General features: G+C 36.3%; 2 protein-coding genes across 4 annotated transcripts; both read right to left on the bottom strand.

Moving 5' to 3' along the window:
* Positions 1-23,733: 23,733 nt before the first annotated feature.
* LOC149812727 (uncharacterized) lies at positions 23,734-38,156 on the bottom strand. Its single transcript, XM_089992018.1, has 9 exons — positions 38,033-38,156; positions 37,322-37,507; positions 35,414-35,543; positions 35,225-35,305; positions 34,926-35,113; positions 26,750-26,845; positions 26,559-26,652; positions 24,733-24,870; positions 23,734-24,088 (listed from the first exon to the last, which is right to left on the bottom strand). The coding sequence occupies exons 1-9, from the start codon at positions 38,153-38,155 to the stop codon at positions 23,985-23,987; spliced, it is 1,140 nt and encodes a 379-aa protein (XP_089848144.1). The 5' UTR covers position 38,156; the 3' UTR covers positions 23,734-23,984.
* Positions 38,157-43,816: 5,660 nt separating this feature from the next.
* Positions 43,817-69,347, bottom strand: LOC149812726 (uncharacterized). Of its 3 annotated transcripts, none has more exons than XM_089991571.1 (10): positions 68,991-69,347; positions 67,661-67,704; positions 63,978-64,083; positions 63,402-63,537; positions 60,449-61,128; positions 48,133-48,520; positions 47,390-47,699; positions 46,684-46,848; positions 45,404-45,904; positions 43,817-44,631 (listed from the first exon to the last, which is right to left on the bottom strand). In XM_089991571.1, exons 1-10 carry the CDS (start codon positions 69,160-69,162, stop codon positions 44,335-44,337), a joined length of 2,799 nt encoding a protein of 932 aa, XP_089847697.1. In that variant the 5' UTR covers positions 69,163-69,347; the 3' UTR covers positions 43,817-44,334. The 3 variants fall into 3 exon arrangements, with proteins under 3 accessions (XP_089847697.1, XP_089847699.1, XP_089847698.1); XM_089991573.1 differs by having other exon boundaries at positions 47,390-47,693; XM_089991572.1 differs by having other exon boundaries at positions 48,133-48,517.
* Positions 69,348-72,089: the final 2,742 nt, after the last annotated feature.

Here is a 72,089-nt window from a genome sequence, read left to right as displayed (position 1 = left end):
AAGGTTTCGCTAAACCCATGCCCGATTCATTTACATCATCATATAACCCAAGTTGGCGAAACCAGTCTATTTTTCCATCCCATCAGCCCTCTCAGACACAGTATAGACCCAGTAACCCTTCACAAGGTTACTCGCATCCTATATTTTCACAGGTTCATCCCCAGTATTGTCTACCTTCTCCTCAGGAGCCCATTCCAAGTTCAATATTTCAAGAGAAGATGTTAGAAGCCTTTTCTGATATCAAGGCCACTCTTTGTTCCCATACGCAGTCAATAGCCAAGCTAGAGACTCAAATGGGACAGTTAGCTCAGACATTGAGTAGACAAAATCAAGGGAACCTTCATAGTCAGTCTGTTGTCACATCCAAGGGAGAGGATTCCATGTTATTTGACTTGTAACCTACTTCACATCATGAGCAAGTCAAATCTGTTACATCCCTTCCGTATGGGAAGGCGTGTCCCTCTACTCAGGAATCGACTCATGAACTTCATATCAATTCTACTGACGAGTCGATCTCCATGATACCTCAACAGAAGGGGCCTTACTCACAGCATACATTTTCATCATATAAAGCCCCATTTTTTCAGCCTTTAGGATCACCAATCGTTTTGAGTAAGCAAGAGGTACAGATGCAGAAGGTGCTTGACCAAGTCAAGACTGATTCTATTCACCACTTGTCTGAAGTTGCATTCATTGATACTCGGTCGGTCCTAGACTCTCGATTCTTGACCAGTCTTTCAGATGAGACTAATCTCCGTTCTTCATGTCAAGAGAGTCATGGTGCTACATTTGGAGGTAGAAGGGATGGAAACACAGTGCGTAGTGTCACAGATGACACTCTTTTCTTCATAGAGCCCGGTTGAGTCTGACTTCATGTCCATTGATCTCATGGACAATGAAGGTTTTTCCAGGGATCCGTCTGGCTGGGGACGTGAAACTTAGCGCTTTATGGGAGGCAACCCATACCTTGTATATTATTAGAATTGCTTAGAATTTATAGATTTTACTTTTACTTTTTCATGAGTTTTTCATGTTGTTTTTGTTTCATTCATGAGTTTCATGTTTTGTCATGCATACATTGCATTCATTATATTCATAGAACGTGTACTTTTAATTCATATCAGGTCATTCTACTCTTTTCCCTCAATTATTTTCTCTCATGTGCATTCACATAGTTTCATATAAGCATGGGGGAGTGCCACTGGGACAGTGTCATTCAAGCATGGGGGAGGGTGTAGAGTGCACACCTTGATATTTCTGTTTACGTTCTTGTACATGTTTACATATCTCTCATGAAAAGTAGATTTTTAAAGAAAGAGTTTGAACTTTTATGAATGTTATTTCAAATCTGATGTTTTTAGAGGATTTTTAAGCCCCACGAAAATTTTTTCTGACATAGATCTAAAAATTATGGTTGTTTATGTGGATTTCGAGGAAATGATGATAGATACATGTTAGAGTTTATTTTGAATCATAAATATGAATATGCACAGTTCTATTTTTGAAAAACTAAGCAAATGAACAAAAGCATAAAAATGAGCTCAAAAGAAAAAAATATAGCATGTGTTAGGTTGTTTGGATAATTCCACAATCTTTAGTAGATGGAAATTAGATGTAAGTTGAAACTTTTAATTCCATTTCGAAAAGGAGAGTGGAAAACTTTGTGATCCTAAGTAACTGAGAACAGATACAAGTTGAAATATTTGACTCTCATGTTATAAAGGTGAATGAAGGAAGTCACTTTTATGTCTTAGTTGATATCTTTTGATATGTTGAAAAAAAGTATAAAAGATATTGACATTGCACAAGGCATAAAAGCAGACCACACGCAAGCTATAAGAGAAAAATAAGTGCGCAAAAAGAAAAAGCGTGAAAAAAAAATTTGAGAAAAGAGCTGAAAAAGAAAGAAAAGTTCAATGCTTAGAAGTGTGATTGAGAAAACCTATGCAGAAAACATATGAGTGAAGATAAGTAAATAATATGTTTTTATTGGATTTTCTAAGAATAAAACATAAATAATTGTGATATTTTAGAAAAGTGAAAGAATTTTTTTTTTGTGGTGGTGCATAAAAGACTAATTATATTCTGATTTTGAAATAACAGGAAATAATTGTGAAAATAAAGTCTTTGATTATCTACTGATTGTGAGGATGTGTAAGATTATGCATACATGACAGAGATGTTTGTGGGTAGCATCACTGCAAACCCTCACGAGACCTTACTCGTCCACTAGGGTAACCCAGGGGTTGAAAGGGCTTGTTGCATGAGCTAAATGCAACCGTGATTCCTACGAAAGTGAGTTAGATGATAGTTTGATTTCTTGCATTTTTCTAGTTTGCTCGAGGACTAGCAAAACATAAGCATGGGGGTATTTGATCATGCATATAATTCAAGGTTTATTAACATTTAAATATGCATGATTTTATGAAATAATGTTTCAAAAACCCAAATTTATGTTAGTTTTCGAGTAAATGTGCTAAAAGGATTTAAAAATAGAAAATGCATGAAAAATAGTTTTATTTTACATTTTTATACATATTTTAGTTTTTGTTATATTCATAGTAGTTTAGTGTTAGTTTTCAATGAAAAATGAAATAAAAAAAATAGAAAAATATTTTTTCATTTTAAGTGTTTGTTTTGTTTAGAAAAGAAAAATTAGTAGAATAGTTTTTTTAGTTTCTTTATAAATAAATAGTTTTGTTTTTGAAAATTTTCATAATAAACCGATTTATACAGTTTTCTTGACTTTTGAAAAAAATAAAAAAAATAATAATAAAAACAAACCATTATATGGTTTGTAATTTTTTGAAAATTAATGGAAAACTGAAAAAATAAATAATAATAATACAAACCAACATGAACCGGTTTTGTATTTCTAATATGAAAATTTAAAAAAATAATAAAAACCAAACCGGCTGGAACCGGTTTGGAATTTTTGAAAACTGAATAAATGTTGTTACAAACCGGTTCCAACCGGTTTGAAAGCTTTTAAAACCCCAAAACAGAACCAAAAAGGGGCGTCTCTCACCATTTACGCCAAGTCTTTCCCTTTCCCCTCTTTTTCCTCTCTTTTCCCCTTCTCCACCACCGGCCATTCTTTCCTCCTTCTTCCCCTTCTCTCTCTTTCCCTAATCTTCTCGCCGGTGGAGGCATTTCAGTCGGGCAACGGTGCACGGTGGAGGCCATTTCTTCTCTAACCCATCTGGTTTGGTAAGTATCGAAACTTCTTCTTCTTCTTCCAATTATTCTTCTCTTTCTTCGTATTATTTCTTTCTTTCTGAATGATAATCTGCATAATGTTGAATTTCAATTTAGAAAATAAAAAAAAAAGAGAATAAAACATAAAAAGAAAAAAAAAATTCTGTGAAAGAATCCAGCGATAATTTGAGTATCGGATTAGTGTTTGTTTGTGTGAAAAATCAGCACGATCAATTGATCTATTGAGATCTGATGTTAATTGGTGTTCTGGATTGAGTTTCTTCCATTAAAATTCAGAGCTATCATCGTGACTGAGAATCCGGCGGCAATCTGAATATCGGATAACAATTTTTAATGGGATTCCTGTTTTCCGGTGAGGTTCTTGATTTCTGATCGCCGGTGTTTTCTTCTTTTTCAATGATTGTTTGATTGCTGATCTCTGGTGGGAACTATTCACCGTGAAGCAAGACTGATCAGAAATCATTTGTGATACCGTGGAAATCCATTTTTGCTGTAATGGAAATCCACTTTGCTTTGTTGGAGTAATTGTTAACCGGGAAATTCTATTTCACGGTGGAATAAAAGTTGATGATTTCTGGTGATTAAAAACTATGATGTGTGAAAACTAATGAAAGTGTTGATCAATTTTTTTTATTTGTTTTGGCTTGATTGATCATAGATCTATTGAGTTTCCAGCTTGATCAATTATTACCTACCAAGATATTTGGTGAATATTGATAGACAGATTCACAGGAATTTTGGATTTGGTTTGAGTAACAAAATACTGATTGTTGAAGGAGTTTTGTGGATTGAGTACTAGTGGATTTTGAGCATTATAAAAAAATTAGGTGTTCGGGTATCATCTACTGAGTTTTCTGCTTAGCTATTAGTTAATTTCTAGTAATTGATTTGCTAATTGAATTGATTAGTTGTTAAAATGATTTGTTAGTGTTTAGTTTTCAACCAATTATATTAGTGTTTAGCATTTAGGTTAAGAGCATTTGATTTCATTAGTATATGTTCAATTTATCATAAAAATTTCATTTAGTAAACAATGCATGCCTAGTCATACTTACATTCGTGTAGTATTATCATTGCTTTTATCAATATAATTTTCAACATACATTTCGTGCATTTTAGATAGCATCATTCTAGTTTTATTCTTGTATTGTGTACTGCTTGTGTTTCGTTGGATTTGTACAGGATCACACAGGAGTGGAGCAGAAGCAATTGCATGACATGGGAAGTGCAAGAATAGAAGATGTTTTTCTCTTATTTTAGAATTTAGGAATTTAATTGGGTTTGTAAATATTGCACTTTACGCCCTCTGCGAAGGGTATTCATTTGTTGTAATAGCTAGTTGTGTTTACTTTTCTGAACATTTTACATTTCCATAATTCAGCAATAAAGATTAGTTTAGACTTGTGTACTTGAATACGATATATTCCCGTTCCCTGAGTTCGACCCGGTCTCATCCACTAGTGAGAACCGGTTTTTATTATTTGATGTCTGGTTTTCACATGTTTTTCATATAAAAATCTTTTCAAAATTACAACGATTGCAATAAGACATCACTAGGCTCGTATAACTCAAGCTCACTGTGATCTTGATCTTTATGTAAACAAGCAAGCTCGAACTAGGCTCGTATAACTCAAGCTCATTGCGAGCTTGAACTCGGGTTGGCTCACCCCAAAAATGAGCCAAGCTTGAACACTTCAAGCTCGGCTTGTTTACCAGCCTTGCCTGAGGTGGGCCGGGTATCGAAGTTACAAACCAGACCCGAGTCTGACCCAGGATCCAGTTGAATACTAAACAGTACAAAAATTGACTTGTAAGCTATTTGAGAAAATGGGGATCTTTCTAGGCAAACAGAATTGGGTTAGATTAATCCAAATTGCTGAGATCCATGGCTGTATGGGGTCCACAGCAATGCTGCTACATTTTATAAAAATCATGGATGCACCAATCAAGGTTTACTGTCAAATGTTTCAACAAAGTACTGAAGCTCATGCCTACTAACTTTTCAAGTAACTGTATATGGGTTTTTTTTTAAATAACCTGAAGAAACTGCATCCAGTAAGACCAAGACCTGGTCGCATTGGCTCAGCCTGCCATACCTACGGTCGCCATGCCAGCAGCATAAAACTTCAAGGCTAGGACCCCGCCCCTAAGACATATGCTATGCATTGGCTTGCGCAGAGGGGTGACACTCATGAGAATCTGACCATGACTGCCCGTCTAACAGCCAAGGCCCCGCCCCACTATGCCAATCCCCTTGGGGCAACTGTGTAGGGTTGCAAATGGATCGAACAATGACCAAAATATCTCACCATTATAAGAATTTAGAAATGACAAAGGTCATTGTTGGAGTTGAGTGTCAATTTGTTATATTGTTTACCACTTTTTATTTTTATAGAAAATACCCCCATCACGCAACTTTATGAAGAATGGCCAGTTTACTTTTTTTGGTTTTTTTGTCTTTTACTAAATTGCGATGGTTTCAATGTTTTTTACTCTATTTTTTTATTTTTGGGAGATATAAAATGGGATTGAAAGAAAGAAGCACCTCTTTTTTTTTTAGGAAATTTCCTAATGCAGTCCCACCTTTTACCTGAAATTTCATGTGAGGTATCCACTTATCTTGAAATTCTTGACATAGACCTACCTTTTTTTTTTACTCAAAGAAACCGCCCTAGGCACAAAGTCCTAGCTTTGTTGGCTCAGCCTGCCATACTAACGGTCTCTATCTGTGTGGGCATAAAATCCTAAGGGCTTACCCCTCGCAGGGAGTCGCCAAGCTTCAGCTTATGCGAGGATGATGCTCATATGATTTGAACCTAGACTGCCCGTCAAACGGTCTGGGCCCATTCCCACTACGCCAAACCCATGGGGTTAGACCTGCCTTTTTCTCACAATGAACGAAAGAAGACCTTAAGTTAACCTTAAGACTGATGGACGGAGTGCACAGTAGATGAGCAAAGCAGCAGAGGGACCGAGCAGAGATCTTGAAAACAGGAGAAGAGTGAGAAGAAGAAGATCGGTTGTTTTAGCCTTTTGTAAGGTTTGTTTCAAGAGACTTTTTGGCTTGTGTTCTTTTTGTATATATATCGCACATCAAGTGTTGAGCATGATTTTATAATGTTTCATCTCTCGGATTCCCTTTTTGGGCTCAGCTATGCAGATAGGTTCAGCGAGATTATTGGAATGAGCATTTTTAAATGGTTTTATTAAAAGGCTTATTTGAAACTTTGTTTTTATAACTGCCCAGGCATATCCACGAACGAGCTCATGTTCGTGGATATGCCGAGATGAACGGATAATGGCCATTCATCCCAACATCTCCCACTTGGTCATATATCTTTCGGCCTTGCTTCCACTATTGTGGGATTTTCATGCAATGATTACGGATTTTCCATAAGGATTTGCCTCATAATCACAAGTATCTTAATCCCATGTGTGCCGCATGTTTTGTGAACAGATCTTCAAGGATCCCTTTTATAAGAGGATTTGCTACCATGTCGGATGATGGTAGATAATAAACGGTTATCTCATTCCGTTCAATCATATCATGTATATAGTGATATTTTATCATTATATGCTTGCTTTTAGAGCTATTTGTCCCACTTTTTATCAAAGAAATAGCAGCCTGGTTGTCACAAAAAATATGTACAAGAATTCAAGATCTAATTTTAAATCACAAATGAACCTTTTAATCCATACTGCAAAGGTTATTGTTGCATTACAGGCAATATACTCAGCTTCCTGAGTATGCAGAGCCACACAACCTTGCTTTTTACATGACCAGGCTACTGCACCTCCTCCAAATAGGAAAATATAGCTAGAAGTAGATTTACTATCATCTTTGCATACTGCAAAGTCAGCATCTGAATATCCGATCAAATCAAGTTTGTCAGATTGAAAACTTAACTGTAATCCTTTTGAGCCTTTCAAATATCAAAAGATTCTTTTGACAGCCTGCCAATGAGGTCAACCAGGATTACTTTGATATATGCTAACAAGACCTACTGCAAAACTAATATCAGGTCTTGTATAGAGCATAACGTACATTAAGCTTCCAACAGCCTGAGCATAAGGCACATCTAGTCTTTGTTGGTTTTCTCCTGGATAATCACTTTTACTTAAATTCACTCCTTTAGCAACCGGAGTACCAATGGGTTTCGAGTCATGCATTCTATATTTCTTCAAAATATAGTCAATATATCTTTCTTGACTCAAGCTGAGAATTTTTAATTCTCGATTTCTGGTAATTTTGATTCCCAGAATGTATGAAGCTTCACCCATATCTTTCATTTTGAAGTTGGTATATAACTAACTCTTTGTGTTGACTATCATATTATTAACATTTCCAGTCAATAATATATCATCAATATAAAGAGATAAAATGCAAAAGTGACTCCCACTTTTTCAGACATATACACAGTGGTCTAATTGATTGGCTTCATATCCAATCTTTGTTATTATTTTATGAAAAGCCAAATACCACTATCTTGGTGATTGCTTAAGCCCATACAAGGATTTTTTCAACTTGAATACTTTGTCACTATCTGTGACATATCCCTCGAGCTGAAACATATAAATAGTTTCTTTTAAGTCACCATTCAAGAAGGCAGTTTTTACATCCATCTGCCACACATCTAGATCATAATGAGCTGCTATGGATAATATTATCCTGATGGATGCAAACTTAGCAACTGATGAGTAGGTTTCAGTGTAATCAACATATTCCCTTTAGGAAAAGCCTTTGGCTACCACTCTTGCTTTGAATTTATCTATAGACCCATCAGCCTTGTACTTCTTTTTAAGAACCCATTTACAATCTATTGGTTTCCTTCCTTCAAGAAGATCAGTTAATTTTCAGACTTGATTCTTTTCAATGGATTCTATTTCTTCATCCATAGCTCCTTTCCATTCTGATGCTTCATGTGAATTAACAACATCAGAATATGATAAATTGTAGGTCATTTCATCTGTATCTACTGAATAGCATAACTCTTTAGTTAGATACACATAATAATCATCCAGATACGATAGAGGAGCTCTAGTCCTCTTATGACCACTTAAACTTTGAGAGGTAGAGGAGCCTGGATCAGTTGGTTCGTTGCCTGACTGATCCACAGTTGGTTTAGTGTCAAACTGTTCATCTTGATCATCAAAATCATCCAGTAAATCAAAAGGATCCTCAATAGGATCACTGCATTCATTGTTGAGTCCTTCTAGGAACTCAACATGTCTACTCTCAATCAGTCCCAACCTTTCGTGGTATAACCTGTAGCCTTTTGATCATTTAGGATATCTGATAAAAATACCTCTAACAGATCTATTGTCCAACTTATCCATAGTTGGATCCAAGATCTTAGCATATGTTACAAAACCCCATCTCCTTAGATGGCTCAAATTTGGTTTTCTATTAGTCCAGCTTTCATACGGAGTTGTTGGGACAACTTTGCAGGGCAATCTATTTAAGGTATACATTGTTGTATTTACAGCTTCACCCCAAAAAACTTTGGGTAATTGTGCTCCTGCCAATATGATCATAACCATGTTCAAGAGGGTTCTATTTCACCTCTCTGCAACACAATTTTGTTGTGGTATTCTTGGCATGGTTCTTTGTCTGTTAATGCCAAGATCTTTACAAAATTCACAGAACTCAATCGAGGTATATTCACCTCCCCTGTCTGACCTAATTATTTTAATACTCTTCCAAGTTGTCTCTCAACTTCGCTTTTATATTCTTTAAATTTTTCAAGAGCTTCTGATTTATGTTTAATCAAGTATAAGTAGTTGTACCTTGAGAAATCATCAATAAATGTTATAAAATATAGCATTCCACTGTGAGTTTGGACTCTAAATGGTCCACAAATACCAGTATGAATTATTTCTAACAATTCTTTACCACGTACAACATTTGATGGAAAAGATTTTCTAGCAATTTTTCCATATATACAAGTTTCACATTTTTCAAAGTGTGCTTCATTAAACGTAGAAATTATTCCGTGTTGAGCTAAGTTTTTTATTTTCTTTATGCGTATATGTCCAAGTCTTTTATGTCATACATTTATATCAATGTTAAAGACACAATCAATATAAGCAAAAACTGATTCTTTATTATCACACAGCTTAAACATACAATGTTCTTTTACAAAAGTTTCTTCAAATAGGACTTTGCTATGTTTCCCTATTGTGACTTTTCCAGAAATGAATCTGACTTCAAATCCTTTTCCAATCAATGCTAGGACAGAAACTAAATTCCTCCTCATTGAGGGTACATAAAGAACTTCATTAAGGACACTTGTTCCACCTACATTAAGTCTATAAGACCCAATTCCACGTACATCACAGTAGGTGTTATTACCCATGTACACCTCATGTTCACCTGGACCTCAATCTTTCATGTTAACAGATCCATTTGTGCTTTTAGCTATGTGTCGGGTTGCTCCAGAATCAACCCAACATCTTGAGAGTTCCTCGTTTACAAATAGGCATTCAGAGACCATGCAGACAACTTCTTTATTATTAGGTCTTCTTTTGTTGTTTTGTTTCCCATGCTGTCCATTATTCCTGAGTTAATATCCTATCCTTTATTAAACCTGTTGTTTCCTTTTCCTTTAAAATTATTGTTGTTCCTTTTAAAGGGTACTTGATTGTTGGATGGCTCATCTTGAGCTATCATGAGTTCTGACTTTTTGTCCTTGACCATGTATTCTTGCTCTATCGCCAGTTGCAGAGGTAATACATTGAGGTTTAGACTTTTAGTATTCAGCCTAAGTGTTGTGGTTACCATTTTCCAAGATACAGGCAGACTATTCAAGTTGGTTGAGATTTGCATCCTGTCAGGTATCACGTTTCCAGCTATTGCTAAGACTTTTGCCATGACCAACATATGGTTTACATTACAAGAAATCTATGGATTAGCGATGACCTAAATTCGTCGCTAATCCAGCGCCAATCCGACGCTAAACAGTTTAGCACGGATTAGTGTCGACTTCACGACGGATAGCTTCAATCGCAAAATTATAGTCGCTAATTCATGATGAAAACTATTTGTCGCCAGTTTCGTCGCTAATTTGTGATGAAATAGCGAAGTTCAAGATTCGTTGCAAGGTCGTCGTTACTATACAAAGATTTTAGTTTTGTGATGGATTAATATCTGTCGCTAATGTCGTCGGTACTGTAGCGACAAACTCAGTGATGAATTAATATCCGTTGCAAAAACATCAACCAATTCACATTTATGATGAATTAAAATCCGTCCCTAATCCATCGCTAAATTGGACGTCGGTAGTAAATAGTGACGATTATATCCGTCGCTAATCCGTAGCAAACAAGGAAAAAAATAAAAAAAATTATTTAAAACATAAATATCGAGAAAAAATTTCTCGTGGTACAATTTATATTTCCTGTGAATAAAAAATAAAGTACACATAAAGAGGTGGCATATAAAAGGAAACTAAAATAATTTATCAATTCACTATAAATTTCGCAAGTTCTAATTATTTACAATTGAACATTTACATTTTTGAAACAAGAAGAAGGTACACAAATTCAACACATGAATCTAATCATCGCCAAGATTCGGTGTGTCCTCTTCTTCATTGTCTCAATCTGCCCCTTCAGCTCTACTACGCTGATTATCACCAGCAACCTACACGAGAAAAGAAAGGTTAGTATTGATAAACAAAATATACTAAAATAAATTATATGCAATGCACCTAAGTTAAGGCAATCAAAGTAACATAAAATCTAACAACATGCAATACATCACATGAAACTTTCATACCTGAGAGGCACCTATAGACGAAGTTCTCCTATTCTGAAAAAAATTGCTCAACTCATTACGGACAACGTCAAAAATTGCATCATGTAAGTAGTCACGCATTGTGTCCTTAACGAGCTGGCGTACACCATCTCAAGAATTAGGCGGGTCAATCGGATGCTTAAAGTTGATGCTGACGGGAGAAGTCTGAGAGTCGTGACTGAAGGAGGCAACGACTGGTGAGGTATTCATATTACTCTCAAACCCGAAGACACAACCCTTTTTGGGTTCACCTGTTGCAATCATCCATGCTGCAGAATCAAAAGGTGGATGCTGAGTGGAGTCATCGCCATATCGTTCTATTATTTGTTGCTCATATGACTCCTACAAAGTAATGATTACAGTATGAATTAATAATTAAGAATTATAATATTTATGATAACTTATACATTACAATGTTTAATACTACAATAAATACATAACATTGTCATTCTCGCCTTCTCTGATATGAACTCTCTCGTGGTCTTACGTTTATGTGTTTCAACAAACATAGCCTTGTATGGCACAATGCTTTCTTTTTCTACTTCCTGCGAAGTTAAATGATAAAAGAATTATTTAACAGGTTTGCAATAATACTTATAAAATTGACAATATATAGATTGATGAGTTCCCATTTTTTTCAAGTGGCTTTCAAGAGTCTTAGATCCACCTGTGTGTAGATGGGCATCGGGCATTTTTGCTCGGTTTTGTGCAGCCTTCGCTGAGCGATTTTAAAATTTATGCCCCGCCCACTTGTCGCACATTGCATCTCAAACATCTGACCTGATAGTAGAAGGTCCATGGTCCTTCCACTGCAGTGGATCATCTATCCCGCCAGATGTTTTTTTTGCTGCAGTGTTCATATTGTAAAGCATGTTTGCAAATCGATTGACGACCACCTTCTGCCACACCTTCTTCGCATCCTACTCCTCCATCGTAGTCGCAAAGCGATTTGAAGCCTACAAATAGTTTCAGAAAGTTATTAGAGATGATTATAACAAAAAATTAAATATGAAACACATTAACTATGAGAAATGATTGTATACCATGAACGAGGACCACAATCTGTCCAACATCTCCTTTGGATACTCTTTCTATTGAGCGATCGGTCCTGATAGATGTTGAATTAGTGAATTCCTAATCTCTCGTATTACTTCTTGTGGCTTGAACATCGCGCTGCACGTGAGTTGGTACCCATTAACTATCAATATATAATATTTATAAGATAAGTATTGGATAAGTGAAAATGAAATACTTACGGTCGATTATCGATATACACTATTTGAATGAGTCTTCTTGTGTCAGACTGAGAAGACCCTGTATCCAACATTGTCTCGTGACTTGTATGAACAGCTGGTGTTGGGGAAACATCATCTATACAAAAAAGAGTTAGAAATTCACACAATGTGCATTTAAACTAATCAAGTATATAATTAGTTAAATGATATACCTATCAAAGCAGCCCGTGAAGATGAAGGTTGAGACTGATTACCACTGGGTGCTCGACCATTGTAACCTCCATGAACCATATTCTAACAAATAAAAAATGTCATGCAATACATTTCAAAACATTCAAATAATTCAAATCAAATATTACAATACATTCAAATCATTCAAACATGTTACAATACATTCAAATCATTCAAACACGTTACAATACATTCAAATCATAACTCTATACGTATCAAAAATATATTCTAACAAATAAAAAATGTCATGCTATATATTCAAACATTGCAAAACCTTCAATTCATTCAAATCATTGCAATACATTTCAAAATATTTAAATAATTCAAATCATTCACATCAAATATTACAATACATTCAAATCATTCAAACACGTTACAATATATTTAAATCATAACTCTATACGTATCGAAGATACATTCTAACAAATAAAAAATGTCATGCTATACATTCAAACATTGCAACACCTTCAATTCATTCAAATTATTGCAATACATTTCAAAACATTCAAATAATTCAAATCATTCACATCAAATATTATAATACATTCAAACACGCTATGATACATTCAAATCATAACTCTATACGTATCGAAGATACATTCTAACAAATAAAAAATGTCATGCTATACATTCAAACATTGCAACACCTTCAATTCATTCAAAACATTGCAATACATTTCAAAACATTCAAATAATTCACATAAAATATTACAATACATTCAAATCATAACTCTATACGTATCGAAGATACATTCTAACAAATCAAAATGTCATGCTATATATTCAAACATTGCAACACCTTCAATTCATTCAAATAATTGCAATACATTTCAAAACATTAAAATAATTCAAATCATTCACATCAAATATTATAATTCATTCAAACACGTTACAATACATTCAAATCATAAGTGTGTACGTATCGAATATACATTCTAACAAATAAAAAATGTCATGTTATACATTCAAACATTGGAATACCTTCAATTCATTCAAAATATTACAATACATTTCAATTCATTCAAATCATTGCAATACATTTCAAAATATTCAAATAATTCAAATCATTCACATCAAATAGAGGTTTGTATTACAAGATTTATTTCACTAGCTCAAGAATTCTTCCTCATCACTTGTTTGACTTTCGTATTCTTCTTCTTCCTCCTCCTCTTTTTCTTCTTCTTCTTCTTCTTCATTGTTCACCCATCCACTTGGTATATCATTTGGATCACATTCTTTCATGATTATTCCATCGACCAACGGAGATATGAAATGCATACCATACGCAAAATCGTGACCATAAGAGAAGTCATACATATCATCTGATTGATAGTAATCACTCTTTTCAGTTAACTTGTCTTCTTATAACTGATCATACTCGGGGTATAGTTTGGACTTCACCTTACAAATTGCCCACCATTCATTTTTATCTGACTTCTTTATACTCGGATATGAACTATAGTAAACTTGTTGAGCTTCTGAGGCTAATATGAATGGTTCATATGTTTCAAACCTTGATTTATGATTCACCTCCACAATGCCTGAGGCTTTGTCGACTCTTATTATAGTGGGATCAAACCAATGACACTTGAATAAAATTACCTAATTATTTATGCATAAGTAGGTCAACTCTATTATTTCTTCTATAGCACCATAGTAATTATGTTCATTTTCACCGTAGCTACTACCCTTAACACACATGCCATTATTCATCGTTGATTTGTTTACATCGTAGTCTTTTGTATGGAATCGATAACCATTTACAATATACTCGTTGTAACATTGCACAACTTTGGTCAGACAATTTTGTAAATCACATATTCCATGATCTTTATCATCACCATGGTGGACCTACAAATATAAACAATGATTGTGATCACGATCAATTAAGTAACTTATTGTTGTTTACACAGAGACAATTTATGTCATCGTCCTTACCAACCCTTTCAACCATGTCACAAACTTAGTGTCACATTCTTTTTGTACTTCTGCATCAGTGAGATGTAACAGTTCTCTTTGCAACTTCAGCTCAAATTGTTTGCACTTATGAAATACTTATATTACCAAACCATGTATGCACGTATAAAACATGAAAGGATATAGATTTGTGTTGCGTCTACATATACTTACTCGATGTATGGGTCGATCACTGAGCAATTAAAAAGGATATAGATTTATGTTGTGTCTTGCTCTCGATCTTCCAAGAGTCTTGACCGGCAACTACAAAAGGCATGCCCAAGTGGTTGAAATATCAACAGTTTGTCAGCTACAGTAAAATGTTATCCATCATCGTTATGAGGTGGGCATGTATAACGTGTTGGAATATTAGGTTCAAAGTACATAGATGAGAAATTTGAAATCTCTTCTAAAGTGTATGCCTCACAGATAGAGCCCTCTACTCTTGCTTTATTTCAAACTTTTTTTTTGAGGTCAAACATGCATCTGTCAAAAATTTACATCTTGGATTACAATAAATTTCTCAATAGCAATGAAGAGAAAAATAAAAGAAAACATATACCTTTCAAATAGGTACATCCACCGATACTTCACAGGACCATCAACCCTTAGTTCATATGGAAAATGTATGATCAAATGTTCCATAACATCAAAAAATGTTGGTGAAAATATCTTTTCTAGCTGAGAAATAGTAATGACGACAAAATCCGCAAGATTCTTTACCTCAGAAACTACGACTTTCGATGCGCACAATGTTCTAAAAAGTCTACTCAAATCAGATAATACCCCCCATATATGCTTGTCTAACATATCATGGAATGCTAGGGTTATCAACCGTTGCATAAAGACATGACAATTATGGCTCTTCAACCCATATAATTGTCTCTCGTCTATCCTCACACCCTGAGCAATGTTAGAAATGTATCCATCTGAAAATCTCAATTGTCTCAACCATTGACATACTTGCTTTATTTGATCTGGTTCAAGCACGTACATTCCCTTTGGTTTCAGTATTTTGCCATTGTATTCTTTGAGTTCCAATTCTGGTCTTTTACATATTACTTTTAAATCCATATGGGCCTTCAGATTATCCTTCATTTTTTCTTTCACATTCACTACTGTATTAAACACATTATCAAACACATTTTTTTCTACATAAATCACATCCAAATTATGTCAGAATAATAAGGTCGGCCAATATAGTAGTTCTCAAAATATAGATTTCTTTATCCAATTGTGATCCTTTCCAAATCAAAAGAAGGGCATCGAGCTACGGACACCTATCAATCTATGTGGAAATTATCGCAATCTTCTTAAAATCTCAATGTCAGGCAATCTTGTGGGTGGACCTTCCATTTCAGTTGTATCTGCTCGAAACACATTCTTTTGTCGACAGAATGGATGGTCGCTTGGTTAAAATCGACGGTGACACTCAAACCAGCACAACTTCCTTCCATGCATCAATCTAAATGATTTTGTATCCTTCATGCAGTACGGATATGCCAACCTCCCATGTGTGCTCCAACCAAATAACATATCATATGCAGGGAAGCCACTGATTGTACACAAAACTACAGCCTTCATAATGAAATTTTATTTTCTTTGGGCATCGTACGTGAGAACACCACCATCCCACATTAGTTTCAGTTCACCAATCAATGGTCTTAAATATACATCAAGATTTTGGCCCGAAGAGGTCGGACCAAGGATCAATAGAGACAAGAAAAGATTTTGACGCTTCATATACAAGCTTAGAGGAAGGTTGTATGGAGTTACAAATACTGGCCAAGACGAGTATGGAGTTGATCTACCCCTAAATAGATTAAATCCATTTGTACATAAACTGAGCCTAACATTTCTTACTTCCATTGCGAAGTTCTGATGAATACGATCAAAGTGCTTCCAAGCTTTCGCGTCAACAGGATGAGTGATCTTGTCTTCATTATGTCAAACTTTATTTGCACGTCATCTCATGTGTTAGCTATCCTCGAAGACATATACAATCATTGCAATCTAAGGGTGAGAGGGAAGTAGCGGAGCAACTTGTATGACACTTCTTTTGACCTCGTGCTACCATTGCCTCTTGTCTTTGGCTTGAACCAAGGATGCCCATATGATGGGCATGATCTGCTATTTTTTTAATCTTTGAAATACAACATGCAGTGATTTGGATAAGCATCTATCTTTTGATACCCCATACCAAGTGCGTTGACCATAACCTTCGCACGATAAAAATTTTGTGGCAATTTCTCATCTTTGGGCAACATACTCTTCACAATAGAATACAAACGGTCAAAACATGATTGACTCAAGTTAAACTCAGACTTCAAATTCAGTAGTTGAAGAACTGGAGACAAGATAGTGTGACACTCGCAACCATTCCAAAGTGTCTTATCTGCATCTCTAAGTAAATCATAAAATCTGCTAGCTATATCGTTTGGTGCTTCTTCTTCTACCCTAGTTGTTATATCACTAGGACCCATAGCAGAACCCAGCTTTGGTCCTACGACATCAAATATAAAATTCATATATGGATTATCGTGCACCATATCTACCCGTGTCTCAAAATTGTTTCTAAATTCTTCACCATAAAATATCCAATTATGATAATCACTCACAAAACCCTTCACGTATAGGTGATGTCTAACGTCATGAGGTTCTACAAATTGATTATTCTTACATATCTTGCAGAGACACCTAATCCGACCTGTGGGATCCACTGTACTGACACTTGCCATTGCAAATTCAATAAAATTTTTGACACCATCCATATATTCAAGTGATACCTCGTTATCAACTATCTTCTGGTACATCCATTCACGGTTTGCAATCATTTTGTCGCATGATGGTAAGACTATTATTTTAACCAGTTAAAAAAGAGTCAGCAAAATGCTATGATGAATAAAATGTCAAATTTTTATTAGAATGTATGAAAATATGAATTGATATATATATCACAAACACACACACATATATATATATATAGTGTCAAATAATTACAAGAACTATTATGCATGCATTGATAACTTAATATCTTTCATGTACAAACTATTCATAACACAATACATTTATTTGAAGCAATTTTTATGATACAATTTCACATGAAAGTCGTAAACAAATTGAAAGTAAATTCATGCAATTATGGATACAATCACATCAAACATTGCAATACATTCAAATCATTCATATCAAAACAATGTCAAACATGTACCTGCAGCAAACACATTCCAATATCCCGTTAACTACTATCATGCCTAGCATGGAATCCGTACTCTAAAAATAAGAACAGCTCTATTTTCATATATTAAAATCATGCTCAACATGATCTCTAAACTCCATCAAAGCAGTCCTAGATATCCACAACTAAGTGAGTGTGTGAACAGAAAAGTGTTGCATACAATAAATTAAATAACATGTGATGCGCTTGCATCACTTACTCACCACGGGTATTTACCCGATTTGCAGTTTTCAAAGTCCTCGAGCAGTTTTTTCCTACCTTGTGAGGTTGCGACGCGCTTGAGTGTCTACGAGTGTAAATGATACAGGGCTCGGGCCGCGGAGTCAAAAGGCGGATGTTGCGTAAAACTGCAAAAGTATGAAGAGTTAGAAGGTTGTAGCCATACTAAAGAACATAAAATCACACGGGTACGACTGTTGTCCACCGGCCTCCCAGCAACGACAGAGAATGAGGGGGCAGGGGACCACTGACCTGGATTTGCTAGGAGGGAGGGTGCCGAGCACACCCCCCCCACTCCCCCCCCCCCCCCCACCCCTACTCTTTTTCCTCTGCTGACCTGGTATGGCAGTTGAAGCGAGGCAGGCCCTCTCGCAACCACATATAGAGGAGGGGGGGGGCTCTAGCAACCAGAGAGAGAGGGGGGCGGGAGATGCAGCAAGGAGCCATCGGCCTCCTGACAACCATAGAGAGAGAGGGGAGGGCACAACAGGGGTTATCGGCCCTCCGGCAACCAAAAAGAGAGGGGGGGGGGTAGGTGCAGCAGGGGGCCACCAGCCTCCCGGCAACCACAAAGAGAGAGGGGAGGGAACGACAGAGGTTGTTGCCCCTCCGGCAACCTGAAAGAGAGAGGGGGGGTCGGGCCTTCCAGTAACCACAGAGAGAGAGAGAGAGAGGGGTGGGAGGTGCGACAGGGAGGCACCGGCCTCCTGCTGGCCTACCGGCAACCACAGAGAGAGAGGGGAGGGCACAACAGGGGTTGTTGGCCCTCTAGCAACCCGAACGAGAGAGGGGGTTCGGGCCCTCCGACAACCACAGAATGAGAGAGGGGGCGAGAGGTGCGACAGGGGGCTACCAGCCTCCTGCCGGCCTACCGAAAACCACAGAGAGAGAGGGGAGGGCACGGCACAGGTTGTTGGCCCTCCGGCAACCTGAAAGAGAAAGGTCGGGCCCTCCAGCAACCAAAGAGAGAGAGAGGGCGGACGGACGGAAGGTCGACGGCAGTGAGCGGGCGACGGGCGGGCAGAAGGACGACGGGAGCTTGACAGGCGACGGCGGCGACCGGGCGGACGACGGGAGCTCGACGGGCGGCGGGCGAGCGATAGGAGAAAAAGAAAGGAAAAAGGGGCTCGACATTAGGGATTTATGAAAAATTTAGCGACTGCCATATTTCATTGCATACTCTGTCGCAACTGTGCGACGATGTAGCGACTGAAAATTTATGTTGCTGAGTCATCGCTCATTTGCGACGGAGTTTGAGATGGCATTTGGTCGTCGCTAATCTGTCGCTAACTAGCGACAGAATAGCGACGACATATTTTTCATCGCTAATTCTACAAATAATTCAATTGTTAGTGACGAATATTTTTCGATCGCTAATCTGTCGCAAGGGGGTGACAGAAAAATCTGTCACAAATATCCGTCGCTAATTAGAGTTTTTCTTGTAGTGTTACATGATCTACTACATTGTCTGACTCTTTCATTTTATATGAATTGTATTGTTCTAAGAGTAGTTGAACATGTACTTCGGATGTAGTATCATATTTAGATCCAATTGCTTCCATCATTTCATTTGTTGTTTTGTAGTCTTCAAAAACTCTAATCAGGTCATTATTCATATAAGTTAACATAATAGTTCTAGCTATAAGATCATCACTTAAGCATTTTTTATATTTTTCTTTCACCTCTTTGACCCTATTTCTCCAGGATTTTTTACTTGTTTGTGTAATACATATTCCAAACCCTGAAGTGTAAGAGCTAAAGGTATTCTCCTTTTTTAGATTGAAAAAATTCTTTCATTTAGCTTGTCAGTTTTGGCAAGTTCAGAAGCACACACACGACTAGCCATCCTATCTCATTTTATTTTGTTTATAGCAATTTATTTATTTTATTATTATTATTTTAATAATAAAATTTTTATTAAGAAACGAAAAAAAATAGACCATGAATCGGTTTCAGCCTATAAAGAATTACAATAAAAAAATATTTAATAGAGGCAGTCTTTAGCAGAAATTATTAAAAAAAACTAGCACTAAAGCAGAAAACTTGTTTCTGTAAATTTAATAATCTCAGGCCTTTAAGTAGAATTTTGATAAAATCACACACGCAACCCTCTTTTAGAAAAAATAATAAAAAAAAGTATGTGGGTTATAATTAAATTTTTAATAACAGTGTTTCTGAATAACCCGCAAAAAGGAAGGGGCGCTGGGTAATTTCTCACCCCAGGGTATAAATACCCTAAAGTCGACTGAAAATTTATTTTTTCAATCAACTTTTCTCTCTCTTCTCTCGAGGGTTCACCGGAGATGCCGAGAGGCGCTTTCGCATTTTCAGCCAGAGATTCCGGTGGAAAAAACTTGTCGTGAGTTTGGGTTGGTGCTCCTAGCTTAGATCTATCTCTGAGAGAAGACCCAAAACAGAACGATGGTCGGACTGCCGACTTTCGGTGTTCTCTTTGTTTTCTAGTGTTTTCTTAGATAAGTTTTCCGGTGTTTTTGTTTTGATTTTCCTTTTCAGGAACGTCGGTGGATGTCTTCCCTACCGATTACAGATTCAAACGAGGTGAGAGAGAAAACAGAAAAGGTCGGTCAAAGGTCAGGGCCGCTGATAAAATAGCAGCGATCGCCGAAAAAGAAAATCGATGACAGATCACCGGAGTATAGTTTTTTTTATTTGATTTGTATTCTTAATGTAGATTTCTACAGATAAAAAAAAATTATTCTCACAAATATGATTTTTCAGATACGCAGAGGCAGCACAGAAATCAAACGAAAAAAAAAATTTAAGCAACACAGTTCGAGCTCTGCCGGGGCCATGTGATGTTTTCAGTTTCGGGTTTCTGCTCTTAGAATCCTTCAGGCAAGAGAAAAAAAATTGTGACTGTGCAAGTTTACAGTCACAAAAAAAAAAGGGTTTCCTGAAGCCTGACTAACCTGTCACGCTTTCCTTGCAGGTTTTCATTGGCAGAAGTAGAAGGATACCACAGACTCCAAGCATCTCAACCCGCTTTGGTACCCCTGATGGATGGAGTGCACATCATATGAGCGAAGCAGCAGAGGGACCGAGCATAGATCTTGAAAACAGGAGAAGAGAGAAGAAGAAGATTAGTTGTTTTAGCCTTTTGTAAGGTTTGCTTCGAGAGGCTTTTTGGTTTGTGCTCTTTTTGTATATATATCGTACATCAGGTGTTGAGCATGATTTTATAACGTTTCATCTCTCAGATTCCCTTTTTGGTCCCAGCTATGCAGATAGGTTCAGCGAGATTATTGGAATGGACATTTTGAAAACGGTTTTATTAAATGGCTTATTTTAAACTTTGTTTTTATAACTGCCCAGGCATATCCACGAACGGGCCCATGTTCGTGGATATGCCGAGATGAGTGGATAATGGTCACTCATCCCAACAAAGACTTGACGATTTAAACTGTTTTAAAATACCTGTTTTGCATAACCGTTATGAACTTAGGTACACTTGCCCTTATATTTTAAAAACATAAGTGATTGAAACGGTTTAGAATTAGATTTGTTTTATATTATTTTAATTTTACATAAGACTTAACAAAATGTGGATCAGATCCAGGATAAGTATATTTAGGGTAAATTGATCCATTTTTTATAAAAATATCAATAGGTTTAACTTTTTCTTGGCAAACCCATATTACAAGGTCTCATTTTCTAGTTGAATTCAGTGAGAACTGGATATAGATCTAAACTCAATATATAAAACTGGATCTAACATGTATGTCGTTAACCATTATATTTGAGCTTGGATAGTTAACCAATATATTTGGGTGTCAACAGGTTAGATAGGTTCAGATCCAGCATTAGAACCGGTTTGAATACGGATTTGGACCCACATAGATCTTGGGAATGCCACATTTTTTATTTTACCTTTTTCGAGTATAAGACGCTCGCTGGTTTTTCTTACAGTAACCCCGTTCATAAGGATGGGCCACTTGTCTAGTATTTAATAAAAAAAATGGAGAAACAAAAAAATTATATTTAAGGTGCATTTGAGATCTCGGATTTGAGGATTACAGGCACACAGATTTTATATATATATATATATATATATATATATATATATATATATATATATATATATATATAGAGAGAGAGAGAGAGAGAGAGAGAGAGAGAGGGACCGTCCAATCAAAACAATGTACAAAATCTACAGCTTATGATAATTAACGATGTTCCTTCTCTAACGATCGAGTCATTCATCGATCGGACTTTACATATTGTATTTTTGTCATTTATTTAGTGAGCAACATATTTTGGATTATGAATTTTCAATGTTTAGATGTGTTTTTGCAAGTGCTAAAAATCAACGGCCAAAATATTTTGTATTGTAAAGTTTTAAATGCATAGTGAGACGTCAATTTTTCATGTTTCAAAAAATATACTGTAAAGTCTTTGAGTAAAGCATGTTTATAAAAAACAAATATATAAGGTTTGATCGATGTAATGCTCAAACATTGGAAAAGAGGAGCCGTCCCATCATCGCTGGTTGTACATCTTGGCCCTTCCTTTGGTAAGACAGTCCCTATAGGGTAAATATTGGCTAGTAATGATGGTAAGGAACTAATGAGTAAAAAAAATTTGTAGATCAAATTTTATAGATGTGATCTACATGGTTTTAATAGGAAATTTGTTTTGAATCATGTGATTATGACAAGTAATTAGGTTTTTAAAGGGGTCTAAAAATCAACGTCCCACAATGTGCCAAAATTTCATAACTTGATCACATTTTTTACATTAGAAAAGCATGATCCAAGGCTTATCCTTAGCAAACAAACCATATTAAACACATCTTGTGGTTAGATTGAGTCTATGTAACTTAAACCTATGATTTCTAGCTCATTAGTTTCTTACCTTATTAGTAGCAAATTCTTTTCAAGGAAAACTAGAATATATGTAAACCAGCACAATATGTAAACCAGCATGCACCAAGATTTTCATAATATTTTTTTTCTGCTTGGTTTTAGAAATAGATTCTTGGATCATCCAATTAGGATATATAAGAAAAATCTTTTAATGCTTGAAAATCAACGGCTCAAAATTTTTGTAAATATTAAAGCATAAAAAAACACATTTTTTTATCCAATTACAATGATCAAATAGTTGATTTCAAGCAAATGGACTACGCCAAATGCATCTACAGGGTTAAATTTGCTAAAAAAACCCATGAAAAATCTATGTTCATACCAGTTTACATATTTTGCAGGTTTATGGATTCTAGTTTCCCTACTTTCCCCCATATATATATATATATATATATATATATATACATATATATATATATATATATATATATATATATATATATATATATATATGAACTGACATATTAGGCCCCATTTTCTCATTCAAACTCATAGTTTGAAATGTTTTATGATAGATCTGAACAGTTAGATGTGTTTAGCATGCTTGATTTAGTGAAAATTGACTCTTGAATCATATTTTTTTCAACAAAAAAATGTTCAACAAAAAAATGTACTTTTATGAGTAAAAAATTTTTGGTTCTTTCATAGCCATTGATTTTATATCACCAGAAAAACCTGTATACAGGTCAGATTCCGATTATCCAAAAGCAGGTTCCCACTAAACAAAACCTATAGATCACATCTATAGTGTTAGATGTGAGAAAAAATACCAAAAAAGCTACAATTTTGAGGGGGCAGAATAGATGTTTCTTTCCATTTGATTAATTGAGTGAGCCTGTTACTTCACCAAGATGGATTGAAATTCAGGATTCCGTGCAAGTCACTGAAGGCAAGCAAAGCAAGGATTATATAACCATAATGCAGCTGACATACTTTTTTTAAGCCATCAAAGGTACATATTTTACCAAACGGAGAGATCATCCAACACTTCAATATGTTACAAAAAGTGCTTTAATTGGACAGAAGCGCATCTAAAACTCCCATTAGGTAAAAATATGTTACATTTCAAACATGTATATTTGAATATGTATGTACATGAACTACCCAGTCAAAAATTTCACTGATATGCTACAAAGATAACAGCAAAATAGATTTCACAACTTCACATTGCAACATCTTCATTTTCCTTCCACGTGCTTGCAGTATGCTCATGAAAGTTCAATAATGACCTGCTCACACTTCTCTTCTAGTACCTTCACAGCTTCAGTGAATAGCACTTCTGGAGGCAATGCACCAGTTGACTCAATTGTGACTGCCAAGCAAAGCCATATAAGAATTAGTGTTTCTTTTCAATCTCTCCTGAATTTAGTTCAAAAGACCACAGTTCTTGGAGAGATTGTGTCAAGCAGACTCTTCTTATTCTAACTTATGACCAGATTACTGAACTGGAAATATCAGTCTGCACGCCTAATTAGAAATGGGCATGGTTGGTAACCTCCCGTGAGATTCAGAACCTCGTGCAAATGAGAGGATGAATTTCATTTTCACAACTAACAAAACATTAGAAAATGAAAATGAGAAACTGAATGTGATTTGAAATCACAAGGTGGAATATGTGATTTGAAATCACATGTGATTCCATCTCACGTGATTCCAGATGGATTGAAATTCCAAACATGAAATCACATCAGATGCAACCAAACATGAAATCATGGAGGCAAGAAGCAAGTCTGACAGAACTCATGCGAAGGTTCAGTGCACATCGGCTCACTGGGGGATCAGTACTGGCACCAATGACCATTCATTGACTTCCATGCATTTCAAGAGAACCTGCCAAAGTCCGCCAAAGGCCGGCGGTATATCCCTCCAAGTCTTTGTGAACCTTGACTCGGAGTCTCAGACTCAATCTAGGACAACTCAATGAGACAGTAACAATAGTGGGTCAATGCCACATACAGATAAAATGATCTTTGACACGACGTAGTTGCACAAGTTTCTCCCAATCAACCACAGGTGTCTCCTTTTCATCTTTACGGATGCACTCTCGGCACAGGGTGCAGGATCGTGGCCTGGAAACAACTGCCTTTTTGTTACCTGCTCATTTTCCAAGCACCTTGTCATGTCAATAGAAATTAGCGAATGCCAAGATACACTTGTAAAATTCATGAAAAGCACAGTAGGCACAGCATAATGAAATAGAATAATTAACAGTAATGGATGATTAAAGTTATGGCAACCATTGCTATCAACATAACAGGTCAAAAGAAAAACTACAAAGAAAACATCCAAATTGAGTAGTTAGTTTTTTTTTACCCTCTCTTTCACTTTTTCACACGACAAGCTTCTTCTCATAGAATACGGGCAATTTGGCTTCTCATGAACATCAGCAAGCACTTTGAAAATGAGTTGAAATTGTTAGAAACTATAAGGGGCATTTAAAAAATAGTCTAGGCTTCATCTGTATCTTTTTGACAAAACCAGCACTTGAGTGGAACACTCTATCTTCTTTTCAAGAAAACAGAAAACTTTCATATAAACAGAATGATTTACCGATATGACAAAGGTCTAGGTCAGAGATCCCTTTTTTGCCCTGTCAAAATACTTTAATTGCAAATAAACAAAAATGCAAACTTTCTTGCAGTACTTGGAAAAACATAAAAATAGAAATACATTAACTGGTATATGCCTTGTTCTTTGATTCATCAGTAAAACTGCAAGATAGCACCCCAGTAAAATTGCAATCCATGTCACACTCCATTTTTTGTCTCCCATTCCATGTCCCCTTATTTACAAGTAATATATGCATAAAAATGGGTGTCTCCCTGCAGCCACAGCTGTATATGTGTGATAGATTGCAATCAACCCTCAGTTAAGATGGATTTACTTTAACATCCAACCATCACATGAATCGTGCATGCAACAGCTATATAGGACAAGATATTTGAACTGTATCATTCAAAGACCAAACAACTTTTTGTATGTGCATGTATATGTTTGCGGGCTTAGAAACAGAGAAGAGAAACTTTATTAACATAAGAGATACAAAAGCAAGAGAGAGAAAGGAACAGAAACAACAGTGAACAGAGTATGCGGGAAAAACAAGCTAGGCATTCTTAATGTTCCACAAGATTGACAAGGTTCTGGATATAAGAGAGACAACTGCCAACAACTGCAAGCTTAATATGGTCCTAGTAAAGGTGCAGATAATCGATAGTTTGAGGTTCAACAGCCTAGAGTTAATATCTGGGCTTATACCATCAAGTTTGAACAGCATAAAATGCATAGTTACCTTCATATAATGGGGCTGACAAATCTAAATGCATTCTAAAGTTCTAAATCCCAAACTTAAAAAAAAAAATGAGCACCTACAGACAGGATCCAGATCTTCTGAATTTCCTTCTTTCTTTGAAGGTACAAATGTAAAATCATGTGCTGAGTCTTAATAATTTGTTACATTAGTTGCCCAACCATGAGCCCTTTTCTATCCTAACTGCGGACTCTTTCACAACCTGATCATATTGGAAAGCATTTGAATGAGTAGATAAAGATTATAAGGCTCCCACTAGCTTTATGAGAGAAATGCTGTCAAGACCCAATCTCTAGGCCACACCAAAGGACAAACGCAATAAATACATGCTGAAGCTTTATTTGCAAAACTCTTAGAGAGCACACTACATCAGAATACAGATTGTCAAATGACTCAAATCTATGGGCTTGTAACAACTGCCAAACTAATTGTGATAAAGAAAGTCCTCTAACAATCAATTAACAGCTCAACTGACCTTTACCCAAATCTTCAATATCAAAGACATTAACAGGGCATTTTTTCACAAGCTTTATAGCAGTATCTCCTTCAACATCTTCTAGCAACACAACCTTGCACAGAATACCAGAGTTAATGCGCCAAAATGTGGTGACAATTTCTTAAGGCCACTTAACATATAGGAGAGAAATACAAAGGCTATCGTTTTACCTCAGGAAGCATTCTATACCAAGCTGTAGCCACTGGTGACCACTTGGCATGAGTTTTTCCAATCCCCTTCACAGCATGGGCTTCAAGTTCAATAGCCTGAAAACAGAAATGGGTGTATTGTAGACAGAGTCCCACAAAGATCCACTGGAAAAGTTTATCAAGACAATGTTTATTTAAGAAGAATGTCAACAGAATCATCTTTATATTTCCTGTCCTCAAACCAAAAAATAGGAAAACACAAATAAATTTTGAATGATAACAAACAACGGCCAACTAAAGCTTACTTATATCCCAAATGAGCACACACTAAGCTTATTTACAACAACATGAACACAAGAATTTCCATTAGAAAAATAGAAAATATAAGTGCATGTCGTTTGAATGTGTGTGAATACATAAAATCATTTTTACCAATAACTCAGCATAGCACAAAAAGGGGATGTCATGCGCTGCACCAAACTGAAAAGAACTCTCTCTCTCTCTCTCTCTCTCTCTCTCTCTCTCTCTCTCTCTCTCTCTCTCTCTCTCTCTCTCACTTATACAATTTGATGCACAAAAAATTGGTGCACAGTTTTTTGCATGATAAGGAATATGTATGATACTGAGCATAAACAAGATCAGAGTATGTCCAACCTAGACCAATTGAAGATGTATGTCAAGTAGGAAGTCATTCTTATGCAAACTCAGTCATATGTGCGGCCAACATCCTCATTTTGGTTAAATAGTAATATGTTTGTGCATGGCACGAAAGAATAATGGATTCTACTATAGTGCTCGATTATGAGTTAAACATATAACATCAACTAGTACAAGTTGGTAGTAAGCATTCCGTCTACTTATCATAAAACTTAAACATTTATAATTAGATAAAAACTTGTTTAGTTTTTGCCCTTTAAGTAAACACAAACTTGTCAGAAAACTATACATGGATTTCAATTTCACAATTTGAAAAAAAAACATAGGTTTAAGAGTGTATACATGCAAAATATTATCATATTTAAATGATATATGTTTGTTCAATTTGCAATTTCAAATACACCTGCAAAAAAAAGTTGAATTAATCACATGTCCTACTTATTTTATGAGCACAACATTGGCACAAAAATAAATTATAACTGATTTTAAAGGCAAAAATATGCTCAATTTTGAGTGTCCTAAAAACATTTATATGCACTAATATATATATATGAGATATATAATACCTTTAATTTTTGACGTGAGAATATAAGTGACCCTTTGCTTGCTAATTTTGCCTCAATTTCACAATAGACTTCCAAACCTCCACAACAAGTCTATTATCGACATTATAGTGCATCTTGTTGTCTTTCATGTTGAAAACAAACAAGCTTATCGACTTTAACTGTTCATCAATATAATCTATAAGCAAGCAATAAAGATTTTTCTATAACTCAATTAAAAAATATATATTTAATCTATTTAATAATCAATATAGATGTACCTTAAAGAGTACTACAAATGAAAATAAGAAAAGTCCAACCATGAAGCTTGAACTTATATAATTGGTTAAGTGATTGTTTTTCGTCGTTACCCAAACAGCCTTTCAATAGCCTCATCAAATAACGTGACTTTCATGATTCATATCTTATCAGTTAATATTGCAACAATAAAGAACTTGAAAAAATTGAATTAAAAGTTAAAATTTTTTATAAAATAAAAGGATACAATACATACAAATCAACATGGTGATTCGTTAATTTTGTGGTATTAGTTTGATGTCCACAATGAGTGCATATCAAAGCATTATTAGGGAAAGCTTCAACTATTTTCTTGCATTTAGCACAAGATTGAAATGATCCTGATTTTAATTTGATTATGCTTGTTAGTCTTCTGATAATACAATTATTTGATTGATTTTGTAGATTGCACACATGTACTTTTTGCAACCAATCAACGTCACATACTTCTTTAAATGGCAAAATCTTTTGAGAAGTCGACTTCATTTGCATGACCTTAAAATTTTATTAAATTAAATATTCATGTATGACAATTGTATATAGTATATATATATATATATATATATATATTATAAAATAAATTGTATTTCAATGTCCTACCACTTATTTATTGTTATAGTTTCAATGCCCATAGGATGCATTTGTTTTTAACTATGATACTAAGCATTTTAACAAACTCTTTAGTTGAAAGTGTTAGAATAAATTAATTCATTGTTCTGAAAAAATAGTGTACTAGCAAACAATTGAATCTTGGCATTTATCAAAATGATGATTATTGGATGCCTATCATCAAGCATATGTAGCAAATGATCGACATAAATTAAATCTCATTTCAAAGTAGCCTTGATCAATGTATCACTAAAAAACAATAATATTAATCAATTAAATCAATATTTCATAAAATTCTTGAGATAGTAAAAGAAAACATGATATATTTGGTATGAGTTTCACATATGTTTCATTTATTAATGTTATTTCTCAAGAAGGTATACCATTTGGCATGGATTTCTCGATTTCAATAAATGCTAAAATATACAATCACATCTGCATATAGAAAATATCAGAAAATTAGTCTTTCATTAAGAAAAAGAAAACACATATAAACATTTAATTGTTACAAAAATTTAAAATATAAAAATATTTGTTGCCTTTATACATACCTAAGTATATTGAAGTATTTGATGTTACGCAATTTATTTTTACCAAATTGCTTTTTGAATATGTAAAACTTAAGTAATCACCTTCAGTATTTTAAATGATAATATTAATTGTGAATTTTTACTCAAATACTATCAATAATTCCAAAATCAGAGTTGGGGGTTTGTTTCTCTAACTTCAAAGTTTGATACAGAATAGATTTTCTCTTCCAATAATTCATTATACAACTTATTTATTCTATTATCGAAATGAACACCTTCAATAATAAAATCCTACAATAGTTGTTTGAAAATTGCCATTTTGTGGGAATGTATTGAGAGATAATAAAATAAAATATATAGTATGATAAAAAAATATTACAAATCTATTTTTAAAAAAGTGCAATAGAGTTTTGTGTGGACTTACCTTATTATCTTTGAAAACATATCTAAAGAATTTTCCTATTCAACCTCTTACAATATGACCCTTATGTAACAACTGTTAAATTGTATATAACATACATAGATATGTATGTATATATATTATGTACATATACATATATGTGTCATATGCTAAGTCACAGGGACTCAGCAAAGCAGGTGCCGCACGCGGGTGCAGCACCGGGTGAGGTCAACACGACCCTAGGTGCGGTCAACACACTGAAGGTCATTTAGGTCCAATTTTTAGACTAAATTTTTTTTTTCGCTCGATGAAAAGCGAGTGAGAGAAGAAGGATTAGGGCAAAATCCTCCTGAAGCCGATGCTGATGCCGACGATCTCCGGCCGCTCCTCCTCAGTTCTCATGTATGTCTCCTTCCGACTTGCTCTCTCTCACTCTCTGACACTCTCACGGTCTCTCTTCTCTCCGTCACTCTCACTGTCTCTCTCATAGTCTCTCTTTTCTCTGTCACTCTCACTCGCTCTTCGTCACTCTCACTGTCTCTCTTCTCTCTGATTGTATTATACGTGGGTCATTAGTATCTAGGGTTTTTAACTTTTTATTAATAGGCTTTTTGGACATTTCAAAATTTTTTCAATAATATTATTGGGGGTTTTGGGCATTCCGAAATTTTTTCAATAATGTTATTTGGGGGTTTGGGCATTCCGAAATTTTTCAATGAATTGATGATGCTATAGAGGTATATAGTTAATGAAATTTGTATTTATTTTTGGGGGATCTTTGACTATTTGATTTTAGGGCTTTTGATTCTATGCTAAAATGGATTTTGTGGAGCTTCTTGATTTTTTATTTCGTTTACAATCTATTTTAGTAGTTGCTTATGCTTGATGACTTAAGGTCAAATGTTACTTTCATCTTTTTTGAAAAGTCGTTCTATCAACCATTGCTTAAAATGTGTTGCTATGTTATGGGCATGTAATGGGTTTAATTTATTTGTTATGGGATTAATTCATTATCTAAGTTCAGTTCATAGGATTATAAGATCTACCAAGTTACAGAAGTTATTGATTTGTCAATATTTTAAGGTGCAGTTGCTCACTTTCCTGTTTCAAGAAACACAAGGTATTCTCTTCATTCAAGTTCTTTTGCTGGTTGCTCTTGGTACAGGTGTATGCTTATATGAGTTTGTACTCGATTTTAGTTTCTGTTGCGTGGTCATAATTCTGCTGCAGTTTGTTTCATAACTCATTTAATGACACATGCTGTGGAAGGTTTAATGTTAGAAATATGAAGTTACATTGAATCACTCAAGCATGTATATGTTCATATAACCTGGTTAATGTACCCCTGTTTTGACCAGTCCAAGACATATAGTTGACTAAGAAAATGGTCTATCTGACTATGCCAACCTTGAAACTGTCAAGATTCCCTTATATATATATATATATATATATATATATATATATATATATATATATATATATATATATATATATATATATATATATATATATATATATATATATATAGTGTTACTGTTGTTAACTGCTAAAACTTCAAAATTATATATATGTACATTTTTGCCCTGCCGCACCCCGCACCCAAGGTTTTTTAAAGTGCCACATCCCCGCACCTGAACACGCACCCATGTGACTTAGGTCATATATATATATATATATATTGTAACTAAGTATTAGGTTAGTTAGTTTAGTTAGCTTTATTTTGGTCTATTTGAACTAGACAACATAATGTTGACTAGTCAAAATAGAGACGTTGGAGTAGGTCCAACGGCTTGGACCAGCTCCAATGTCTCTTAGGTATTCTATGATGTGAATAAAAAGGGTAGAAACCCCTCACTTGTAACAATGCATTTTGTTGCATTTCTTTGATCAATAAAATAATATTTTTTATCTCTTTTGTGAGAATACCCCTTTGAGGGTATTGTGTGTGAACTCCTTTGTGAAGAAGCATAGTTTCTTCTTGACAAAACAATATAGAGTTGGCCATGAGAAAAAATGATTTTGGAAGATGTACGCCAACATTTTAAAGTATTTGTCTTTGTGATTCATTAATGGTTATTACAACAGCAAGCTTAACTAAAAATTGTTTCTTTTTAGCTTGAAGAATAATTTACTTTCTTCAAGTCAAAACAAAGAAATGCATGGTACGAAAATTCTTGTTTCTTTATGATGTCCAGTAGCTATCTTTGCATCTATAATATTAGACTTAAAATATCTATATATTAATATCGTACCATTACATAATTCAATTGATTAATTGAGATTCTTTAGCAGCATAATAGGGCAACTACGTTTAACTCAAATATATAAGAAGGCATGCAATTTGGAGTTATAGAATTCATCAATTCTTGTTGGTATAAATGTTGGCTATCTTTTGAAATTGAATCATAACTAAAGTATTCAACTTCCTTTTCAAGAAATGATCTCAACACCTCTAAGTTTATGGTATTAGCATAATCATTTCTTATGGTTAAAATTACACGATTTATCAATCATTTGCATTCCCTGTAATAGAAGAAAATATCATATTAATTAATTATGTAATTTTATCAGCATCATTTTCATGATGAATAACTATTTGTTGAGAAAGTTCAATCAAGTCATTATATGATTGGTTCTCGATCATCCCCTACCCTTAGAATAACATAAAAAAAACTGAATATTCAATAGCACAAATGTTTTAGCAAAGCTGCAAAACAATCATTTTTCTATAGAGTAAGCAAATGCAAGGACTGACCCAAGTACATGTTTATTTAATAGTTGATATTTTAAGTCCATTTTTGCTCTAAATATCCTTTTTTCTATAGAGTAAGCTAATATTTTGATATTTCTATATGCAAATGCGATTGTATTAACATTTGTTGGAATCGAGAAATCAATGTCAAATGATAGACCTTTTCGAGAAATAACATTAATAGATGAAACATACGTGAAACTCATACCAAATATATCATGTTTTTTACCATCTCAAGAATTTTATGAATTATTGATTTAATTGATTAACTATTATTGTTTTTTTAGTGACATTGATCAAGGTTATTTTTAAAAAAGATTTAATTCATATTGATCATTTGTTGCACCTGCTTGATGATAGCGGCACAAAAAATAGTCATTTTCACATGTCAAGATTAAAAAATCTAGGATCCTATGGACATTGAAACTACAACAATAAATAAATAGTAAGACGTTGAAATAAAATTTATTTTATAGCATATATATATATACTATATACAACAATAAGACATAAATATTTAATTTAAAAAAATTAGGGGCATGCAAGTGAAGTTGTCTTCTCAGAAGATTCTATCATGTAAAGAAGTATGAAGCGTTGATAGGTTACAAAGAGTACATATGAGAAATCTATAAAATCAATTTCACAGTTGTACTTTGGAAAGATTGACAAATGTAATCAAATCAAAATCAGGATCATTTTAATATTGTGCAAATAACAATAAGAGAGTTGGAGCTTCCCCTAATAATCCTTTAATATGTACTCATTATGGAAATCAAATTAATACTGCACATTAAGATATCACTATGTTGATTAATATGTATTGTATCTTTTTATTTTATAAAACATTACAACTTTTAATTCATTGCTTTTCAAGTTCTTCACTATTGCAATATTAACGGACACGATAGGAACCTCAAAAGTCACGCTATTTGACGAGACTATTGAAAGGTTGTTAACTTGTTTGGGAAAACGATGAAAAGCGACAACATAACTAATTGTATCAGTTGGAGCTTATACGACTTCTCTTATTCCCATTTGTAATAGTCTTCGAGTCATGTATATATTAAATAGATTAAACATGTTTTTTTATTGAGTTATAGAAAATCATTATTGCTTGCTTGTGGATTATATTGATCAACACTTAAAGTCAACAAACTTGTTTGCTTTCAACATAAAAGACAACAACATAAAAGACAACAAGATACACTGTAATGTCGATAATAAACCTGTTGTTATGGAGGTTTGGAAGCCTATTTGGGAAATTGAGGCAAAATTAGCAACGGATCGCCTACTTTCTCACTTCATATTATATATCTCATATATATATAAATGCATAAATGTCATTAGGACACTAAATATTGATCATATATGTGCCTTCAGAATAGGTTATAATTAATTTTTGTATCAATGTTGTGTTCAAAATAAGTAGGACATGTGATTATTTTTTTTATTTGCAAGTGTATTTGAAATTGCAAAGTGAACAAACATGTATCATTTGAACATTATAATATTTTGTATGTATATACTCTTACAATCATTGTGTTTTTTCAAATTGTGAATTTGAAATCCATGTATAGTTTGCAGGCAAGTTTGTGTTTACTTAAAAAGCAAAAAACTACACAAGTTTTTATTTAATTATAAATGTTTAAGTTTTATGAAATAAAGATAAAATGTTTGCTAGTTGCAACCAACTTTCACTAGTTGATCTTATATGTCTAATTTATAATTGAGCACTATAGTAGAATTCATTATTCTTTCACGCAATGCACAAACAAATTATTAATTAACCAAAATCACAATGTAGGTCATACAAATAAACAAGTTGCATAAGAATGACTTGGAGATCCTATTACGACCTCCTCAATTGGTCTAGGTTGAGTTCGACAAGTAAAAATGAAGTATGATTCTGATCCTGCTTCTTTATGCTTGGCATCATATATCTTCCTTACAACAACAACAACAACAACAATTACGCCTTCATCCCAAAACAATTGGGGTCGGCGATATGAACCAAAAAAGAAAATCATCATATATCTTCCTTATCATGCAAAAAAACTTTGCACCAATTTTTTATGCATCAAATTGTCTAGGGGAGAGAGAGAGAGAGAGATGGAAAAGAAGAAGAAAAAATGAGAGGTTCATTAAGGTTTAATGTTATTTAGGCACAATATATTTGCACTCAAACCATCTTTTGTCTAAATTAAAAAATTGCCAAACTCTCTCTCTCTCTCTCTCTCTCTCTCTCTCTCTCTCTCTCTCTCTCTCTCTCTCTCTCTCTCTCTCTCTCTCTCTCTCTCTCCAGTTTGGTGCAGCACACAAGCACATTACTAGTACATATAAAAGCATTATATGAATCCCCTTAACTACTACCAACTACAATTTGTAGAACCACAAGTTGCAGTATTACTACCTGACCAGGCCCAAGCTTAGAAATGATAATGTCAGGATGCTTAACAGTGATTGGATTGCTCAAAAATTCAGGCAATATTCTTTGATCACAACTAAATGAAGTGTATGTTTTCGGCTTTGAAGATGAATCTGACGTCTCCTTCTGAAATTCACTCCCATTAGACAGCCACTGAAGTTGATCAGACTTCACTGTAGAAGTAATGAAATCACAAATTATTGCCAATTTTACACACGACTGAATTTGCCAAAAGGAAGTACTGAAGGGGGAAAAGGAACTATTGCAATCATATCTTAACACACCTGTCAATCGAGGATCACCTCTTTTACATTTTACGTCCAATTTGAAAACGATTGTGTTCTTTTCATTAGCAACATCATTTTCTGCCAAGAAAAAATGAACTTGTTTATGGGATATAAGATTGTAAATTCATGTTTGCAAGTGCATACATCCACAAAACCTGATAAAATACAATGGTTTAGTGACAATACCTGACAAATACTCAAATAATTGTGGGTCTACTTTAATGGGTATTAAACCTAATCTATGTGATAGTACTTCATCTTGAACCACCGATGTATTATTTGCAATGAGGACTTTTTCAATAGCCATAGTTGGAACCTACAATCAAAGAAAGATTTATGAGAAACTTGAGATCAAACAAGAACGGCACAATAAACTTTGACACGGAAGAATCCAAAATTTATAACCACAGATGATGAACACACACATAAAAACAACTTTTATTTTTTAATCTTCACCTGTTGGAAACATAAAATGTGTTGTGCTCAAAAAACAAAAAAAAAGAAAAAGAAAAACTAAAACATATGAATCCAAAGACATATTCAAACATCCAAAGACAGTTTAGAAAATTCGGTAAAAGCAATACCTGAATGCTAAAAGTACAATCTGCCTTACACACTTGATCAACATAAAATTCAAGTCTTGTGCAACCATCAATTAGACATTGATAGCACAACCTAAATGACACAATATTGAGATATGCGTTTTAATTTTTAGTACAAAAAATATGATAAACAGAGTCAATTTAGAGCTTGTAATTCCCTGAGTCAAGTAAAACCCTAAGATCGTTGTCAATTCATAAACAATTTTTCAACTCATATGACTTGGATGAATTCATAATCTCAAGAGAGATTATGCAAAAAGTATAACTTAGCATACACTATAGGAGTAAATCCAAAAGTCATGGTTTTGGGTGAAATTTCATGTTTGTCAGAGTACACTCTGATTCTAAATGTGACATGTGAAATGTGGCACACAACATTATATGGGAAACCACCATCCATCAATGACTAAATATTGAGAGACCAACTCAACAATCACAATCATGCTTTAAGTTAAATCCAAAATGTAGTTATCAACTTCTAACCACATTCATAAGCCATGAGTTACAAAAAACTGGAACATAATGTATGTAATTGTCATCCATTTTAAAAATGCATTGGATTCTAGCAGTTTGTAAATGATGAAAAGCCCACTCAACAATAACACAAGTATTCCTCTTGTTAGCTGTCCTCAATTTTGGAGATTGACTGTAGTTACCCATGCAAAGCACCACATCACTAGTTTCAGCTCATAGAGGGTGCTGCTGATCAGCTATTCTACTCTACTCTTTATGTAATTGACCAAAAAGTAGGAATCAATCTCAATTTTGACAATCAAACAGGTATTGTCCACTTTGACGGAACATGTCAACGATGGGAGTTTACAAAACGAGTCATCACTACCAAACCACTGTTCATCACCACTAACATGGCTGCTGCACTCGTGAGAGCTGCTTAAAGCGCCTACTACACGAAGGGAGTCCCTGCAGCTCATTGAGTCTATCATTACTGCTATGGAACGAGACCCTTCACCACCACTATAGCAGCGGTTAGAGAACGAGCCCACCTCTTCACTAAGGGCCTCCTTCACATAAGGTATTGCCATCGATCAAAAAGAATTTACTAGGCCCAAGAAGGACCTCCACTCAAGGACTTTGGTGGATTGTTCCCACTCCTCTATGACCTTGACTTTTTCCCTATCCATCGACCCCACCTCCTATACAATGCCCTAAGAAAAGTCTTTATGGCTGGGCAGAATATGTAGCAGAAGGCATTTCCTTCCTACTTCTGACAATACTAACATGAAGTTAATCCCAATTACAGATGCAAATCAAACAAATTCAGCTTCAGAACACAAACAACAAATACTTGGCTTTGCAAACGACACAATGGTTCAGGAACTGATAAACATGATAAGACATATATTTCAGATGCATGCCCTAATGCAGTTTACCATCAAGGAGACAAACTGAAAGAAGCTCAAAAAAACTCAATACAACTAGTAGATTCACAATTGCGGCAATTTCAGAATAACCATGATAATTTGCAACAGACCTCGGCAATGAGGATCCTTCTGAACGCATTAGCCAGTGACGCGTCGATCCCAATCATATCAAACTCAATCATGTCCTCTGTAAGTTTAGTTATCTCCACTCTAAAATCTTTGCAGAATCTATCAACTCCCTTACTGTTATCGATGTCCATCATCGCGTATGCTCCAGAATATTGTATGCCTTCTGTCTTCGCATACCAACATAACATTTTCACACAAAAAAATGAAATTCATAGACGACAAATAAATATAAAACAAAAAATGTAGAAGAGAAAATTACACATTTTAACAATAAAAACAACCAATAACTTTTCAAATCGATAGCCAATCTATCAACAATAGAAACAAAATACTGTAATTTATAATTTTTATAAAATATAACTAAGACCAAAACAAGAGAAAATATCCGAAACCGTAAAAAAATACAAAATCACAAGAAACACTTAAACTAATAGAACCTAAAAAAATACCAACAAAGAAAACTAAAACTAAAAAGTGAAAAAACGAAAGAAAAAATCAAACCCATATAAGCAAATCAATCAAGAAACCAATCTTAATAAACCAATTGAAAAAAAAGGAAAATCTTCAACTTTTACCCTATTTCAAAAAAAATGCAATCACATAACAGGCCACGAAACTCAAAAATCCTACTCCAACAGACACCCAAAATAAAATTAAAAAACACAAATAAAAAATAAGCGAAATTTTCTTACATGAATGGGAGCGTCAGAGGCGCAGATGACGCGGGTCCTCTGGAGCTCGAGATGCTCCGGCAACTGCCCCATTGGGACGTCCGGCATGTCCAGAGCCGAAACCCTAGCCGTCTTGTCCCCCATTCTCTCTCTCTCTCTCTCTCTCTCTCAGCCCTGCTTAAATCCTAGACTGTTTAAACCCCATTTCTGATTTCCCTAATGAATCTAAAAGGGGTCGGGTATGCATATCGGGTCGGATGCAATTTGGGAATAGTAGTGGTCCGGCTTGTGATGGATCATGGGTAGGGGTGTCAATGGGTCGGGTTTGACCCAAAACCGACCCGTGCCAAACCTATAGGGACAGGTGATAAACAAAGAGGTCCAATTAGAATCCGGGCCAGACTTAAAGGATCCGATTAATATATGGAGCTGGGTATGGTTTATGAAATTTCATACCAGACCCGGGCCCGACTCGAGTTACCAAATAAGATCCGAAACTTTTCAATATAAAAAAGATAAAAGAATATTATTTTATGGGGTATGGTCCAGGTCTAGTTCATATAATCCTTATAGGGTCAAAGCATGATTTCTCTTATAGTAGATCCATTCGGACCTCAGTCCGAACTCGGTACTAACATCTCAAATCAAACGTGGGTTTGGTCCCACCTGAATCCGAACCAAACCTCACCCGTTGACACCCCCCTAATCATGGGTGGATTTCGAATCTCTCTCTCTCTCTTGCCTAAACCCTAGCCTGCTGAAACCCACTTATGATTTCCTTATTGAATCTAAAATGGGTTGGTTTTGTATATCGGGTCTCATGCAATTGGGGCCATTGTAGTAGTCTGGCTTGTGATAGGTCATGGACTCATGGGTGGATTTCGAATCGGGTCATGACAATACAGGGTATGTTTGCATCCCAGGCATCCTGGACGAAAGCGTCTGGGATGCAAGAGTTGGCAGTAGGGATGTCAACGGTTCAGATTCGGGTCGGATGTGTCCAATTCCGGATTCAGCTGTTGGGATGTTGGTAAAGAGAATTTGGATTTGGATTTGGAGTCAGATGATGAAAAGATCACATCAAATCTGGTTTTTACATGTAACCATATTCTGATATTGAAAGATTCAGCAAAAAATCAAAACCATATCCCCATCTGATTGTAATTGGACGTAGTTTTGGCTTACCAAATCTGACTAAAAATGAGTCGGGTTAGCAGATAAAATCTGATCCATTGACATCCCTAATTGGAAAGGGGTGGGGTATTGGGATGCAAGAGTCTTGCATTAGATTAGGGGTGTGGGACCCACTAAGAAGTGATGCAGTTGTCTCAGCAGACGGTTGAGTCTTGCCAATCAAACGTGTGGGCTTGGGGTGAAGGTGCTGACCCCTTCACCCTAGGTTCTACTCTCACCGAGGATGCCTTTAATTGTGGGCTCCATAAGAGTTTTGGTGTAGGTGACTCTACTCGGGGTTTACCTCACAGGAGGGTGGGCTCATCAAGTGGTTCGGTTCTAGGCGAAGGTTCCTTGTCATAAAAAAAAAAACCATACCCTGGACACAGCAGTTGAAGACAACTCGTCCTGGACTGATGCATCCAGGACAGAATTGTCACACCCACTGGGGTGCCACAATAGTGCCCAGCTGTCCCATAAACATTTTCAAAATTGGTCGATTTAGTTCAGAATCAGAATCAGAATCCCTGAATCATTTTGAAAATCAATTCAGGGTCCGATATGATTCTGACAACACTGCATTAGTGTTAAAACCAATGTTGTCGGTATCGGAATCGGACACCTAACGATTCCGGTGAATCTGTCGATACCGATTCTCAAGTGAATTGTTCAGATCAAAAAATGTTACGTGTCAATCAAAACGTGACACGTGTTAAAGCTATTAAAAATTAATTTTAAATTATTATTCATATTTACTAAAAATAGCCGATTTAGGTCAGTATAGTATCGAATTTCTGGCGAATACATGTGGGCCGATTCAGGCTGATACGCACCGATACTGACAACACTGGTTAAAACAATAGAAATCATGTAAAAAAATAGTGGAATCATAAAATTAAGAGGGAAACTCATATCCATTTTGTTCCTTTCAAAACCTAGTTTACTTCACAAACAAGAAAACATTACTAAATCTCTTTCTAAATTTTCTATGAAAGCCCTTTGATGGTGTTGCCAAACAAGAGGATTCCACATAAATTTTTTCATAACTTTTAATCCTTGACTCCTGGGTCATTTTCAACAACTGAGGTTGAATGAGATGGCTGGATGATCGGGTCTTACTATCATATCCCAAGGGTTTCAAGTTCAAATCAATGTTGTATCGGTCTCAATCCTGTATCGTTTGAACGACGATTCAGGTGAATCAATCAATACCAATGATACTCAAGCGAATCGGTCAAAAACTAATTTAAAAATATTAAGTGTGAATCAGAACGTTATACATGTTAAAACTATTAAAATAACATTAAAAATAATTGAGTATTTTTTACATTTATTAAAAAATAGCCAATTCAAGGGTGAAGCGTATTGTTTTTCTGCTGATGCAATACGTATCGGTCAAGAGACCTAGTCGTGTTGGCTTTGCCTGATGTACTTACCGTCACTGTCCCGGCAGCATAAAATTTGGTGAGCTTACCCCTTGCCCCTAGGGAGTCGTCACGCTTCAGCTTGCACAAGGAGTGACACCCATGGGATTTGAACCTAGAAAACCTGCCTAGCAGCCTAGGTCCCATCCCACTATGCCAAACCCCTTTGGGGCATACAAAAGCTTCTTCTCTTCCAAGGTTTTTAGTACTTCTTGTGGTCCACAAACGTTGTTTAACATTAAAGAAGCAAACATTCCTACACCCCCCAATGGCAGAATGTTTTCTATTAAAAAGTATATCTTTTAGAAAAACTCTTTCAGCGAAAAAGTCTCTTAATTGAAAGGGTCGAAAAAAACATACGAATTTTCCCACTTTGTATCACTTTTCCTACATCTTTCTCACTTTCAAATGTAGTGCCTTAAACAATAATGTTAAAAAGGCAATACAACACCTATACACCAAATCAATATCACTGCCATTTAGCATACAGAAGAAGAAGCACATTCTTTTTCCTCTCCAAAAAATTGAGATCTATGTTTCTGTTCCAAGTACCCCATCTTTTAGGGCATCTCATTGAACAACCATATCAAATAGGCACAGTTCTTCAGTTTTTCTTGACAGAGTTGCATATCAACCCCAAACTAAAGGTCTTTAAAACCCATACAGATACGCAGGATCAAAAGATTTTGTTTGTTTCTGAAATTTGTTTATTTTTTTTTTGGAGAAGTATATGATAGCAAAGAAGGAAGCTAAAAAAGTTGTTCGAAACGCGAGGGCTAAGGTATATAAGGAGGTTTATGACAAGTTGGATACCAAAGAAGGCGAGAAGGATATTTATAGGCTTGCAAAGATGAGAGATAGGAAATCGAAGGATTTGGGTATGGTTAGATGTATCAAAGATGAAACGCAAAGGGTTTTAGTCAAAGATGAGGAGATTAAGGAGAGATGGAAAGATTATTTTGATAAGCTTTTTAATGATAGTCATGCTCAAGATCTTGGAGACTTCTCCATTCCTTTTCATGAGATAAATCGTGACTTCATGCGCAAGATTCAAAAGAAAGAAATTGCAGAGGCTTTGAAGAAAATGAAATCAAGAAGGGCAGTTGGCCCAGATGGTATACCTATCGAGGCTTGGAAATGCTTGGGAGAGAAAGGTTTAGAATGGTTGACAAATCTTTTAACTTGATTTGGCGAACAAATAAGATGCCTAATGAGTGGAGGAAGAGTACTTTGGTGCCTTTATATAAGAATAAGGGTGATATACAAAATTGCACAAACTATCGTGGTATAAAACTCATGAGTCATACTATGAAACTTTGGGAGAGGGTGATTGAGTCTAGGTTGAGGAAGGTTGTCATGATATCGGAGAATCAATTTGGTTTTATGCCTGGAAGATCAACTATGGAAGCTATACATCTTCTTAGACAACTTATTGAAAGATATAGAGAGAGGAACAAAGATTTGCATATGGTTTTTAGTGATTTAGAGAAGGCATACGATAGAGTACCTAGGGACGTTCTCTGGTGGACAATGATGAAGAAAGGTGTTTCTCTCAAGTACATTAGTATAATTAAAGATATGTATGAAGGAGTAGTAACCAATGTCCGCACTTGTGGAGGGGTGACAACCAATTTCCCGATAACGGTTGGGTTACATCAAGGATCTGCTTTAAGCCCTTTCCTATTTGCAATAGTGATGGATGAGCTTACGAGATCAATTCAAGAAAATGTACCGTGGTGTATGTTGTTTGCTGATGATATTGTTTTGATTGATGAGTCTAGAGCTGGGGTTAATGCTAAGTTAGAATTATGGAGACAGACATTGGAAGCTAGAGGTTTTAAGTTGAGTAAGAGTAAGACTGAATATATGGAATGTCGGTTTAGTAAGCAACGAAGTAGTGATGGGAGTGTAGTGAAGCTTGGTGAGCAAGATATACCGGTGAATGATTATTTCAAATATTTGGGATCCATCATTCAAAAGTATGGAGAAATTGATGGAGATGTAAATCATAGGATAAAGGTTAGGTGGATGAAATGGAAAAGTGCTACTGGAGTGCTGTGCGATCGTAGAATGCCATTGCGGTTGAAGGGAAAGTTTTACAGGAAGACTATTAGACCCGCTTTAATATATGGTACGGAATGTTGGGCTGCCAAGAGACATCATATTCAAAAAATGAGTGTAGCTGAGATGCGGATGCTTAGATGGATGTGTGGAAATACAATAAAAGATAAGATTCGGAACGAAGAGATACGTAAGAAGGTAGGTGTTGCACCCATTGAAAATAAGATGCGAGAGAATCGTTTACGGTGGTTTGGACATATTCGGCGAAGGCCTAATGATGCTCCAGTTAGAAGGTTGGAGAAATGGGAAAATATATTAGTTAAAAGAGGTCGGGGTAGGCCTAGGAAGACTTGGATGAAGATGATAGGAAAGGATATGAATGCTTTGAACCTCACCGAGGACATGGCGTTGGATAGAAATGATTGGAGGAAAAGGATTCATGTGGAAGACCCAAAATGAATTTCTTTTTTGGTTCATATCGCTGACCCCAATTGTTTTGGGATGAAGGCGTAGTTGTTGTTGTTGTAGAGAGAGAGAGGGAGTCATGGACTCATCACTGACTGCTACCTATGCCTCACGCCATGCTGAAAAACCGTTGCCGATGCCTGATGCCACCTCATGCAGAAAAACACCACCAGAGAAAGGGGGGCTAGGGTTTCGGACTTTAGAGGTGCAGAGACAAAGCAAAGGGAAAGACACTGGTCGGGAGGGGCTCATTGTTGAAGTACAAAAGAAAGAAATTAAGACAAAAAGAAAAAGATAAACATCACGGTATTTTAAAAATACAGCGATATTTTATCAAGAAAGTTATTTTCGCGAGATTTTGAATTTCTTGACAGAAGAAAGAATTTTTTGCAATTCATCATCAAATATTAACCTCCAAATTCCCAAGTAAATTATTCTCCACTGCAATTCTTCATCAAACATTTAGCTCAAAATTCAAAATTTTTGCTATTAACAAGCTGCATTGATCTAAGGGGCACTATTTTATTCACGCAAACAAAGGGTTGTTTTATGTGCCTCAACTGGCAATGCAAACTTATGAGTGACTTTCCATGAGAAAAGCCACCCCCCCAAATCAAACACCCAAGTCCTGTTCTAACCAAAATAAGCAAGATACAACTACAATGAAGAGGAAAGGGAAACAAGAAGGAAATCAGAATGAGATGGTAATTCCCTTATACCAATTACAACAGGTTTAATACATCTGCTATAGCCAAAATTTACTCTACAGAGGTAAGAGTGGAAAAATAATGAAAACCCCACCATTTCATACTTGCCTTCCAAACCTAAGACCTCAAGAAATTTCAAGTAAAACAGAATGGAAAAAGAAAACAATGCTAAGATTTTCACCACCCACAATAATTCAAAACTAGAACTCACCAGAAAAACAACAGGGACAAAGGGAAGAGGAGGACCTACACATAGTCACATACCCTCCACTGACTAACTTAAAATGGTTAATAACGAGTCAATGACTGAATTCCTTCCAACCAAGGAATTTGACATTCTCTTTGAATACTAGGTGGAAACCGAACTTATTTCCACATTCCTTGTCGGCCACTTTTTGTATAAATATTTACACTCACAGATCCCAGGCCGATGATCCATGCACTTTTGCTCATTCTGTTTTTCCCTAAGAAATTCGTGTTAAATTATCAATTTTCAATAATTATTGGCCCAATTGATCTGTGCACGTTGTGGTTGCTGATACACTCCTGGTTGTGGCCCCACAACTTCCACAGCAGGGCCAATGGTCTGTGACTGCTGTAGAAGAGGAGGATGGACTGTCGCTGCCGCCATGGTCTGTGCTGGGTGAAACATCCCTGCAAATGCACCATGGCTTGCTTGTGTAGGACCAAATGTCATGTGTTGCCCCTGAGGCAGGTTGTAAAACAAGCTAGCCTGCAAACTGGAAACGTCCCGGCCAGGAGCAGGAACCCAGACACCCGAGCCTTCACTCTGAAACCAAAATAATTCATCACCGCCAACCAAGACTAATTTAGTTGAAATTTAGAGAAATAGAACAAAGATGCAAAGACTGATCCATGGTCATGCATTATCTTCATAACCATGATGCAAAAATCGATTTGTGCAAAAGACCCGCACCTGCACAAGTGCATCCCCCCCCCAACCACCACCACCACCACCACCACCACACCACACACACACATGCACACCCGAAACAAAGTGAAAACAGACCCAGCAAGTAGATAAAACACTGGCACAAGATTACATGCACGAGCTTCAGTAAAATACCTAAAATTATTGAACACCCTAGGCCAGCAATGATCAAGTATTCATATTCTTTAGTCCTCACATTCTGGTTATGATGATCTTTTCTGTAATTTCTCATATGCTAACAAGTATTGTCATCTTTAGTATCATGTACATGAAAAGTGTTTATAATTTATACACCTCTACATATATTTCATGCTTCTTATGTCCTTTTCTCATGCTCCTGTGTGCTATATATACACATTTTACACAGTGCATACTATCCAGCATCATGTATTAACATTTCTATGTACGTATATTTTATGTTTTTACATATATATTTTTTCCATATCGGAATAAGATCTATTTGAAGCCTCTCTCAAGTCTCTCCTTCAAAAGACAAAAAGAATCTCTGCGCTTTTCTTGGGGAGAAAAAACCATGTTACACCAGTCATACCAAAAATGGCAGCAACCAAATAAGCAATCAAGCTTGAAGTAAAGATAGTGTGAAGCATACCTGCTGCCCAGCAATATAGACATTATTTTCTTTGAACTGTGATCCTCCAATATCATCATTCCCACTAGAGTTTCCTGCAGTCACAGCAGGACCGGGGCCATATCCAGCTGGAGCTGAGCTGTAAGTACCATATCCTGCGGGCAACCCAACATTGGTTGCATTACCAGAATTTGTTCCAGGCTTGTATTGAGAAAGAGAGTACTTGACTGGTGTTGTAGCTGCAGCAGCAGGTGGCGGGTACATCAGACCAGCTGGAGGTTGCTGAGGGAAAGCATTATTACTCAGAAAATGATGAATAGATGGTGGTGGAACATAGAGAGGAGGGAAGTATTGGTTGTAGTGAAGGTAGTTAGGAGGATAATGTGATATATGCATGCCAGCAGGCTGCCTAAATACAGGCACAGGCTGTTGGTTTACAGCAATAGAGCTCTGCATAACTCCAGCAGTTTGAGTGCCAATAGGTGAGGGTCCAGTACTTGATAAAACAAGAGAATTTCCACTCTGCCATCACAAAATAAGTAATCAATACTCAAATAGTAAATCAGTATGGAGAAAAGATATGAACACATCCTCAATAATTTATGGGCAAAAACATACAGACAACACTGAACAAACAGGAAAAAGGAAAAGTCATGACCAATAACATCTGCATGTGTTTTTGCATGCTGCTATGCACTTCCATGACGTGTGAAATGTCATATGATTTTCATAAGAGGCTCGAAATCTTGTTGAGAAGTTCATCAAATAGATTAGCCTTGTTGAGAAGTACATCAAACAGATTAGCAAACGCTGTTTCAGAGAGTGTTGAATCAGTGACAACATGTACAGCTCATAAGTTGAACTGCCAACAGCCAGACAAAGTGCTGCCATGTCACCAAAATCAGATAGTGGCATGAGAATTAACAAAAAGGTTACAGAACATTTTGAAGGATATAGTTAGGCGTGTAAATGCCATAGCACACCATTAGAAAATTGATAACAGAATACAACAGAGGCACGCACATGCAGTAGAACACCATTGGAAATTGATAACGGAATACAACAGAAGTAATAACGAAATTAGTTTTCAATCATAAAAACTTTTCTTCAAGTAGAATTACAAAATATTGAGTAGCAGACTTCTATTGAAAACAAAAAGACAATGACAACTGACAAACACTGGCAGTCTATGTGTCACCTTATAAACACGAAACAGGCAATTATGGTGATTCAGAACTAGAAACCACAGTAATGAATATCATCCAATGTAAAATAGATGGAAACAAGTAGAATTCAACCACCTCTTGCAGCGATGGGCCTGACTGAGCGGATAATACAGCAATATTTCCATTGTATTTTGCAGCAGAACCTGCCACAACGAATTGGGTAAAACGAGCATCACCATCAGTGCCATGCCGATAGAATGGAGTGTAATAGCCTGCTGATGGATCAAATGGTTGCTGGACCTAAACAACAGAATGAAGCATGAGAACAATTTAGGGCACAAAGAGAATGGAAAGCTGTGACACATAATATATTCATGGCAAAACTCTCCGCTTGATATAAAGATCTCATACATGAGAACAATTTATTCAAAATAATTGAATAGTAAAGAGTTAGAACATATAATCTATTCATGACAAAACAAGGAGTTGAGATTGCCATGAAAAGCCCAGATCTTCAACTCCTAATAAAGTTCCCCAAAACACTCAAAAGGAGTGGATCTTGGCTTCTTGCACTAGTTAATTACTCTAGAGAGTCTTAAACTTCACCTAGACCAAAACTTCTAAACCATAAAGTAGTGAAAATTCACCAGGTGCATATTAAACAGTTACCAAATTCGACAAAATCATTAAAATTCTAAAGAAATAACAAATAACTACATATCATTAATATCTTGACATCACCCATCATTAAGGGTAAGATGTGCTGTTAGGAATGTATTGCACGAGAGAGAGTGAGAGAGTCATACAGTCGAAAGTCAGATATAAAGGTTAAAGGGCTTACAACAAAGTTTGGAAGGCGAGAGACATCACAGCCCTGAGATTCACTGCCTTCAAGTGGAGGAAATTGGCTGCCCAGTATTGGTGGAATCAAACCAAAGCTAGAATAGTTAGTAGTAGTTTGTACCACAGGGTACTGCGGACCTCCTGGTGCAAGACCTGCATCTGACTTTGATTGATCAGATTCCAAACCCTCCATGGCATTCGTTGAAGCATTGGCATCAGTGGATAAATTTTCCGTTACATGAGGGGTTGATTGTGGGGCATCAAGATACTCGCTTTGATTAGCTAATGATGCATGAGGAGTGCTGCACCTATTCAAACATCCATTAAGTTATGCAGAGATATAGATGAAAAGAATAAAATGGTTATTCTCAAGGTACACTGATGGACAGCCCCAGGTGAGTTACATTACACACTAGAACCATCATCTATAAGTGTACTCTACTCTGCAGCTACCATATTTAACCCCCATGAAATGAAAACACCATTAAATTTTACAACAAAATTCCCTGACAGAAATTCAGTTTCACACTTAGGAACTCAACCTTTGTGAAGCATGCTGAACACATTTTTAAAGCAAGCTTCTAGAAGGTCAATTTCTGCAGGTTAAGTGAACTTACAGGTCCCCACTCAGTAGGGAAACTTCCAGTTGCAAGAAAATACCCAATAAAGATAATAATTGGGATAAATCTAACTCAAGATGCAAAGCAGGAAAATATCCAACAACGAAAAGTAGTTTTGTACCTTGATGAAGGTTCCTCGGCAGTATCATCTACCACTTGGGATGACTCAGATAGAGCTGTAGAGCTTTTCCCACCATCCAGATCACTTGATACCCCACACACTTCAAAACTTGCACCAAAGCTTCCAAAACTCAAAGCAGACCTTTCAGCCTCAGGCACTTGAAGGTGATTTGGAATAATGACATGCTGACCATCTGAGAAGTGAAACTCTTCCAGCTTCTTTTGAATCTTTGAAGTAGCTTCCTCCGACACAATTGATCGTGAAGGCAATGGCCGGGAATTCACTTCATTCACGCTTGTCATGGTAGTGGATGTACTCTGGTTTCCAGAAAGTTGAGCAGAACTTGCAATTGTGGGCTTTGGTTTCCACTCCTTGCTAGGTCCAACTGCTGGAGAAGAGAAGGTTTGCACCCATGTTAGTCATATTGCATACCATTGCCCATAGGGACAAGTATTCATCAATGCATATAATGCTGCATTGGGATAAGAAACATGTACAAAGAAGTTACTTCAGCAAATAATAAGAGTACAAATACCCACAACGTGTCTGGATAAACATAAATGTGAGGACTGTTAAAAAATGTAATATCATAATGTAATTCTTTTTAGTTTTTTTTACCATAGTTATGTATTCTAGTTAGAAACTAGTTAGGCTAGTTAGAAACTAGCCAGGTTAGTTTTTTTAGCCTTTATTTTTAGACCCTTTTAGACTTTACTTTTTGACCAAAGTCAAAAAGTAAAGTGTACTAGGGAGTCGTTGGACTCCCAACGCTTGGGAGCCCAACGACTCCCGCTTGAAGTCCTCTTTGTGTATTATAAATGTGGGGCTATTTCCCCTTATTATGTATGACTTTTGTAAGGGTGTTTTACCCATTCAATAAATTCTTTTTCTCCCTTTATTGAATACCTCTTTTTTGGGTATTATTGTATGAACTCGTGTAGTTCTTATGTGTCTTCTTTTTTGGTATTTTGGTTGAAGCCATTTGAAGCTTCCTTTGGTGATAATCCAAGAGCTCATCTTCTTACATGGTATCAGAGCTCGGTGATCAAGCTAAGCTTGTTTTCGGTGCATTGAGAAACGTGCCACTCAAATTTTCAGAAAAGGAGTGAAGTTGCTTTCAAAATCGTGATTGTGTAAAGAGCTTGGAAGAGCACTTGTACTCACTATCGGTGGTAGAGTTCTTATTATCCTCTCTTTTCTCATTTCCTATCTTTATTATCTCTTTACTCGTTTCTTTTCTAAAAAACCATGTAAAATGGATGACAATGATAATGTCACCATTAAACCCATCAAGCTTAATGATTCCAACTATGTTACATGGGCTTCAATAATGAAGCACCTCATATTGGGAAAGGGGTTGTTGGGATTAGTTGATGAAACCGATTTGAAACCTAAACTAATTCTTACAAAAGTAGGAGAGAAAGAAATACCTCTTACGAAAGTTGAGAAAAACAAAGTTATTACCACTTACAAAAAGTAGTAGAAAGAACGGAGGATGGGACATGCCAAGATTATTATGTTTTGGCTTATAAGTAGTGTTGACATCAAAAAATGCTCAAAGCCTTGCAAAGTTTGAACATGCTAATGATGCTTGGGATTACCTTAAGAGAATGTATTCTCTTAAAGACATTGCACATGTGTGCAACCTACAAGACAAAGTTCGTAATATGGTTCAAGGGGACAAGAGTCACAACAACAACAATTACGCCTTCATCCCAAAACAATTGTTCGGCGATATGAACCAACAAAGAAAATCATTCTGGGTCTTCCACATGAATCCTTCTCCTCCAATCATTTCTATCCAATGTCATGTCCTCGGTAAGGTTCAAAGCATTCATATCCTTTCCTATCATCTCCATCCAAGTCTTCCTAGGCCTACCCCGACCTCTTTTAACAAATATGTTTTCCCATTTTTCCATCCTTCTAACTGAAGCATCATTAGGTCTTCGTCGAATATGTCCAAACCACCGTAAATGATTCTCTCCCATCTTATTTTCAATGGGTGCAACGCCTACCTTCTTACGTATCTCCTCGTTCTGAATCTTATCTTTTATTGTATTTCCACACATCCATCTAAGCATACGCATCTCAGCTACACTCATTTTTTGAATATGATGTCTCTTGGCAGCCCAACATTCCGTACCATATAGTAAAGCGAGCCTAATAGTCGTCCTATAAAACTTTTCCTTCAACCGCAATGGCATTCTACGATCGCACAACACTCCAGTTTCACTTTTCCATTTCATCCACCCAACATTTATCCTATGATTTACATCTCCATCAATTTCTCCATACTTTTGAATGATAGATCCCAAATATTTGAAACAATCATCCACTGGTATTTCTTGCTTACCAAGCTTCACTACACTCCCATCACTACTTCTTTGCTTACTAAACCGACATTTCATATATTTTGTCTTACTCTTACTCAACTTAAAACCTCTTGCTTCCAATGTTTGTCTCCATAATTCTAACTTAGCATTAACCCCATCTCTAGACTCATCAATCAAAACAATATCATCAGCAAACAACATACATCACGGCACATTTTCTTGAATCGATCTCGTAAGCTCATCCATCACTATAGCAAATAGGAAAGGGCTCAAAGCAGATCCTTGATGTAACCCAACCGTTATAGGAAAATTGGTTGTCACCCCTCCACAAGTGCGGACATTGGTTACTACTCCTTCATACATATCCTTAATTATACTAATGTACTTGAGAGAAACACCTTTCTTCATCATTGCCCACCAGAGAACGTCCCTAGGTACTCTATCGTATGCCTTCTCCAAATCAATAAAAACCATATGCAAATCTCCGTTCCTCTCTCTATTTCTCTCAATAAGTTGTCTAAGAAGATGTATAGCTTTCATAGTTGATCTTTCAGGCATAAAACCAAATTGATTCTCCGATATCATGACAACCTTCCTCAACCTAGACTCAATCACCCTCTCCCAAAGTTTCATAGTATGACTCATGAGTTTTATACCACGATAGTTTGTGCAATCTTGTATATCACACTTATTCTTATATAGAGGCACCAAAGTACTCTTCCTCCACTCATTAGGCATCTTATTTGTCCGCCAAATCTTGTTAAAAAGATTTGTCAACCATTCTAAACCTTTCTCTCCCAAGCATTTTCAAGCCTCGATAGGTATACCATCTGGGCCAACTGCCCTTCTTGATTTCATTTTCTTCAAAGCCTCTGCAATTTTTTTCTTTTGAATCTTGCGCATGAAGTCACGATTCATCTCATGAAAAGGAATTGACAAGTCTCCAAGATCCTGAGCATGACTTCCATTAAATAGCTTATCAAAATAATCTTTCCATCTCTCCTTAATCTCCTCATCTTTGACTAAAACCCTTTGTGTTTTATCTTTGATACATCTAATCATACTCAAATCCCTCGATTTTCTATCTCTCATCTTTGCAAGCCTATAAATATCCTTCTCGCCCTCTTTGGTATCCAACTTGTCATAAACCTCCTTATATACCTTATCCCTCGCGTTTTGAACTACTTTTTTAGCTTCCTTCTTTGCTATCATATACTTCTCCAAATTCTCATTATCACGACTCTTACTTAGATTTCTATAACACTCTCTTTTAACCTTAATAGCTAATTTGACATCCTCGTTCCACCATGATGTATCCTTACCTAGCGGTGCACTGCCTTTAGACTCACCCAATACCTCCTTAGCTACCTTTCTCATGTCACCCGCTATCTCATTCCACATTTAGTCTGAATCCTCCTCGAGACACCAATCAGCTTCCTTAACTACCTGCTCTACAAACATTCTTTGTTTAGCTCCTTTCAGTGCCCACCACTTAATTCTAGGATCTATCCTATGTCTATCCCTTTTCAAGGGGACAAGAGTATTAAACAATATTATAATAACTTGTCCGAGTGATAAGAAGAATTGGCTCTCCTTGAACCAAAGTGGCATTGTCCACAAGACATAAAACTCCATCAAAATCAAATGAACGTGAAGCACTTCTTTCAATTTATTAATGGGTTAAGATCGGAGTTTGAATCAACCAAATCTGTTCTTCTTCATCGAGGAAAGGTTTCTTCTATAGAAGACACAATAAAAGAGTTAAGTATGGAAGAGAATAGGCTCAAGAAAAGAATCTCTAGGAGTGATGATAAATTGGTTCTAGCCGTATCTAGACTGAAAAATCATGTACGTACATACAACCATCTACACTTTGGGAAGACAAATGATGAAAAACAAGGAAATGAATTTGAAAAAAGAAAAGTAATTTGTTACTATTGCCTAGAACCGGGACATGTAAAGACTTCTTGTCCAAAATTGAAGAAATCCTATGAAAAGAAGGTCGCTATGGTTGAATCCCCGCAAGAATCAAGTGAGTCATCTATTGAAAGCATGTCACTATCACAATTAGTGGAAGCGCTTCAATCACTTCTCAAAGGAACATCCTCATCCATCGGAGCCGTTGTTTCTTTCGTTGGCATTTTTGACCCGGTAATTCTCTTTGGTTCCTTGACTCAGGTGCTTCTTTTAATATGACACCAAACATAAATATGCTATCTAAATGTCATAACTTAAGTGAGTCGAATGTTTTTACCGCGGATGGCACATCTCTAGAAATCAAAAAAATAAAAAAATTTAAAAATATTTCTCAAAACTCAAAAGGATTTTGTATTCCGCAAATTAGATATATTGCTAAACTCAACCTAAATATTTTATCTGTCTCTCAATTAACTGACCATGGGTATAATGTTTCCTTCTCCTCTCATTATTGTCGAGTGCAGGATCACCAGTCAAGAAAGTTGATTGGGGAAGGCCATAGAGAAGGAGGCTTGTACTACGTGGATTTTTTGAAAATACCTAAGAGTACATTATGTTGTAATGTTTAGAAAATAAACTTAGATCTATAGCACAAGAGACTTGGTCATCCTAATATATCCAAGATCCAGTTTTTTCGAAACATGAAAAAGTTTTATAATTTGGAAGCCTTTACATGTGAAAAATGTATTATTAAAAAAATGAAAAGACTACCTTTTCAAAAAAAAACCTTTGTTTCTTCTTGACCACTTGTGTTAATACATTCAGATGTTTGGGGACATGCACCTGTTGTATCAAAAGGTGGTTTCATGTATTATGTAATTTTCGTAGATGACTTTACAAAACATACTTGGATTTATTTTCTTAAGCATAAATCTGAAGTTTTCTCATATTTTCAAATATTCCACAATCTAGCCAAAAATCAATTTAATAATGATATTTCAATATTTCGCACTGATTTAGGAGGAGAGTTTTTATCAAAAGAATTCAAAGATTATTTGAACTTATACAGTATTACACATCAAAAATCATGGCCCTATACTCCTCAACAAAATGGTTTAGCAGAAAGAAAACATAGGCATATTATAGAAACAACAAAAATTTTACTCATTACACATCAAGTACCAAAAACTTTTTGGGTCGAAGTCATTTTAACTGCAGTTTACATTATTAATAGGATGCCATCTTCCTCACTAAACAATATTTCTCATATTGAAAAGTTTTTTAAGCAAATTTCATATTATTCTAAGTTGAGGGTTTTTTGGTCAAATGTTTTATTTTTACAGATAAAAATGACAAATTCTCTCCACGAACTATTCCCTGTGCCTTCTTAGGGTATGTGAGTCATCAAAAAGGCTACAGATGCTTTGTTCTTAACACTAAAAAATTATATGTATCGAGAAATGTATCCTTCTTAGAAAAGAAAAGTTCTTTTGAAAGTGAGAATCCTACGAAAATAGATGAGTATTCTTTCTTGTTGGACTTAGTTCCAAAAATTAATGAAGGTGACATTGATGAAAGTCAAGATAATCAAAATGATATAACAAGTACAGAATGAATTGGTGGTAATCAAGATTGTATTCAATATTCTAGGCGGAAAATTTTAGAAAAACCATGTGATTTTGAAAAATATATTAAAGAACAAGGCCAAATATCAACTAGAAAGTCATCTAGAGTCTCAAAAGTTCCTAGAAAATTTGTGTTATATGAGTCGTTTTCACCAAAGTATCAAGCCTACATTGCCTTAATACACTCCTACGAAGAGCCTTCTAACTATGCTACAGGTAAAGAACAACCTAAATGGGTTAAAGCTATGACAATAGAATTAGAAGCCTTAGAAAAGGCAAATACCTGGATTATTCAAGACATTCCATCTAACAAAAAACATATTGAATGTCAATGGGTGTACAAAGTTAAAACCAAGAGTGATGGCACTCTTGAGAGGTTTAAAGCTTGATTAGTTGCCAAAGGTTATTCTCAAGAATATAGAATAGACTATGAAAAAACTTTGGCTTGGGTCGTTAGGATGACCACATTTAGGATCCTCATAGCGCTTGCTTCTGTAAAAAAATGGCATATTTATCAAATGGATGTCAAAAACGCATTTTTCAATAGAAACCTAATTGAAGAAGTATACATAGACCCACTACCAGGTATCAATATTCCTAAAGTAAAAACTCTTCGTTTAAATAAGGTTTTGCATGGACTTAAGCAAGCCCCAAAAGCCTGATATGATAAGTTTAGTCAGGTAATGTTTGATTTTGGTTTTCAATCTTATCTTACTGGCACAACTTTATTTGTTAAGAATTTGGATGCAAGTATTATTATTATTCTCCTTTATGTTGACGACATGATTAGCACTAGAAGTGATAAATAGTGAGTTAACAATATTAAAAAGTTTCTCAAAACACACTTTAAAATAAGTGATTTGGGTTTTTTAAAATTCTTTCTTGGCATAGAAGTTGCATACTCCTCTAGAGGCTATTTGCTAACTCAATCTAGATTTGCTCTAGATATTGTTCTCAGGTCGGGTATCTCAAATGGAAGATACATTGACACTCCCAAAGTTATAAATGTTAAAATGAAGATTAACGATGGAGAACTACTTGAAAATCCAACACCTTACAGATAACTTGTCGGGGCACTATCGTATCTTTTCATTACAAGACCTGACATTGCACGTACGATTCACATAGCAAGCCAATTTCAGCATGCTCCTTCCACTGTCCATATGGGAGTTGTTTTACGCATTATTAGATATATTAAAACTTCCATTTTTAGGACTTTTTTTGTGTGCTTCCTCCTTAGATTTAATTGCTTATAGTGATGCAGATTGGATAGGTGATTCCAATGATCAACACTCAACTACTGGTTTTTTGTGTATTTTTAGGTGAATCCTTGATTTCATGGAAGTGCAAGAAGCAACAAAAGGTCTCTCTCTCATCAACTGAAGCCGAGTATAGGGAGATGGCTACAACCACTATGAAAGTACTCTGGTTAAGGCACTTGCTTCATGATATGGGTGTTGAAAGTACAGGAGCATCAAGGCTATGCAACGACAACAAAAGTTTTATTTATATTGCCAGCAACCGAACATTCTACGAACGCACCAAGCATATTGAGATGGATTGTCACTACGTGCAACAGAAATTTCTACATGGCACCATTGATCTTCCCTATGTTTTCTCATAATATCAACTGGTAGACTTCTTTACCGAACCTCTCGCTGCTCCTCGATTTGACCTTCTCTTTAACAAACTTTCGGTTATTCAACCGTAAGTTTGAGGAAGAGTGTTAAAAATGTAATATCATAATGTAATTCTTTTTAGTTTTTTTGACCTTAGTTATGCATTCTAGTTAGAAACTAGTTAGGTTAGGTTTTTTAGCTTTTATTTTTGGACCCTTTTAGACTTTACTTTTTGACTTTCTACTAGGGAGTCGCTGGACTCCCAACAACAATATTTAGAGCCGTTGGGAGCCCAATGACTCCCTCTTGAAGTCCTCTTTGTGTATTATAAATATGGGGCTATTTCCCCTTATTATGTATGACTTTTGTAAGGGTATTTTACCCATTCAATAAATTTTTTTTCTCCCTTTATTGAATACCTCTTTTTTGGGTACTATTGTATGAACCCTTCTGGTTCTTATGTGTGTCCTCTTTTTCGGTATTTTGGTTGAAGCCATTTGAAGCTTCTTTTGGTGATAATCCAAGAACTCGTCTTCTTACAAGGACAACAAAACAAAGGTGGTGCCACTAGAAAGGCTTGTGTTTGTTGATCCAGATAAAGATCAAGCAAGATGCACCAGCATGTCAGAATGGTGATTGTATGCTTTTCTTTCCCCTAAACACCAGCAAGAAGAATGTTGTTGGAAAGAAGATAAACATTAAAATTTACAAGGAGAGAACAACAATGGAAAGCCATCCACAACTTATAGAAAGAGATGAACAGACACTACTGTGCTAGGTTTGAGGGAACTATTAATATCGACAAGCAAAGTAGCATTATACAAGAGGCAACCCATTGACAAAGTTGCTGAAATGCAAACAATGCACTTTTTTAGGACACTTACCGTTTCTTGATTCAATCATAAAGAGAACAGAAACCAAAATCAATTCTCCACAGAGAATGTCGCCTATACTATGACATTCTGAAAACACAACAAATAAAAGTCATCATTTAAACCCAAGTCAATTTCCCACAAAGAATGGTGCCCATATTATGGCATTCTAAAAAAAAATAAAAGACATAATTTAAGCCATTTGTGATAGACTGTTTTACAAATATGACGAGTATACCCACCTAAGCTTTTATGGACACTAAAAGATACACCTCAACTTAGGATTATCAAATCACCTAAGTCAGCTTTTGAAGTGTTCATCAAACACTCATTTTTAATCAACTACCACACTGTATTAACCTAAGGTCAAGTTTAACTAGGGTATAATGAGGCTCAGAAAGATCATTTTAGCCCTCTTTTGTTTTTGCCATATTCGACCTTTATGCAATCCTAGAACATCTCAATTTCTAGCTTTGCTGCACCACTCGTTGGGCTCCATGAATCCCATAGATTTTTGTCTTTCCATATTCCCATGAGTTGTAGATCAACATCACCACCTCATGACATTATCTTTTCCTTTACTTTTGGAAAGATAGCATCAAAGTGGAAAAATCATCAAATGCAGAGTACATGATTTTAGGACATGAGATAACCTTTGAAATCAGATGGAATAGAACAATTGGTCTTAAGCTATCAAATCAGTTTCTTTTTTCCTTTGACTAAATTTTTCGTTTTCACTTGTAGCTATGCAGTTTTTTGCATTTGATATTTAGACTAGTTTTAGTTTTTTTATTGATAATTTTGATATTAAGCACATGTCCATGATTTCAGGATTGGGAATATCCAGAAGCCATTATCATCGAGAAATGGAAAGGACGATTTTTTTCAAGGAGTTAAAAAGGACAGAGGAAAGTCTTCTCCTCTATCGAATGTCCAATTACTTGGATGTAATGGCAATTACCGATCTGGGTGTTATGGAAAACTTAGATGAGTTTTTGAATTAAGTGTACTTTCCAATATGAACCAAAAATTGGATAGGCCTATATATTTCCTGCATAAAATCATGGCACCGTATTTACTGCAAAACTCATTTGTTGATTAGGATTCAGATTGTTCAGCTTAGTTTACTTCTCGTGATCTCCCCTGAACAGTTTACCTTGACCCACCAAGCAGCATTTAAGGAATAGACTTCACCTATGGCATCAATGAAGTTATTAATGCACGTAGCTTTAACAGGCTGATATAGTGCTATGTAGGTTTTCTACCGTCCCTCTTAACCGTTCAAAGGGCCTAGCTATAAAGAACTGTGACTGGCAGGATTAAGTGGAAAGAACTGACCAGGTGATGCACATGGTTCCTTTTTCATGCCAGATAAAAAAACTTGTGGGTATCGTCAAAACTAGGCAAGTTTTCAAAGTACTACAACAAAGAAGAAAAGATGGAAGGAATTTGAGAGCTCAGTTATTTGTTCAAATTATATGAAAACCCCAAAAGAAGGCTACCGTTAATGAAAAAAAGCTCATCATAGAAAATATTTTGGAGATACTCATAATTTTAACAAAACGATAATTTTTTTCTCATCTTCCAAAACTTCTCCCATGAGTTCTGGTAATTTTGAAATGGCAGCGATATTTATAAGAAACCTTATAAGTAACCCCTCATGGGCCTACAAAACTGCTGTTTTTAATTCTAAACCACCAGATTCTCTAATTTGGCCGAAACCTGTGACTTGTCCCAGATCTTGGATCATGGGTCATAGTTGGCAAACCCGTGACTCGGATCGACCGACCCCTGTCTCGTGGGTCAGCGGGTCAACTCGGTAACTCGGATGGGTTAGGACCTAAATTTTTTTAGTGTTTTTTTAATTATACTTTAATTTTTTAAATATTAAATATAACACTGTTTTCTACAATGTGAATGCAAATAATCAAACTCCAAGCATCAAATTCACTAAATCAAAGCATCAAAGAATAGAAACTACAAAATATTTGCATAAAAAAATAAACTTCATAGTTGCACATATATAAGAACAATGAAATGAAACAAGTAAAAAAGGAAGGAAACCCCACACTGCACAAATTGTTGAGGGGGGGGGGGGGGGGGAGGAGGGGAAAGGGCACCATGTTTGTGTACCATGTTTGTGTGTGTAGTGTGGGATTGTGTAGACTGTGGACAATAAAATAAACCCCCAATAGTGTGCATCATGCACACTGTGATACAGAAAGTGAAAAAATCCCACCACTCTGGACAAAAAAAAAGAAATCTATGGCCCCCCAAGGCCACAACAGACACAAAGCAAAGAGAGAGTGAGGGCCTTGCTTCGATGAGAGAGAGAGAGGGAAGGGCATCGGCTCACCTTGCAGAGAGAGAGAGAGAGGGCCTCCTCGGCTCGCCTCGCAAAGAGAGAGAGAGCATCCTCAACTCGCCTCAGAGAGAGAGGACCTAATTGGCTCGCCTCACAAAGAGAGAGAGAGACTCCTCGGCTCTGCTTGCAGAGAGAGAGCACATGGCTGTCGACGGTGGCTGCCAGTGGTCATCGGTGGTTTCCGACCACCGTCAGTTCAAAGGCTAGGGTTTAAAAAGGGGCGAGAGAGAACAAGAAGGGTCGACATACCCTCATAGAAAAAAAATCCCTTTTAAAGGGTTAAACCAGTTCGTATTGAAATGAACCAGTACAAAATCCGAGACGACTCGACAAATCAGGACTGAATCGCCTCGTCGTGTCTCAGTCCTGAATCGAACGATTCTGGACTGAACCTGGTTAAACCAAGACGGGCCTGGTTCGATGGCCCAGTTAGTGGGCGATCCTATCCGACTCGAGAGATTCCTGAGTCGGATCACCAGGATTGTCAACTATGCCATGTGTCTCTAGCACACACCATCGTACGCTAGTTTCCCTATCCAATAAAGCACATGAACCTATGTGTGTGTGTGACACTTTAAATGCCATGCTTTATGGTGCAAGACATGGTCATAAGATCATAATTGCTGGTGTAGCTTGCCAAGCTAAAGATCCTGGTAGGCCTGCCTGGCAACATGAATAAATTACCAGCTATGTTACTTGGACACTGACATGGGCGTCGATGTCAGTGTCAGACACAATAATCGGTATCCAACACGGCAGGTCTTAAAAAACTAGACATAAGAGAAAAAAGAGAGATTTAAAGAATTATGCAAACAAAACCATAAAATATAAAATGCACATTCCTTTCTAGTTTGTAATTTGATCCTTGAAGATACACAAATGCCAATGACATAATATAAACATGTAAGTTTGCAAGTACAAAAACAAATCATCAAGACTAATCAACAACCACACTTTTAAGGCAAAACATAGAACAACAAAAACATATACATGACAAGTGTTGACAAAGTTGGACAAATATATCCATGACGCACAAAACAGGACACTCACTGGATACGGATTGTCCAAACACATTTTAAGGTGCAGTCACTCGTCACAAATGTCCAAAATTTTGGACACTCCTGATTTTAAAAACGGTGTCTCAGTATCGGGAAGTGTCTGACACTGATACATCAGCTTGGGAGAAGTGTCCATGTAACAAAGATTACCAGATCCTCCAATTAAATCCCAACCACTAACCTAAAGGATCAAATCCTAGTTTACCAGGGACATAGTCCAAATTATCCTACCCTTGTGTACTAGGGTTCTTGGCCAATTAACAAACTACAAGAAAAGCAAGGCAATGAACCACAATCTTGATATACGAGTAAATCTTGAACCAAGTAAAGAGAGGCAAGTCTGTGCAACATGTTTACATACTACATAAAATAGGAAATATACAACTACAAAACAGGAAAAAGATTTACAATCAAGAAGAAAAAGAAGAGTTGATAGATGTCTAAATAGAGAAAACCCACCATTAGTTTAAGGGCAGAAAAAATGAGAAAGAAAAATCATAAAAAGCAATGGCATGACAGTAAAGTACCTTTCTGAGGACCAGTAAGTGGTTGTGAGCGTGAACTGTAGTTAGATGAAGGCCTATTAATGATAGAACCAGACTGGGTGGATACAGAGACAGACTGAACCTCCTGGAGATGGTTTTTTTCCACTCCTTGAGTTTTACTTGTTACTGCCCCATGCAGGAAGGAGTTTTCAGTTCCCAATGCAGCCTTATCACTCACGGTCGATGATTGCTCGGAATCAGTTACATCACCAGAAGCAAGTTTATTGATGTGCAGGTGATCTGGCAAGTTTGGTGTGACCAACTTCACGTCTGAAGGAACTGTAGCAGTTGCCTCCTGATTTGGTTGATGACTTCCTGTTTCAGATTTAATAGCTCCAACTACACCTGGGACTCTTGGACCATGAGATGGATTTGGCACAGGATCAGGCAATGACGAATAAACACCTGACAGAGGCGGTGGTGTCTGAGTTGATAAACTTTGACTAGGATTTGCTGCAACTTGTCCACTCCTAGCAGCAACTACAGAAGCAGTGCTTCTTTCTACTTCAGATGGTGGCAGTTCCGGACTTCCTGCCTTGTTACTGTCAACCAAACTTTCTCTGGCAAGAGAACCCTCTATTCCATGTACCTGGGCTGCATGACCATGAGTAGCGTTCTCATATGTTGCACTTGTTGGGCCATTAGATGTTGCTGATATTGGGCTGCAAACAGAAAACATTCAATAAGCATTTTGTGCAAATAAAGCATGTAAACATCAAATATTTCAAAGACACATGCAAAAGCATATGACACCCATGAAATATCCTTTCAAGAAACAGTAACAGATTGTTGGCCAGTGCAGTACAAAGGCTGCCTTCTTTCCAGCACACTTTATTGTTGATAAGCTAAAACCAATAAAAATCCTCAAATAGAGTGCTTTGGTGATGAAATCAAGAGGAAAAAATTAAGATAATCAATGGATGCCACTATTACAATACCTCTTCATACATTGGAATAGTATTGGAGTTGGTCAATTTTAGCTAGCCCAACACTTCAAATGACAAAAGTAAAACAGCTTCCAGTTCCAACAGTAAATGATTCAACACTGACTGATCGATTATAGGTTTCAAGGATAAATGCATTTTTATGATAAAAGAAATAATCACAGCAACAACAACTACGCCTTCATCCCAAAACAATTGGGGTCGGCGATATGAACCAAAAAAGAAAATCATTATGGGTCTTCCACATGAATCCTTCTCCTCTAATCATTTTTATCCAATGCCATGTCCTCGGTGAGGTTCAAAGCATTCATATCCTTTCCTATCATCTCTATCCAAGTCTTCCTAGGCCTACCCCGACCTCTTTTAACTAATATGTTTTCCCATTTCTCCATCCTTCTAACTGGAGCATCATTAGGCCTTCGCCGAATATGTTCAAACCACCGTAAACGATTGTCTCACATCTTATTTTCAATGGGTGCAACGCCTACCTTCTTACGTATCTCCTCGTTCTGAATCTTATCTTTTATTGTATTTTCACACATCCATCTAAGCATACGCATCTCAGCTACACTCATTTTTTGAATATGATGTCTCTTGGCAGCCCAACATTCCGTACCATATAGTAAAGCGGGCCTAATAGTCCTCCTATAAAACTTTTCCTTCAACCGCAATGACATTCTACGATCGCACAACACTCCAGTTGCACTTTTCCATTTCATCCACCCAACATTTATCCTATGTTTTACATCTCCATCAATTTCTCCATACTTTTGAATGATAGATCCCAAATATTTGAAACAATCATCCACCGGTATTTCTTGCTCACCAAGCTTCACTACACTCCCATCACTACTTTGTTGCTTACTAAACCGACATTCCATATATTCCGTCTTACTCTTACTCAACTTAAAACCTCTTGCTTCCAATATCTGTCTCCATAATTCTAACTTAGCATTAACCTCAGCTCTAGACTCATCAATCAAAACAATATCATCAGCAAACAACATACACCACGACACATTTTCTTGAATAAGCTCATCCATCACTATAGCAAATAGGAAAGGGCTTAAGGCAGATCATTGATGTAACTCAACCGTTATAGAAAAATTGGTTGTCACCCCTCCACAAGTGCGGACATTGGTTACTACTCCTTCATACATATCTTTAATTATACTAATGTACTTGAGAGAAACACCTTTCTTTATCATTGTCCACCAGAGAACGTCCTTAGGTACTCTATCGTATGCCTTCTCCAAATCAATAAAAACCACATGCAAATCTTTGTTTCTCTCTCTATATCTCTCAATAAGTTGTCTAAGAAGATGTATAGCTTTCATAGTTGATCTTTCAGGCATAAAACCAAATTGATTCTCCGATATCATGACAACCTTCCTCAACCTATACTCAATCACCCTCTCCCAAAGTTCCATGGTATGACTTATGAGTTTTATACCACGATAGTTTGTGCAATCTTGTATATCACCCTTATTCTTATATAGAGGCATCAAAGTACTCTTCCTCCACTCATTAGGCATCTTATTTATCCGCCAAATCTAGTTAAAAAGATTTGTCAATCATTCTAAACCTTTCTCTCCCAAGCATTTTCAAGCCTCGATAGGTATACCATTTGGGCCGACTGCCCTTCTTGATTTCATTTTCTTCAAAGCCTCTGCAATTTCTTTACTGATTTCAATGTGTCAACATCAATCAAGTTTCTTATTATTTCCAGCAACATGCTGCATCAAACAAGCTCCCATGGCAGCAGGGCATGCAGTTGCATGTGTAGCACAAATAGATGGTCATAACACAAGGGAAGCAGTGGCTCATAAACATAGCAGCAATGCAAATAAGAGAAACATGTCACATGAAATTTAATAAGCTTGCATTCAAGAAAAAGTCCAATATCAAAAAATATGCAGACATATAAGATGACTCAAATCTTTTGTTCCTAGATGTTTGGATGTGCATGGAGAGGTTATGGCTAAAGTTACCTTGATACAGGACTCTTCATCTTGTTCTCAGAAGTCTGTGTTGCAGATGAAGATGTTGCCAGGGGAGCTCCTTTGTCTGTTGTTTGGTCAGCCCCATTTTCCTTCGCAACACTGGAGTTTTTTCCACCACCAACATCTGACCAGATAGAAAATGTCAAAAAATCTTCATATTATTCCATAAACATTCGCAAGCTTCGCTTGTAAGAGAGAGAAAGGTAACATATAACCTTTCAAACACATGGAACAGAAGGGAGAAAAAAACTAGTAACAATCAAGGAGGTTCATATTTTTTCCCATATGCATTATTGGATTTTGCTCATTATAAAATATACAAACAGGGCAATATGTGAAACAAGCTTAAGAAGTTCACACATACAAACAAAGTAGTCAACTTCTGCTCAACAAAGCATCATATTATCTGATAACTACAGGCAGGAAAAAGAAATTGGTTGAAACTATCAACTGAAAATGAGAATCAACTCATATATCAGTAAGAATTCAGACATGATCCAGTTAAATAACCAGACTGACTACCAAAATGAAAATATATTTGCACTGAGTCTTAAAAAATTGTACCATGTGAGATATAACGAGAAGACACACTCCCTCTCCCACCCCTCCCCCCTTGGCCTTGCATACCACCTCTCCACCTTTGATCACCAGACTCCTTGTTGTTTGCATTCTACAAAACCATTTATGGAAAATTAGCATCACAATCAAGCAGAAGAGGAATGAGTCCCCTCACAACTCTTTGCATATCCGAAATAAATGTTAATCTACCACCAGATAACAAGGTGAAACAAAACATATCATGGAATTCATTTCAATATGAAGAAAAAATCTAAAAAAACACAAAACAAGATTTCTAACAGAATAAAGTATTCATCAGATCTAGAGGAGCCCCATACTTCCCTGACAAACACCATACATCACATTACTATTGACAATACAGCATAGCAAAAAACAAAGAACATGCATTTCAAGAAATGTGCAGCTTGGGTAGAAATGTTATGATAAGGATATTTAGAGCCTATTTTTTTATCATTTATGTTGATGCTTAGAGAGTTCAATTAGGGTTCTAGGTGATTCCAACAGGGTTCATTGACAATGTGTGTTTCTAAACAGCAGGCTCAATATATGATTTCTGTTTTTTCGGGGAAATTATACATGTGCTATGCAAACCCCTTTCAAATCCGAATTACTGTTTATGATCTTTCAACTGACCAAAACCACAGACAGATGATCTTTGAACAATGCAAAGAAGAAAGCTGCTATACAATGAAACCACAAAGAACAATCTTTTAATAGATCCATCTTTATTCACACTTTTCCAGCTGCTCTTTTCTTCAGAATTATTTTCAGAAATTATCTTTAACTTCAAAATGTTAGGCTTATATGGACTTCAAATTTTGGTTTTTCCTAATGCCATTTACTGAGACCTCAGGACCTCACAAGAGCTCAACAGTTGGATGCTGATAGACGTTCCGATGCTGTGAAAGAGAAAGCTGAGATAATGACAAGCATGGTGCCCCTGCTCCCTTACAAGGTAATTCCTATTAAAAAAACCTTAGAAATAAAAAACACGAATATTTTTTCCATTTTTTTAGCAAAATGTTTTATCCAAACACCATAAAAGAAGCATGAACAGCATACGAAAGGTACATGTGTAAATGGCATCCATAGACACCTACTTTCACTTAGAAAGCAGATAAGCAATAATATGAGGGTTCCATGCAGTAGAAGAGATCAACAACACCCACACGGTTATAAAGCATTCCACATGGAATTGTCTAACATAAAGTTACATATTTCACTTCTGATGAAAATCAATCAAACAACAATTAAAGATAACATTAGCTAGCACTGAATGATTCTATATACCACGCAAACCATCAATATCAGCAGTAGTTAGCCAATATTTGAAACCATAAGTTTAATCAGCAAAACTCCTTCATAACCTTAGTCAAAAGCGTTGACTAGAACTGACTAGTCCACCTAGTCGGTCTAGGCGTAAGTGAAACGCATAGGCTTTGCAATTCCTAGGTGAGTACCTTAAAAGGTACCAATCAGTGTTGTTAAAAATGTGCCTCAAAGCGAGGCCTCAAGGCGCAAAAGGTGTGCCTCGCCTTGAGGTGCGGCCCTATGTGCCTTGAGGCGCACTTAAATAGCAAGCCCATGGTGCATGCCACATGCACTATGAAGCGTATGCCACGGGGCGAGGCACGCCTTACCCTGAGGTGTGCGCCTCATTTGATTAGGTCAAATGAGTGTCAAACCATCAAAGCCCCATTTGACCCAAATTTGGGGAGAGCCTTACCCTTATTAGGGTTGGTCCCTCTCTTCTTTCCCTCTCTCGCCGCTCAATCCAAGGTTGTATGTATCGTATAGTAACCCGTATCGGTTGGGCCTATAGTTACAGCGTATCGTATCATAAATTTTTAATAAAAAATCAAAAATCAAGAAAAATCAGAAAAGATAGCCAAAATGCTAAAAAATCATAACACTTGAAACAATGATGAATTTCACAAAATACAACCATAAAATCACATATGAAGCATTTATGTCTTGGTATGAATGGCATGCATAAGACATTGAACCTTAAATAATCAATATAATATGCTATAAATGGCAAGCTCACAAGAAATATGCAAACTATGAAATAATATGCATATTAAATAATGAATCTAAGCTAATAAGTTACAAGATTCATAATAATGTGTGTTTATTTTACATAAAAAAAACAAATTGTTTTTTAATCCGTAAAAAAGAAAACCCCGTAAGCATGTTTAATATTACTTATTATGTAATGTTATATATATATATATATATGTGTGTGTGTGTTACTGTGCTTCTGTGATTTTTTTTGTGAAAGGCTGAATTCATACTTTATGCTGATATGTTATGAGTAATTGTATATATAGTTATGTATATTGTGCAATATAACGTGAATTTTTATTAATTGAATTTTTATTTTTCTGTGAATGAATGCATAGTTAATCTTGTTAATTAATTTTTTCTATAAATGCCTGAAAACATGTTAATTTTGTTGATTAATTTTGTTGATATATGCATAGTTATTATTTTCTGAATTTTATTTGTTTCTGTGAATTTTTCTATAAAAGCCTGAAAGCATGTTTAGTATTATTTATTATGTAATAATTATATATGTGTGTGTGTGTGTTATTGTGCTTCCGTAATTTTTATTAATTGAATTTTCATTTTTCTGTGAATGCATGCATAGTTAATCTTGTTGATTAATTTTTTCTATAAAAGCCTGAAAACATGCTAATTTTGTTGATTAATTTTGTTGATATATGCATAGTTATTATTTTCTGAATTTTATTTGTTTCTGCAAATTTTTTTATAAAAGCCTGAAAGCATGTTTAGTATTACTTATTATGTAATATTATATGTGTGTGTGTGTTATTGTGCTTATGTAATTGAATATATATGTATATACAGTTATATATATGTAATTATTATATTCTGCAATATAATCTGCATTTCAGAATATTATATAATATATAATGCAATATAATCTGTATTTCAGCATCTACTTTTTTCTGTGAGATCTGAATTTCTTTTATTTATTTGTCTTTGTAGATATTTTTAAATGCTTTTTTAAGTTTTTTTTATTTGAGGCTTACGCTTTACGCCTCGAGGCTTACAAGTTACGCCTCGCTTTAGTTTTTTGTGGAGAGCTTCGCTACGCCTCAACGCTTTTCACAACATTGGTATCAATTGTGCCGACTAGGGCACCAAGTCAACAACTAAGCTGCCCCACCCAGGCGTGAGGGAAGTTCAGTTATTTATTATTATATATATTCTGTTAATTTTTTATATATATAATTATATATGTGTGTGTGTGTTTGTGTGATTTGTTCTGCGAAATGATGAAAACATGCTTAGGTAATTGTATATATATGTATATATATATATATATATAATGTGTGTGTGTTTGCTTTTGGGATTTTTTCTGTGAAACATTGAAAGCGCACACAGTTTTAATTGATTATGTTTATATATGTATATATATGTGTTACTTTGTTTCTGATGAATTTTTCTATAAAAGCCTGAAAGCATTGTTTGGTATTATGGATTATAAAATATGTTATTTATATACATATGTGTTATTGTGCTTCTGTGAAAAACTAAAGCATATTGTGTTAATACACACAAAACAAATATATGTTCTAGAATAAAATTATACAAGTACTTAATTCCTGGATCCAAATGTCAAATAAACAAGCACAAAATACCTCTTTCCTCTTGTCACGCTTTCTTTTCACCTCGTGGAAAGTATCTGCAAAACCATAAATGTACTTTACAATTGTCTCTTCAAGATGGCTGAAGAAATCAAAACATGTATAAACAAAAGATAAGAAACTGTGGTTGCAAGTAAAAAGTTCACTAGGTATTCACTCTATGAGGAAACAGTACATGTTGAAGTATGGGAAAACAAACCTGACAATCTTAAAATCGAGGGTTATTGATGACACAACAACCTGGGTAACTGTTTTAGGAAGCTACTTCCTATGTTACAGAATAAATCTAGACAGATAATTCTCAAAGAAAAACCTACAAACTTGTCTCTTCTTTTCTCTTAAAACTTCATCATTATCGACAACTTGATCCAACTAAGGATCCAGTCTGCAAGAACCACCTATCACCTGAGACTCTAAAGTTCTTAAGCACCGAGGTCTCTTTCTGTGGTCCATAAACAGGTTCTTCTGCTCTGTTTTCAGGAGGCATGCAATTACCAAGTAAGTCAACCATGTTAGTAGACCACTCGTAACCTCAAACGGAGCTACGGAATAAAAAAGAAACTAAATAATCTGCCCAGAATATGGAAGATCTGGTGGCAAAAGCAACAGCATAACCACCAGAACACAGACACAACTAGTGCCTTTGGCTCTGGTAGAAACTTTTCAGCCCTTTCTCAAGAATCACAAGTTAACATCTGATTGAATTGACAACTATCAATCCTTGCACAGACAGGATAAAAAAAAGAAATTAGTAATTAAAACCAGCACAAAATCAAACAAATCTCAGTTTTTTTCAAAGTCAACACAGCCCATCAGAAGTAAAATCAGAATTCATCTACCCAACAACCAAGAGAGAGAGAGAGAGAGAAAAGGTTGGGAGGGAGAGAAAGAAAGGTATGATCCTTGCTAGTGTACATGGACACCGGTATCACCACTATGGTCAATCAGATCCAATGGCTAAACCAACAACTAGCCAAATCAAAACTATATATCATCACTCGAACATGATCTTCTCCTCCCCAATCACAGGCTACAGTAGTTCCATAAAAAATAAGACCAAAAACAGCTTTTAAATCCCGGAAAAACAATAACCCATCAAAGCATTCGTTAAATAAACAGGAAAACAGAAGGGGAACACCCATCAAAATCAAATCCCCAACATGACCCACCTCAGATTTCCCACAGAAACCAGCGACCCTTGCCCCAAAACCCGATTCTGGCTCCGATTCGCGACACCCCAACAAACCCCAACCCCAAAAGCGAGACACCAACCAAAGGGAAAAGGGAGAAAACGTTACAAAAAATTTTGTGGGTGAGAGAGTACCTTGAAGGAGGAGTTTCTGAGCGGTCTCGTTGGGATCCATCGAGCACTCCTTGAGCATTGCGTATATCTCATCGTCGGAATGATTCCCCGCGATCTCTTTGATGTTCAGGATGGTCTTCCGCACGCTCGCGGGAACCGAGCTCGAGACCCCAACCCTAAATCCGCCGCTCATATTTAGAGTGAGAAAAGAGAGAGGGAGGTAAGAGAAGAAGAGATAGATGGGGAGGAGGGATGGCAGCTTAGGAGTAAAGGAATGGGGAAAATGAAGAAAACAACAATATTAAAAAACAAATGGTGGGGTGCTGAGGGGTGGCAGAGAGAGAGAGAGGGTTTTGAATCGTTGAAGTCTAGAGAGAGAAAGAGGAGGTAAGGGGAAGAAAGGAACACCTCTTATATGCAGTAGGGCTTTTGACAACAACAATATCAAACATTATTATTGAAAATAAGACACACAACATTCACACACAAAAGGCAAGAAGGGAAAACCCTTTCCACAATGCATGCTTATCAGAGGTAGTAAATTACCTAAATGCCTATAAGCTTTGCTAGGTATGGATATTTGGGACATGGATTTCAGTTTATTTACATGACTATCGCTTTTCAAAAAGGGTTACACTTTTAAAATTAAATTGAAAGATAATTATCTGGATGATAAGGAAATAGGGGAACTTTTTTTTATATTTAACTTGAAAAACTTTGGTTCAAGAGGGGGGGGGGGGGGGGGTATATTTAACGAGAAAAACTTTGGTTCAAGAGGCTGAGAGAAAGACTGATGCCTTACTCATATGACCAACTGCCAAAACGTTAAAAACCTCTTGCTCACCTGGAGATCTATTTCTTCAGCCTTGAGGCCAAAGAAGTGGACCCCCAATATCAAACTTTTAACATCCTTTAAGTTTAATTCATTAAGGGAGTGTTTGATTGTGCGAACGCCGCCGGTGTTCCTCTGTGCAACACATGTGGCCCACTAGTTCAGGCGAACGCGAGACACTACGTCCCTTGCATCCCTTTGAGACGCATTTTGGTGTATGGAACCCCTCGAACAAGGGAGGACATGACACCCTGGACACCTTTGGAAAAAAATGCATGTTTGGTGTCTTTGTCCAGGGCTGTCCACAGACAGGACATGGTGTCCTTGTCCTCCCCTGTCAGTGAATCTTAACACCCCCTAAGCTGACCCAGCTAACCAGATCTGCAGCATCCTTGTGGGTTAGAGATTATTGTTCTTAATCATCAAAGACTCGTGAGATTATCATAATGCTCAATTACTTTACATGGTCAGCTTTGAAAATGCATGCATAATCTATGATTTAACTTAAAGCAATATTTATAAGAAGACTAATTCATTACCAATAGTCTTGGCTGTGGATTCCTCTAAAATGCAAATAAGTGACCATGTGAGCTCGTTTTTTGTCATGTTCTAAACTAAATAGCGTGTATTCACGTGAACAATGCATAGTTCTTGACGTGAAGAGATCATCTTTGTACTTTGTATCCTTGCATATGACTTAAAAATACTCTTTGTCCAAGAATCTATACTCCTAACCTAAGTAGGACTCCAAGAGGGGCCCATGTGGGAGAGTCCAAACCCAAGTGGGAGTTCAAAGGGGGCATCCGAGCATAGTGGATTTTGGAGCTAGGATTGATCCTATCTGGAACATATCCAACACTGGGATGGATCTAGCTAGGTCAGACCTGAATTAAGGACGGGTCTATAACAATTTACCCCTCTTAAACACATTTTGTCCTCAAGGCAGGTAGTTCTAGTACTGAGTTGCCAACTGGTTATTCCCAGATTGCTTCCTCTACTGGGAGATCAGACAGGACTGGATGCCCGATGGGTGGGCTCGCCCTTATACAGCTTAAGGCGAGAGATGTAGAACACGGGGTTCACCTGGGTTCCTGTCGAGAGATTTAGGTGATAAGCCATGAAACTGATTCACTCGAGAACAAGAAATGGTCCATAAAAGCATGGAGCCAACTTGTGCAGTGATACTCGGTGAACCATGCTCTGGCGATGAGGCGACAACCTAAGGAGCACAAGGTTGCCCACCTGAAACTGTCGTAGCCTATGCTTCTTGTCATAGGCACACTTCATTCTCTCTTGTGTTGTTGCCATGTTTTGTTGCAATGACCGCAGAAGATGGTCTCTATGTAGTAGGGCAGACTCCATCGCGTCTGCCTATACAGCTCCACCAACGTACTCAACTATGGTCAGTGGAGGCCAACCATACACTGCCTGGGACGGAGTCATTTGTGTGGTGGAATGGTGAGCTATGTTATATGACCACTCAACCAAAGGAAGGAGTCTCACGCATGCCTTGGGTCGATCTCAAAAGAAGGCACAACGATAATCCTCTAAGTATTTGTTTAGCACCTCGGTTTGTCTGTCTGTCTGAGAATGGTACACGATACTCATGGCTAGCTTCGTCCCTTGCAAGTGAAATAACTCTACCCATAAGGTGTTGATAAACACCATGTCTTTGTTGCTAATGATGGTACGGGGCATCCCATGCAAGCGAAACACCTCTTGTATGAACAGCTCAGTGATGGACTTGGCAGTGTAGGGGTGAGTTAAGACTATGAAGTAGTTGTACTTGGATAGTTGATTCACTACCACCATGACAGTGGACTTTCCCTGCACAGAGGGCAATCTGTCTATGAAGTCTATCGAGATATTATTTCATACATGCTTTGTGTCTGTTAGGGGTTGCAGAAGCCCAGTGGGGGATGCATCCTCATACTTAACCTACTGACAAACATCACACTGGGCCATGGACACCCGCACCTGCTTCTTTATGCCTCTCTAAGCAAACTCTCTACTCAAATGTTGATAGGTTCATTGGACTCCTTCGTGACTAGCAGACATTATGGCATAGTATTGGTCGATGAGGAGCCTTGTGAGATCAAATTAAGAAGGAATCACAATTCGCCCATGGTGCATCACCAAACTACCCCAGATCTCTAACCTGAAAGCCTCCCCTCTTGAAATTTATGATGTGATAGTTGAGAGAAAATCATGTACTGCATAAGCCCGTTATAGGTCATCAAAGAACGAAAATGTCACCTGGGTCACAGTGAAGCACATCAACTCGTCCT

Source organism: Nuphar pumila, chromosome 16 (genome assembly GCF_984573655.1).
Source record: "Nuphar pumila chromosome 16, dmNupPumi1.hap1.1, whole genome shotgun sequence".
NCBI lineage: Eukaryota > Viridiplantae > Streptophyta > Magnoliopsida > Nymphaeales > Nymphaeaceae > Nuphar > Nuphar pumila.
The sequence above is the reverse complement of the archived record's forward strand: the minus strand, read 5'-3'. Positions and strand labels throughout refer to the sequence as shown.

What these genes read in the sequence shown, in the direction of transcription:
- LOC149812727 (XM_089992018.1), bottom strand. Translation starts at nt 38,155, where the DNA reads ATGGGGGACAAGACGGCTAGGGTTTCGGCTCTGGACATGCCGGACGTC. An exon ending in AGGTGATCCTCGATTGACAG is followed by an intron (nt 35,114 to 35,224) that starts GTGTGTTAAGAT and finishes TTACTTCTACAG; the next exon opens with TGAAGTCTGATCAACTTCAG. An exon ending in CTAAGCTTGGGCCTGGTCAG is followed by an intron (nt 26,846 to 34,925) that starts GTAGTAATACTG and finishes TTCTGTTTTCAG; the next exon opens with GCTATTGAACTTGAAGCCCA.
- LOC149812726 (XM_089991571.1), bottom strand. Translation starts at nt 69,162, where the DNA reads ATGAGCGGCGGATTTAGGGTTGGGGTCTCGAGCTCGGTTCCCGCGAGC. An exon ending in TTCTCGTTATATCTCACATG is followed by an intron (nt 63,538 to 63,977) that starts GTACAATTTTTT and finishes CTATCTGGTCAG; the next exon opens with ATGTTGGTGGTGGAAAAAAC. An exon ending in CTCGCCTTCCAAACTTTGTT is followed by an intron (nt 46,849 to 47,389) that starts GTAAGCCCTTTA and finishes TCTGTTGTTTAG; the next exon opens with GTCCAGCAACCATTTGATCC.